The sequence below is a fragment of the Chrysemys picta genome, chromosome 2, assembly GCF_011386835.1.
Source record: "Chrysemys picta bellii isolate R12L10 chromosome 2, ASM1138683v2, whole genome shotgun sequence".
NCBI classification, from domain to species: domain Eukaryota; kingdom Metazoa; phylum Chordata; order Testudines; family Emydidae; genus Chrysemys; species Chrysemys picta.
The window spans coordinates 253,224,619-253,293,125 of NC_088792.1; the positions used below are offsets into that span (position 1 = coordinate 253,224,619).

Genomic DNA, 68,507 nt, shown 5'->3' on the forward strand with positions numbered 1-68,507 from the left:
CGTTAGCAGAGGGATACATTTGCCAAATGTGAGCCATTGCACGCAACGATGGTGTCACAGTTTAGTGGCCCCAGTCTCTCAGCAATAGCCTTGGCCTGACTAGGAGACCATCTTACTATGTCCGTGACCAGCTCTGTTGTGGGAAGATCGACTCCTGCAACTATGTGTTTAACCTCCCTGGTGGAAACAGGGGCAACATGATGCATGTGTGGCCAATCGGGGACAGCATCAGGGGTCTCTATTTTCCTAGGGGGCTCCAAATCACAATCCTCTCTCAATCTTATAGCTGCTACCACCCCCTTATGGGCACTAAGTTGGGCATGCAATTTACTAATCTTTGCCTCACACTCCTGATGGCCTACTGCTGCCTTGGCTGCCTTATTTTCATCTGCCAGGAAGCGAGTTGCTGCTCTCGCTTCTTCTAAAACAATTTTTGTGTGGGTTAACTCTTTCCTATACTGTTCTGCATTTCTGCTTGCCTTGTCTCTCTCCTCTTGCATATTTCTAAGTACAGTCACCATTTTAAGCTTTTCTGCTATAAATTCACACCCGTCTGTCTCACATTTGTACAAACGCTGTTGTAACTGCTTTTTTCCAGCTCCAGTTCCTGCCTTTCCTTTACCATTTCAACCATTTGCAGACATGCATAAAATAATGCCGATGTAACAGCCGCAACCATGTGGTTTAATAGTTGTGCAATATTGTTCAAAACTCAGACTCGCTTCAATCAGGGGATTCTCACCCTTAAAGCACCCCCTTTCTCAGGAGCATTTCCCCTTCTTCATTACCCATCTCTCTAACTTGTTGGTTTTCTCCTCTCTCAAGCAAGCAGCCAAGGTTTTTTTTCAGCCATCTCTACTTCCCTTTTCTCACTAATGATCCCAACCAAAAACCCTTTCACGCAGTCACAGTATTGCGCTGTAGTCCATGAAAGCTTATGCTCTAATAAATTTGTTAGTCTCTAAGGTGCCACAAGTACTCCTGTTCTTTCTGCAGTATTGCTCTAAAATCTTTACTTTTAAGGCACAACTCTTTAACAGGACGTTACCAAATATTCTATGAGAGAGGGACCTCACTAAAGGAGCTTAGTCTGAAAAAGGAAGAGAGAGTTTGCTCAGGTCCATGCCTCAGTTTTCCCACTCTGCAGCAACTACTGATCAATTACCACGTGATTAGGGTCACATGCTCCCTGCATTCTCCACCATTTATTACCAGATTTGCCCGTTACTTTGGGGTATGCTCATTTATTAGGGTTACTCTTCTGGGGGCGGGGGGAGGGAAGAGGGATTTTGTAATCCTATCAATGTACTGCTTGTGTCACTTGTATTTTCATACGAAGCTCTACTCTCTTTTCTGCAAGTTCCCTCCCAGTGGAGCTATCTTGCATGACCTAAAGTCCCCAGGGCTGGGTTCCTCCAGCCCCAGAATCAGATGAACACACACACACATTAATAGAGCGTGTCTAAGTGGACTGGGTCAATCAGCACTCCCAAGCTGACCCTTTATACGCCCCTGGACTCCGCAGGCTGCGTCGAACAGCACTTCCAAGCTGCCACCCTTCTATGCCACAGGTTCAGCATGTCCCTATCCCCACTTTCATGTTACAGTTGTTCTGGTAGTAACCCACTTGATGAGCAAACCCCACAGGATTTTTAGCTTAGGGATCTGTAGCTTAGGTAAGAGAAGCGTTGCTGCAGAGCAAATAGGGAAGCCAGACACACACACACACACACACACACACGCACACACACACACGTACGCACGCACACACACTAGTAACCAGTTATTTATTGCCATGTAATAACCACACAAAGAGAGCCAAACAAAAACAGTTGCAATATTAAGTCTACCTTAAATATGATGACAAAAGTCAGGTTTAGAAAACTATACCTGATAACACAAGTCAGAGTTAGAAAGCTATACCTAGAGTAGGAAAAATAAAAAAACAGAGAGAGAGAGAGATGGATTCTCACCACTCTGTGAAGCTTCAACCGGTTGGGGTTCCCATGTGGTGGTGGTAGCTGAGGGTCTAGAGTGCTGGAGACAGGCAGAGCCCCCAGCACGATCAGTCAGGAGAAGATGAAGTCCCAATGGAACTGATGCAGATTTTGGATCCAGGCATCAGAACACTTACTTGAGCATGGGTAGGGAGTTTTGGTAGGGAAACAACAGTGGTTCAAGGGAGAACACTAGATTTGTTTGTGGGTAAACTGATGGCTCAAGGGAGTATACCAAAGTTGTTTTGTTCAGGCTAGACAATAGGAACTGATCATTCCTGGCTATGGGCGGTGTTCCTTCAAGAGAGCTCACAATGCAATTAGGCAGCTTCAGTATTTTGGATACCAATAAAGGATTTATTACTAGAATTGGTCTGATAACTACTGAGCTGGTTATGTGCAGGCGTGGGTTCATTAACATCTGGAGCAGCGATCCCCCATCATGCAGTGCTTCCCTGCTTTTCTGGTCCCAGAGTTCCGTGGGGTTCTTGTCTTGGAATCTCTGTTCTCCATTCTGTATGCTGATGGAGATGCCTCCCTGTCCCATCTTCAATGCAAATGAGGCTAGGGGAATTGCCTTAATCCTGTCACCCTTGTTCAGAGAGGTTTAGGTGTGTCTCCCACTGCCTTTTCATTGATTTTTGTAGGTCTTTCTTCTGATCGGTTTTAGTTCAAGCAGAGGCTAAAGGGTGGTGGGGGGGGTCCTTTGTGAGTCAGACTGGCTAGATACTGTGCCCTGGTTCCCCAAGAACACAGAGCTAACAGGTAACACCCTTTTATCTTCAAGGGACTCAATGGTTCAGGATACTTAAAAGATCGCCTGAAACTCCAGGATGAGGACCATGTCAACAACTCTGTTTCTTAGGTACAATGAAGCTGTCCACGACCAGCGTAAATCTCTCTGAATAGGAGACAGCTTTCTTTGGGTCTGTTCCAGGCTGTGGAATGTACTCCCACAGGATAGAAGAACCGTATCAAACACCAACACTTACCATTCTAAGGGTAAGAAGTACTTTGACATGACCTTCGATAACTGAGATTCACAGCACGGCTGACATAAAAAACCAAACAACTTCTCAATTTTCCCCTTGGTGAGAAAAAGGGAGGAGAGAATCACACGTGACAGATGTTAGCCACAGTGTTTAATACACTACTGGAAGGCTCTCAGGTACTTTGGTTATTAGGGTGTCATCAGAACCTGAATAGAATAGTGTGCAGGATAATCACATAAAAGCAGAAAGCTATGACACTTCGTATGAAGATACAGCAGGGAGGCATGGCAACCATTCTACTTAGTTGTTTCATTAGCAAATAGTGAAGCTGAACACACATTAAGATGAACAAATGGAACTTTATTAAACCCTTTGCTCTACTCTGTCCATGTGGCCAAGTTGCTTCCATCCTAATTCCATGTGTTCCCCTGGTGTCCCCTCAACAACAGTCCCTCCAGGGAACATAGGCCCTCTGATTCCCATTCCACTGCTCATGAGACACATGGGGAAAAACACACATTAGCTTCTAGTCCACATATAAGGTATGTTAGTAGGTACATTATAATGGAACATTTGTGTTTCAAAGGAATGCCACTATACTGCTTTGTAGCAAGGAACGGGTTAAAATTCCTATGGGGGGAATGATAACAAATATAGAGAATATAGTTCTTGCAGCACTGTATACATAATTGTCAGCCTAATTAAAGCCTGGTGATTAGAAATGTTATTCTCTTTATTCTTTAATTATGAGGTAGCACTTTATTTCTGAGGGCAGAAATAACCCTGGAATTACCTTTTAAAATTACTCAGTTATTACATATTGATGCTGCAGATGCAGCTGAAAATCTGGCTAGAGCCTTTGAGAACTGACTCTCTGGCTTGTCAGAAGGGGATGCAAGAGGCAGTGTGGAACACTCAGGAAGAAGCAGGCTACTTCACATCTCTACCACTTGCAAGTACCTTGACAATGACATAAGACAGTGTAGTGTAAATCTGTAGATGAATTTTCACATCTTTGATTTTATGAGCTCCAGGAAAGCATTAGGAAAATGTATTGCCTTGTTAAATGAAAAAAAATAGGCATGATTTTCAAATGAAGGCAGATTCAGAAACTGATAAGCCAGGTCTGTTATACATAGCAACCTTAGGACTGAGGATATATATAGTCTTTCAGTGTAAAGTTACTCGGCCTAATGATCTCCATAGATTCCAGCTCTCACTATGGAACACTGGGAAAGCTACTCTGAATATACACTACAGTCAGGTTCCTTCCTGTGTCAGATTAGCAACTATATGGCCACTTACCCAATGGGGTTTAGGTATCTGTGGCTCTGCAGCTGCACTGGGTCCAAAGTAAAGAACCACTTCTTATTGGTAAAGACTTAGGGGAGGCTGCCAAAGAGTTCTCAAGCAGCCATCCTGCTGTGTCCTAGGAGTTCAGATTCCTCTATGGTGAGAGGGGGTGTAGGGGCCTTCCCTTTAGCTTCACTTCTCAGTCTCCTGCAGAGGCTCCTTAGGGCCTCAGTAAGTTCACTCTTCTTGGAGGGGAAGATTTCAACTCAGACACTATTTGGCCCCCCAAACTCCCCTCTCCAGACAGCTATTGCAGATGCTGCCTCCCATACAGGCCACCTGTGTACAGATCTTTAAACCAGTTTGGGAACAGGGTATAAACACCCTTCAATGTGAACCAGTTTCTAATGTGGTTTGGCCAGCCAGTATGCATGGGGGGACTGAACCATGTTAGAGCTCTTTTAAATCCCTAAATCCATATTGCAGCCTACCTGATTAGGAATCGAGACTCAGTGGTTTCATATCGGAGGTAGTGTTGTAAAATGCATCACCATTACAGCAATGCTCCTTCCATCATAAACTTTTATAAACTGGATAGCAAAATACAAAAATTGGCTAAAAAGTTCAGCCAAGAAGCAAATGTTTTTAGAATAGTTGAGCTGGGCAAACTACTTTTAAGGGTATAAGACATTACTTTCTGGTGTTTTATAGGGCTGTCGATTAATCAGTTAACTCACATGATTAACTCAAAAAAATTAATTGTGATTAATCGCAGTTTTAATCACACTGTTAAACAATAGAATACCAATTGAAATTTATTAAATATTTTGGATGTTTTTCTACATTTCCAAATATATTGATTTCAATTACAACACAGAATACAAAGTGTGCAGTGCTCATTTTATATTATTTTTATTACAAATATTTGCACTGTAAAAAATGATAAAATAGTATTTTTCAATTCAGCTCATACAAGTACCATAGTGCAATCTCTTTATCATGAAAGTGCAACTTACAAATGTCGATTTTTTTTGTTACATAACTGCACTCAAAACCAAAACAATGTAAAACTTGAGAGCCTACAAGTCCACTCAGTCCTATTTCTTGTGCAGCCAATTGCTAAGAGAAACAAGTTTGTTTACATTTTCGTGAGATAATGTTGTCCCTTCTTATTTACAGTGTCACCTGAAATAGACCAGACGTTTGCATGGCACTTTTGTAACCGGCATTGCAAGGTATTTACGTGCCAGATATGCTAAACATTCGTATGCCCCTTCATGCTTGGCCACCATTGGTTACACAAGTCAAACTGTTGTGTTTATTTACTGATTTTGATTTATAAAACAAATAAAATAAAAATGTATCTGTCACAGTTATGGGGCTGCTTGCACCTCAGTTCCCTTCCTGGTGTCTCCGAGTGCAGCCCCCCTCCTTGGGTGTCAGGCCTTGTGCCTTTAACTGTTTGGTGAAATTTTGCAGTTCTCTCACTCTTAGACTGGGATGTGTGTACATCACCCCACCTATGTCAATAGCTTATTACCACACAGGTCCAACTGGACACTTCCCTTTCAGAGCCTGTGACCAATGCTGTAGTGAAAAGCAGCCCACCTAAAACAAATATGTTTATTAACAAATAGAACAAAGTATAAGATTTTTTTTAAATGCCAGCCTATGTGCATGTTTAGACTCATCTAATTGGATGCCTCGCTACAAGGTATGTTAGGTGGGCTTCCCTCGAGTTACAGGAATGGAACAGACTTAACTTATGTTCTTTTTGGAAGCCAAGGAGCTCTTGGGATCCAGTCTGGTCTCTGTTTACCTTTCTTAGAGAGATGTTCCCAGACTGCTCTCTCCTCTCAGGGAAACACCCTGTTCTCAGAATTCCACCCTCCCTGGTTGTGCCTGAGCCCATTTATCCTATTGATCAACTATTTTTGTTTGAGGGGCTCTCTCTGAAGTCTCTCTTTTGCCTCAGCTGGATTTTTCCCGGTTGGTCAGCCAGGTCACCTAAGATGGTAGTTCCATTGTTTGGCAGTTAAACCCATCCAGCCTTACTGGCCTCCAGCCTCTGGTCTTGTGATGGTGGGAGGAGTGCGCTGAAACTTTGCTGCCCCTGACATTCCACCCCTCCATCTCAGGAGACATATATCCTAAAGCACAGTTTGGGCTCCAGATCAATATTCATTTCCATTCACTACGGCACCTCTCCTAAGTGCTCAACACCTTTACCAGATATTTGAAAACAAGTTCTTATAAACAGTAGCCCTGGGTTTTCACTGCCTAGAGAATGTGTTCATTCTGTGTTACTTGGGTGGCATAAAATAGATGGGTTCTGACTGTAGCTGGCCAGGGGAAACTTACCCTGATGAAGGGCAGCTTTCTATTGATAAAGGGCCCGCAGAGGCAGCAGAACCAGCTCCTGTGCAGTCACCCTTCTGGTGTGCAGGGAGGGATCAGACATGGCAGGATTGTTTTGGGGTGTGTGTGTGTGTGAAGGAGTGGAGTTCTGCTGTACCAATCCTTCGCTGGTTAAGTTAAGTTAGCTGGAGACCTACTCTAATGTACTCTATGACTGTGCAACACAGGTCCCTGCTGTGACGGTGTACCCCAGGTGTAGGCAACCTAAACCACGCATGCTGAAGGTGGCACGTGAGCAGATTTTCAGTGGCACTCACATTGCCTGGGTTCTGGCCACCAGTCCGGGGGGCTCTGCATTTTAATTTAATTTTAAATGAAGCTTCTTAAACATTTTAAATACCTTATTTACTTTATATACAACAATAGTTTAGTTATATATTATAGACTTATAGAAAGAGACCTTCTAAAAACGTTAAAATGTATTACTGGCACGTGAAACCTTAAATTAGAGTGAATAAATGAAGACTCGGCACAGCACTTCTGAAAGGTTGCCTACACCTGCTGTACCCCATAATGCTTTATGGGAATATGACATAACTGGAATATGTTTTGTGCTGCCTGTGCCATGTAACATCTCTCTGTAAAGGTTATGGTCTACTATATCTATTCATCCTATTTGTACACATATATCATTTTTGTACTTGAGGTTAAGAATATTGGCTATATACTTGCTTGATTTCTAAGTAAGCTTTGTGAGGCATTTGGTCAGCTTCTTTAGAAAGGAATTCGCAAGGTTAAATGCCCAATCAGGAAGCACTTGGGGAACAATACATCTTGGAATGCGCCAGGCCACATAAGAAGTCTTCCTGGAGACATACAAGATACCATGTGGGCAAGGGGGGAAGGAGAGCTCAGTGGTTTGCACACTGGCCTGCTAAACCCAGAGTTGTGAGCTCAATCCTTGAGGGGGTGATTTGGGGCAAAAATCTGTCTGGGGATTGGTCCTGTTTTGAGTAGGGGGTTGGACTAGATGACCTCCTGAGGTCCCTTCCAGCCCTGATATTCTGTGATTCTAATGGCTTCTGCCTGTAAAGACTGAGTCATGCATGGACATGTGACTTGCCCAGGTGACTCCAAAACTCCATCTTGGAGCTGGACTTTGCATAGGAGAGAGGAGGGGGTCTTCACCCACAAGAGAAAGTCTATTTAAGCCTGTGGGAGACCCCTCCAAAGGTCTTCAGCTGGCTAAAGAGAGGGCCTCTCCACCCCCAAAGATACCTGAAAGAAACTGGAACAAAGGGCAGTGACTGCAAGGGGTGTGAGTGATTGCGGGACCCAGACGAAAAGGAGATTAGTCTGTAACAGGAAGCATTCTGGAACTGGTGAGGATCTTAACTGTATTCAGTTTCTTACTGTATTATACATAGATTTGCATGTTCTATTTTATTTTACTTGGTAGTCCACTTTGTTCTGTCTGTTACTACTTGGAACCACTTAAATCCTAGTTTCTGTATTTAATAAAATCACTTTTTACTTATTAATTAACCCAGAGTATGTATTAATACCTAGGGGGCGGGACAAACAGCTGTGCATATCTCTCTATCCGTGTTATAGAGGGCAAACAATTTAGGAGTTTACTTTTTATAAGCTTTATACAGGGTAAAATGGATTTATTTGGGTTTAGACCCCACTGAAAGTTGGGCAGCTGAATGTTAAAGATAAGAACACTTCTGTAAGTTGCTTTCAGTTAAGCCTGCAGCTGTATGGGGCAAGTAATTCAGACCCTGGGTCTGTGTTGGAACAGATGGGCGTGTCTGGCTCAGTAAGACAGGGTGCTGGGGTCCCGAGTTGACAGGGAAAGCAGGGGCAGAAGTAGTCTTGGCACATCAGTTGGCAGCTCCCAAGGGGGGTTCTTTGATCCAACCCATCACACCTGCTGTGCCACTTTAACTTTCCTGCAGAGTTTGAATGTGATGGAGAATAGAGCCTCTGGTGAGTCATTTACACCAGTGCAAGTGAGTTGCGCTTTGGGTATAAAACTCCACCCATCTGATTTAGTAGCATTTGGCACCCACTTTGCACAAGGAATAGAACATCTAGCTTCACTCACATTACTAGAAATAACCAACTGAAAGCTATGCCATCCTCCTTCAAAGATCCACCCTCACCACACACCTCCTTCCCCCAAAGATGGGGGAAATAGATTGGCTCTGCAATACTTATGCCTAATTTCAACATAAACAATGGCCAAAACACATTATACCAGTGTGGTGCATCTGCTAAACAGGGGACTACTATTCCCATCAGAACTCCTCTCCCCACTACACACCTCTCTTCCTCCTGGCCAGGCAAGGGGAAAGGTCCTGACCCAGGAAAGGATTATGCCCTGTGATAGAGCCTTTGGTGGCCAAGTGTCCAGATGGTTGGTCAGAGAAGGTAGTAGGGGGACCTGGGCCCTCCCTCTCCACCAGGTCTCAGCCCAAGTCCCTGTATCGTTCAATCCCTAAGCAGGGGAGATGGGTCTTCCTCCTGGCGGGGGGAGAGGTCAAGACCAGTTTCTCTGGGCTCCTTCCTACTAAAGTCTTTTTAGTTTGGGGCATGGCCCTGATAGTCCAGTTGCTCCATAGTTGGGACTTATCTACAGACTCCCCTTGGCAGGGGAAGGCTTACTTGCCTCCAGTGGCTGCATTGGCTGGCAGTCGCTGACCCATCTCTTCAGGCAGGCCAACAGAGAGCTCCTGCTTCCACACCAGTCAGTCCCCAACTGAGCCAGGCTCCCTTCTTTTCTCCCCACTCCAGGCCCAGCATTGGCCGCAGGTATAGTGGGACAGGGCTAGCTGAACCCAAAGATTTCTTTAACTCCTGCTGTGCCAGGCAGCACTTTCCCTGCTCCATCTCAGGCTCTTTTGGGAAGTAGCAGCTGCATGGTGAGCTAGGAGCTGCAGAGAAACCAGATGCAGAGAGGAACTCTTGGAACTGTATGTAGAGCTGCTTGTAGAACTGTCTGTGAATGCCAGACATCACAGCTAGGTGCAGATCAGTGTGGGACTTATAGGGGAGCAGCAGCAGCTGGGCAGTGAGCCAGTGCAGAGAGCCCCCAATGAGAGACCCTAACTGAGTGTGGCCTGGAAACCCACAAGCTCCTATTTGCTTGACTAGAGACTGGACTGGAGCGACACCCCAAGCACTAGGCCTAAAGAGCCATGACTCTGGATTAGACTTCCCTAGGGGCCCAAACAAGAGCAACTATTGCCCCTTTGAATTGTAACTGTTGAAGCCTCTGTACCTCAGGTCTTTGCAACCTTTTCCTTTCCTGCCAGCCCTAGTAAAATACCCTTTCCCTTAGCCATACGTCTGAGTGGCTATTGTGACCCACCAGGGCTAATGTCTACAAGGCCTTGCTGCTGAAACACCTACAGTGCTTGCCTCCAAATTGTGGAACACGAGGCATACTTCTGGCACTCTGTGCATTTCAGGTGCTCCAGCAGGAGGCAGCCCAGTAATTACATCAGGTTAAAGAAGAAAGAAATCATGCTCTAGCCCAGGAAGAAATCTAAGGCAAAGTCAACTACAAACCATGGTTTGGCCTCTCCATACCCTCTGGTCAAATCTTGTCATAGTGCCATTGAGCTACAGCCATGTTTAAATTCTCCAGCACAGGGATTAAACATGATTTTTTGTCTTATGACAACAGGTTCCTAATTGGTAGAAATTCTGTTCTTTAAATCAGCTGGAGCTGCAGTTGGGACAGGGCCTTGGTCACCAACCAAGCTTCTCCCAGCAAGATGAATTTTGTTGAGATCTGGTCAAGACCTCCTCTGATTCCTGGATGCTCACAGTGACTAGTGAGAATAGCACCAGCACCTGGAGTGCCTTTTGGGCCCCAGGCTCTCAGCTCATAAATTCTCCTTCCATTCCCCTGAAGGCTGGTACCTGAGGTGAAACTCCTGATATCTGCTGTGCACCAGCAAGGAACTGAGACAAACTGTACACTCTGCACAGCCTCTGCGAGGCTGTGAAAGTCACCAGCCCCACAATTCCAGCGACTTTTGTATGCGCCACCGCTTTTGTTTTTAAATTAAGCCATTTACCAAGTTAGTGGCTATTAAATATGGTCATTAATTGTTCATAAAAAAATAGTCATTTGATCTTCACTTACGAGTCATTCACTACATAGGCACGGGGCTTTCCTGCAGTATATCATTTGTTACGTTCATTTATTATGCAGTGCCCCGAGCCATTGAAGAAATTAGTGAATGATTTATGGAACAGTTTAAGTGATTGCAGTTTTTTTCCACTGACATGGCTGCAAACTTGGTCTGCCCAACTCACTTGTGCTGTGACTGGGTAAGTGACAGAAACCTGGGCCATTATCAAATCACCACATTGTAAACTGTGGAAATCAAATTGTTGGGCCAAATTCTGTTCTGGGTTACATCATTGTAAATCTGGATTTACTCCTCTGATTTCTACAGAATCACTCCAGATTTACATTGGTGTGATCCAGAGCTGAATTTGGCTCACTGTATATAAAGTGAGCTAAACTTCCCCAGTTTCCTTCCTCCCCCCAGTTCTAGTGAATGGTCTCCCTCTCCAGCTCTTAGGATGCTCATGCACAGGCCTGGCTTTTGACTGTGCACTGGTAAGGTAAGTAAAGGGATTTCTTGAAACATTGTATTAGATATTGAAGGGAGGTGTATGTCTTTTAGAGAAAAAATGCTAGTAGGGGAAAAGCATTTCTATGCCATTCACCTTTGAGGAAACGGCGTAAGAAAATAGCAAAGCCAAAGAACACCAAACTGTCCACTATCATACAGGCATCTACTCACACTGCCCTTCAGAGCTGATGGATTGTGGGGAAAGTGAAAAACCTCCCTGGGGCTTCCATGTTCTTGCTTTCAAAGCCCTTTCCAGCTCTGCCCTAACCCTCATCTTAGATCTGATCTCCTGTTGTGCATCCCCCCTCAATGCCTCCACTCTGTGTTTGATGCCAGTTTCATTGCCCCATGTGAGTGCGGGGAATGACCCCATACATTGCTGGGGGAGTAGGGTGACCAGACAGCAAGTGTGAAAAATCGGGACAGGGTGTGTGTGTGTGGGGGGTAATAGAAGCCCATATAAGAAAAAGCCCCCAAAATCAGGACTGTCCCCATAAAATTGGGACATGTGGTCATTATATGGTGGAATGGCTGCTTATATACTGTATGCCAAGAAAAAACCCTGCTTTTAATATGTAAGCAGAGTCAGGATGAGCTCTACCCTGACATCTGGTGGTGAATTATGGCGAGTGTGGAAAAGAACTCCAGGGGCTGATCTTGTTTGCATAGGCACACCCACCCGCCTGACATGAAACAACAGCAACTGAAAGTGGTTACTTTGGCTGGTGTGGGATCCCCAGTTTTCTCTGTTATTGGGGCAGGAGGAATAAAGTTTTGTTACCCTGATTCTGTGAATCAAGGCCAGTGGAACTGTTGTATGACAGAAGGACTGAGTGAGTCCTTCACCATTACCTAAGTAGCACTTGCTTGACAAGGGGCATGGGTTACAAAACCCAGTGAATTGAGAAAGGATGGAGATGGGTATGTGTACTTGATGGTATGGCCCCCTCTGAGGGTTTGAAATACCAGTTGCATTATCTCCTCTCTCCACTGTTGAATGTCAGAGCTAACTTTGATTCCTTTAGGAGTCTAGTTACAGACTGCTGTGCTGAATTCACTTTGGGCCAATGGTATACTAGCACTGGGGCTCCCCTACTATGAGCTGAAATTGCTAAGAGCTGAAGTTATTAAGAGCTGAGATCACTGAGTGCTGTGTTAACTAGTGGGGGAGCCTGAACCTATATTGCTAAGCAGCTGGCAGAGCAATTTGTGGGGCTGTTTGGAGCGGCCCAAGGAATGGCGAACAGAGCTGTTTGTGGGGACGGCTGGAGCGGCCCACAGGTCGGTGAGCGGAGCAGCTTGTAGAGTGGAGCAGTTTGTGGGACGGCAGGAAGTGGACTGACTCGTGGTGAAGGCTGTGGCGGAACCCCACAGAGAGACGGCTGGCCGGCCTTGGATCACGTAAGGTGCCCCTTAACACCCTGCGTGACCACTCCCCCCTCTTACTCTGGGGCTGCACTGACCAGGACAGAGTCTTTGGGGTCTGTTGGACTTTTGGGACTTTGGGTGGTTGCTGGACCCAAGAGACTTTGGGGGTGTAGGACTTTGGGGACTCTGGGTGATTTTTGGGTTGCTGGATTCAAGAACCAAAGGGAAAGGACACAGCCAAATTTGCTGGGGTGGTTTTTTTTTCATGATTTGTGTTATGAATCCTGTTTGTGGTGTTTTTCCAATTTAATGCTGATGTCGTTTACCTCATGTTATTAAACATTTTCTGTTACACTCAGACTCCATGCTTGCGAGAGGGGAAGTATTGCCTCTTAGAGGCACCCAGGGGGTGGTATGTAATTGTCCCAGGTCACTGGATGGGGGCTCGAGCTGGTTTTGCATTGCGTTATTGAAACGGAACCCCTAGATACAGAACCTGGCCCTTGTTGCTGCCAACTTAGATGGGCAGAAGGGTTACAAATAAATTGGGCCAAACTCAGGTTTGTTGACAGCAGGTGCCACTCCAACACTGGGTCTGCACTGGGCCCTGTGTGTTTTCCTTTAGAAACAGAAAGGTTCCAATTTCTGAGGCAGCTGAAAAGCTAGGAAGTAACCATACCCAAAGCCCTTTGGTGCTGTTGTGTAGCATTATCTTTCATTTCTTCTGTCCACACCTTCACAATCACCAATAATTGGCAGCCCTGTCAGAAAGATCAAGAAGTGAATGGGCATGAAGACTGAATTGCCGTCTCATCCACAGATGTGGCTAGTCCTTTCAAATCAGAATTTAGGTATATTGACAGGGCAGAGGTGAACACGTTACCTCTGCATGTTCTGTAGCTAAACAGAGGACTTCATTTTCTGGGGCTGTCAACCAGCTGCTTGTATCAACATTACATTTATTTCTTATGGCTGGGATTTCCAAAGAAGCCTAAGGGAGCTAAGTGCCTGACTCCTATTGACTTTTAATGAGGGAGGGGTGCCTAAGACCCAGAGATCCCTTCTTGAATCCCAGTGAAAAGCATTTGTGATTCTTTTGTATATCAAGCCTTTAACATTTAAGAGGTGGCAGGGGAGTCTCACTCCGTGGCATGTGAGGATGAGCATTTTCAGAGCAGTGCATGGAATTTTAGTTCCATGACTCCCAGTGACTTCTTTTAATAGGGAGTCATGTGGCTCAAATTCTGTGCCCAGCTTTGGAAATTCAGGGTGTGGGGGGGGGGGGGGGGGGGAGTTGTTACAGATTGCAGAGTCACATGTCAATGTACAGAAATGGAAATACTAATAGTTTAGCATCAGTAGGTGGCAAACCTGAATCACAGTGTTAGATTCCTTGCCAACTGCAATAATGTAGCAGTGATTTCTGAGCAAGAAATAACAAAAAGTACTTGCAAAACTGAAAAGCTTTTGTGGCGAATGAAAATGTTTATAATAATTTAGAAGGATTGTTATATAGATTAGGCTTAGAAAACTCTTAGTGTCAAAATTACATGCAGCAAGCTGTAATAGGCATAAAGATTGCAGAATAAAAGAAACAGAAGCAGTTCACTTGACAAACGTGAAAGCTTTCTTGGTATTATAGAAAGGCTAAATGATCTTAATCATATCAACTACTGGCTTGCAGCCAGAATCTTTGTGAAAGGTACGAACAATGTACTAAATTATCCACAACTTTAAAAACCTCCATAAGACTAAATATGGTTCAGATAGTCTTTTTTATTTTTTTAAGAGATGAAAGTTATCACCAGCATATTGTTGCCACGTTCGATTTAGTTTCAAATATGAAACACTCGGTAGGTTGAAAATGCATCCAGGTTGTAAAAATTACTAGTAGGTAATTCGTTTATGGTTAATAATGATTTCAAATACATGCCATACTTCTTTTGCCTAGTCTTATCCATCCTAAGAAACGTATTTCAGTTCTTCATATACAATTAGTTTATGGGATCTATGACAAATCATGCCTGTGAGGGAAAAAATGGTTGAGTGGGAGAAGGATACACAGAGGTATGGTGTATAGTGTGGGCGGGGCCAAGGTTTTCAGTAGTGGCTACTGGTTGGGTGTGTGGCCTGAGACGTATTGGGCTTGCATGTCTGAATTGCTGAGCACCTACCACTCCAGTTTAGGTCAATAGAAGCTGTGAGTGCTCAGCACTTCTGAAAATCTGGCCCATGCTATTACCAACTGAGATCCCAGAATTACAATCTGCTTTTGAAAACGTTACCCTAGGGTAGTAGGCAGTTCATACCAATATACAGCAAGACTTATTTGCGCATGTTAATGTTGGCTGGAGATGAAAGTAGTGATCTTATGTTGCTAGAGGGTGGGGCTGTTTTTTTTTTTTCTTTCCACAAGCCAAAACCCAAAGTATTTTATCCAAATAAAGGTACCAGGCCAGAAACTGATTTTTAAAACCAGATAAGTGTCAGATTACATTAGTGGGTTTGTATATATGAAAAACAAACACCCAACCGTATAATGGATCAAATAAACTTAACTAAAAATGTCAGGCAGGAGTTTCCAGTTCTAAGCAGTAACAGGAATCACAAGCATATGTCACTTAATGTCTTCTTCTGAGTCCCCTGCAGACTGGTGAGAGTCTGTAAGTCTGTGTTGGCCGCTATAATGGCCAACACTAGAAACTGGACCAGGACCTTCTGAACTAAAAGCGTGAATTGCTACAGCTTGAGCTAAAGAGGTAGGCAGTCAAGCCGAGAGCTGTACCAGCCCCATATCCTGTGTGGATCAGGCACAGAGCTGGGGGGCAGAGGAGCTGGGAGCATAGGGAAGGGTCCTCCAGAAGCTGGGGCATGGGGTCAGGACCCTGTAAGACAGTAGTTCTCAAACTTTTGTACTGGTGACCCCTTTCACATAGCAAGCCTCTGAGTGCAACCCCCCTTATAAATTAAAGACACTTTTTATATTTTGTGGCAGAGCTCCGACCTCGTCCCCATGGGTCCCGTGCTTCTAGGTGGTTTATGCTAGCCTTGGAGGCTCACTGCAACCCTCCACATAGACCTTCTGTCTCTAGGGCCAGGGTACAGTCTACTGAGCCCTTTTCATCATAAGCCAGCAAGGAGGTTGGTGAGAGAACTCCCACAGTCTCTGTTGTCCCTACACGCTTATTCAAGAACAGTTGAGTCTCCCGTCCTGACAGGGGCCTGTCTTCCCTTCCCAGGACACGTTTCTGTAGTGGCAGGTTGGGGGGGAACGCAGGCCCGCCCTCTACTCCGGGTTCCAGCCCAGGAACCCTAATGGCAGCAGCTGTTGGCAGCCGACCTTTCACTGCCAGAGTTGCTACATTTCCCTGGGACACTTCCCCACAGCTCCCCGACTTCTCTCTATCAACACCTTCTTCACCCTTACTTTAGGGCTCCCTTTCCAGTGGTTTCAGGGTGTCTTCATTACCCAGCCCTTCAGTCACACTTGCTCTCCCCTGGCTCTCTTTGGCCTGACTGGAGTGAGCCCTTTTATAGCATCAGAGGGGCCTTAATTAGAGTCAGGTGCTTAACAGCCTCACCTGACTCTTTGCAGGTTAATTAGAGTCAGGTGTTCTCATTAGCCTGGAGCAGCCCCTGCTCTGGTCAGTCAGGGAACAGAAAACTGCTTATCCAGTGGCCAGTATATCTGCCTTCGATTACTCTGCTGTTTTTTTTTTTTAATTACTCTGCTGTTCCCAACTGGCCTGGGTCTATCACATAATTTAACACCGCTATAAATGCTAGAGGCAAAGCGGAGTTTGGGGTGGAGGCTGACAGCTCATGACCTCCCCTGTAATAACCTCATGAGCACCTGAGGGGTCCCAACCCCCAGTTTGACAACTCCTGCTGAATTATTGGTCTCTTTACCCAGCAGTTTTAGTTCCCAGTACTTTCCCTTTCCAACCTGGAAGAGGCCAGCAACTTCCAGTTCCCATTGGCTGTCTGAGACACAACACACACCTTCCATTGGGAGGCATGGCTTTCATTCAGCCACCCATTAAAAGAGGAATGGGAGGGCTGGGCCAGTCTGGGGGGACAAGGAGAGGAAGAGCCCACTGGCTCACAGTCACAGAGTGCAGAGGCAGGACTTGGAGCCGGGCTGGGACACAAGGTGAGGGGGCGAGAAGGCGGCTTCTGTTCAGGAGCAGAGAAGCGGATGCTCCTCCCATGACAGGTTACACCCTGCAGGCAGAGAGGGGAAGCCGGAGACTCTGGCCTCTGCACCACACTGCCCACTGGAAACAGCACCTTGGATGGGTGCCCTGATTGCCCTCTCCGAAGACAGGATCTGGGCTCAACCGACTGCGTGCGCAGCTGAGGGCGGGCTATTATGCTCATCGTTGTAGCAACGGGTGCGTTTCAATGGTTTGCTCTCTCTTTGTCCATCTTTCCTCCGCGTCACAGAGCTCAGTTTATGGAGTAGGGTGAGGGCGCGGCTCCATTTCTTTCCTTTTTAGGCTTTTGTCCATCACATTTGTAGAGCTGGGATTTCTTCTTGGGCAACCGTGATTGCACAGAGTGTGTAAAAGGCTTCTGGCGGAGAATGGCTACAAACCCGATCGCGCGGAATTTCTGTCAAGGAGCTGCCGGGCTATCCGTAGATAATCTGAAGCTTTGCTGTCCTTGGCCTGTGCACCGAATAGGCGCCGTGAGGCAAGGAGGCAACTCGACCCCTTTCTTTTTCTGTTTTTGCTCTTCTTGTTGTCATGAACGGAGGCGTTAGATACGTGTGGGTGTGCAAGGCATGGGCGTGTGTGAGTTTCTCTGATGGTCTCTGGAAAGGTGTATTTTGTTGAAAGGCAAAAAAGGGGAGCAGCGTTGTTTGCTCTGTCCCGTGTCTTTGTTGAGTGAAGGTCCTTTCCCAGGTGCTGGGCAAGCGTAAAAGTAATTTGCTTTGCGGTGTGAAGAGATCTCTGGATGGGGTTTGCGCTGAGTTGACAGTGGGTGGCGGAGGGGGTGGGGCACCTTGTGGTTGCAGGGGGAATTAGCTCAAGTGGTAGAGCGCTCGCTTAGCATGTGAGAGGTAGCGGGATCGATACCCGCATTCTCCAAGCTGCTGCTCTTTCCTGCTTCTCTCTCTCTCTCTGGCTTTTTTTTCCCCCTCATCCCCACCCGCTTGCATCCACATACAGCCTGGATGTCTGCGCAGAAAGGAGCGTTCCAGTCCACTCTTAGCTTTGCGGCAAGCCTTTTGTCCTCAGGCAGCCAAAGGGGCAGCTTCTCTTTCAGAAGCCTGCGTGTCTGAGTTCTTTTCTTTTGCGAGTCTCTTTGTGTTTGTTTTTCCTGAGGTAGGCGTGGGAGGCCGAGTCGGGTGTGAAAGGGTGGGAGTGGGAATGTGTCAATTATTGACGAAGGGGAAGGGAAACGGGCTGAGAACATGTAGTGTTTGCAAAGGGCCCTTTCGAGCCAGGCAGGAGGCTCCGGCGTCGGACGGGTTTTCCGTTGCACCACCGTCCCTATGCTGGGTGCGTTCCGTTCTTCCCTTGCGGCGTTGTCTTCGTGCCATGCCTGTTAAGGAGCCTTTGAGCGGTATATGTGTGCGGGCTTCCCGTTGGGTGAATTGAGGGTAGAGTAGGCGGCCACCCGGGGCAGCCGTGAGGATGAAGGGATAGGTGTGTGTGGCTTAATCCTTTCAAGGGCTGGGCACGGGCGAGCCTATAATTAGCAGTTAGTGCCAGTGGCGCTTCTGCCTGACTCCTTGAGTCACTCTGGGCCCTTTGTTCCTGTCTTCCTTCGATAGCTCAGTTGGTAGAGCGGAGGACTGTAGGCTTAATTCTCGGGGGAATCCTTAGGTCGCTGGTTCAACTCCGGCTCGAAGGAAGTGGCTTTTGTTTCCTTCGTTACACGCTCTTCTTTTGAGCTCCCACTCTGGCCATTGCCGTGTTTTACTCCATTCGTGCGAGACCGGCCGTTGTAAATCTGCGCGCTGCATTTAAAGCACCACTTGCCGCTACTTTCATCTACCACACCTGCTTCCAAGGACCTAGGCCACAGTTTACGCCTTTATAGGCCGAGTTCCTTTTTCTTCACCCTCCCGCACTCACAGCGTAGACATCTAGCTATCGATGTCAGGCTTCAGAAGAGCCATTCATCACCCTGGTAGCGGGGCGCCTTTGTCATAAAATAGCCTGGCCGTAGCTATGACCCCAAGCTGTCTTCGGTGTTTTTCGCATGGGGCAGAGGTGCCGGGGGGACTGAGTTTCTGGTGGCAGAGAGGAGGGGAACGTAAGGGGAAAAGAAAAGGCCCTTTAGTCGCTGAGAGTTCCTTGTCCTTCAGGCTCAACCGACTGCGTGCGCTGCTGAGGGCGGGCTATTATGCTCATCGTTGTAGCAACGGGTGCGTTTCAATGGTTTGCTCTCTCTTTGTCCATCTTTCCTCCGCGTCACAGAGCTCAGTTTATGGAGTAGGGTGAGGGCGCGGCTCCATTTCTTTCCTTTTTAGGCTTTTGTCCATCACATTTGTAGAGCTGGGATTTCTTCTTGGGCAACCGTGATTGCACAGAGTGTGTAAAAGGCTTCTGGCGGAGAATGGCTACAAACCCGATCGCGCGGAATTTCTGTCAAGGAGCTGCCGGGCTATCCGTAGATAATCTGAAGCTTTGCTGTCCTTGGCCTGTGCACCGAATAGGCGCCGTGAGGCAAGGAGGCAACTCGACCCCTTTCTTTTTCTGTTTTTGCTCTTCTTGTTGTCATGAACGGAGGCGTTAGATACGTGTGGGTGTGCAAGGCATGGGCGTGTGTGAGTTTCTCTGATGGTCTCTGGAAAGGTGTATTTTGTTGAAAGGCAAGAAAGGGGAGCAGCGTTGTTTGCTCTGTCCCGTGTCCTTGTTGAGTGGAGGTCCTTTCCCAGGTGCTGGGCAAGCGTAAAGGTAATTTGCTTTGCGGTGTGAAGAGATCTCTGGATGGGGTTTGCGCTGAGTTGACAGTGGGTGGCGGAGGGGGTGGGGCACCTTGTGGTTGCAGGGGGAATTAGCTCAAGTGGTAGAGCGCTCACTTAGCATGTGAGAGGTAGCAGGATCGATACCCGCATTCTCCAAGCTGCTGCTCTTTCCTGCTTCTCTCTCTCTCTCTTGCTTTTTTTCCCCCTCATCCCCACCCGCTTGCATCCACATACAGCCTGGATGTCTGCGCAGAAAGGAGCGTTCCGGTCCACTCTTAGCTTTGCGGCAAGCCTTTTGTCCTCAGGCAGCCAAAGGGGCAGCTTCTCTTTCAGAAGCCTGCATGTCTGAGTTCTTTTCTTTTGCGAGTCTCTTTGTGTTTGTTTTTCCTGAGGTAGGCGTGGGAGGCCGAGTCGGGTGTGAAAGGGTGGGAGTGGGAATGTGTTAATTATTGACGAAGGGGAAGGGAAACGGGCTGAGAACATGTAGTGTTTGCAAAGGCCCCTTTCGAGCCAGGCAGGAGGCTCCGGCGTCGGACGGGTTTTCCGTTGCACCACCGTCCCTATGCTAGGTGCGTTCCGTTCTTCCCTTGCGGCGTTGTCTTCGTGCCATGCCTGTTAAGGAGCCTTTGAGCGGTATATGTGTGCGGGCTTCCCGTTGGGTGAATTGAGGGTAGAGTAGGCGGCCACCCGGGGCAGCCGTGAGGATGAAGGGATAGGTGTGTGTGGCTTAATCCTTTCAAGGGCTGGGCACGGGCGAGCCTATAATTAGCAGTTAGTGCCAGTGGCGCTTCTGCCTGACTCCTTGAGTCACTCTGGGCCCTTTGTTCCTGTCTTCCTTCGATAGCTCAGTTGGTAGAGCGGAGGACTGTAGGCTTAATTCTCGAGGGAATCCTTAGGTCGCTGGTTCAACTCCGGCTCGAAGGAAGTGGCTTTTGTTTCCTTCGTTACACGCTCTTCTTTTGAGCTCCCACTCTGGCCATTGCCGTGTTTTACTCCATTCGTGCGAGACCGGCCGTTGTAAATCTGCGCGCTGCATTTAAAGCACCACTTGCCGCTACTTTCATCTACCACACCTGCTTCCAAGGACCTAGGCCACAGTTTACGCCTTTATAGGCCGAGTTCCTTTTTCTTCGCCCTCCCGCACTCACAGCGTAGACATCTAGCTATCGATGTCAGGCTTCAGAAGAGCCATTCATCACCCTGGTAGCGGGGCGCCTTTGTCATAAAATAGCCTGGCCGTAGCTATGACCCCAAGCTGTCTTCGGTGTTTTTCGCATGGGGCAGAGGTGCCGGGGGGACTGAGTTTCTGGTGGCAGAGAGGAGGGGAACGTAAGGGGAAAAGAAAAGGCCCTTTAGTCGCTGAGAGTTCCTTGTCCTTCAGGCTCAACCGACTGCGTGCGCTGCTGAGGGCGGGCTATTATGCTCATCGTTGTAGCAACGGGTGCGTTTCAATGGTTTGCTCTCTCTTTGTCCATCTTTCCTCCGCGTCACAGAGCTCAGTTTATGGAGTAGGGTGAGGGCGCGGCTCCATTTCTTTCCTTTTTAGGCTTTTGTCCATCACATTTGTAGAGCTGGGATTTCTTCTTGGGCAACCGTGATTGCACAGAGTGTGTAAAAGGCTTCTGGCGGAGAATGGCTACAAACCCGATCGCGCGGAATTTCTGTCAAGGAGCTGCCGGGCTATCCGTAGATAATCTGAAGCTTTGCTGTCCTTGGCCTGTGCACCGAATAGGCGCCGTGAGGCAAGGAGGCAACTCGACCCCTTTCTTTTTCTGTTTTTGCTCTTCTTGTTGTCATGAACGGAGGCGTTAGATACGTGTGGGTGTGCAAGGCATGGGCGTGTGTGAGTTTCTCTGATGGTCTCTGGAAAGGTGTATTTTGTTGAAAGGCAAGAAAGGGGAGCAGCGTTGTTTGCTCTGTCCCGTGTCCTTGTTGAGTGGAGGTCCTTTCCCAGGTGCTGGGCAAGCGTAAAGGTAATTTGCTTTGCGGTGTGAAGAGATCTCTGGATGGGGTTTGCGCTGAGTTGACAGTGGGTGGCGGAGGGGGTGGGGAACCTTGTGGTTGCAGGGGGAATTAGCTCAAGTGGTAGAGCGCTCACTTAGCATGTGAGAGGTAGCAGGATCGATACCCGCATTCTCCAAGCTGCTGCTCTTTCCTGCTTCTCTCTCTCTCTCTGGCTTTTTTTCCCCCTCATCCCCACCCGCTTGCATCCACATACAGCCTGGATGTCTGCGCAGAAAGGAGCGTTCCGGTCCACTCTTAGCTTTGCGGCAAGCCTTTTGTCCTCAGGCAGCCAAAGGGGCAGCTTCTCTTTCAGAAGCCTGCGTGTCTGAGTTCTTTTCTTTTGCGAGTCTCTTTGTGTTTGTTTTTCCTGAGGTAGACGTGGGAGGCCGAGTCGGGTGTGAAAGGGTGGGAGTGGGAATGTGTCAATTATTGACGAAGGGGAAGGGAAACGGGCTGAGAACATGTAGTGTTTGCAAAGGCCCCTTTCGAGCCAGGCAGGAGGCTCCGGCGTCGGACGGGTTTTCCGTTGCACCACCGTCCCTATGCTGGGTGCGTTCCGTTCTTCCCTTGCGGCGTTGTCTTCGTGCCATGCCTGTTAAGGAGCCTTTGAGCGTATATGTGTGCGGGCTTCCCGTTGGGTGAATTGAGGGTAGAGTAGGCGGCCACCCGGGGCAGCCGTGAGGATGAAGGGATAGGTGTGTGTGGCTTAATCCTTTCAAGGGCTGGGCCCGGGCGAGCCTATAATTAGCAGTTACTGCCAGTGGCGCTTCTGTCTGACTCCTTGAGTCACTCTGGGCCCTTTGTTCCTGTCTTCCTTCGATAGCTCAGTTGGTAGAGCGGAGGACTGTAGGCTTAATTCTCGGGGGAATCCTTAGGTCGCTGGTTCAACTCCGGCTCGAAGGAAGTGGCTTTTGTTTCCTTCGTTACACGCTCTTCTTTTGAGCTCCCACTCTGGCCATTGCCGTGTTTTACTCCATTCGTGCGAGACCGGCCGTTGTAAATCTGCGCGCTGCATTTAAAGCACCACTTGCCGCTACTTTCATCTACCACACCTGCTTCCAAGGACCTAGGCCACAGTTTACGCCTTTATAGGCCGAGTTCCTTTTTCTTCGCCCTCCCGCACTCACAGCGTAGACATCTAGCTATCGATGTCAGGCTTCAGAAGAGCCATTCATCACCCTGGTAGCGGGGCGCCTTTGTCATAAAATAGCCTGGCCGTAGCTATGACCCCAAGCTGTCTTCGGTGTTTTTCGCATGGGGCAGAGGTGCCGGGGGGACTGAGTTTCTGGTGGCAGAGAGGAGGGGAACGTAAGGGGAAAAGAAAAGGCCCTTTAGTCGCTGAGAGTTCCTTGTCCTTCAGGCTCAACCGACTGCGTGCGCTGCTGAGGGCGGGCTATTATGCTCATCGTTGTAGCAACGGGTGCGTTTCAATGGTTTGCTCTCTCTTTGTCCATCTTTCCTCCGCGTCACAGAGCTCAGTTTATGGAGTAGGGTGAGGGCGCGGCTCCATTTCTTTCCTTTTTAGGCTTTTGTCCATCACATTTGTAGAGCTGGGATTTCTTCTTGGGCAACCGTGATTGCACAGAGTGTGTAAAAGGCTTCTGGCGGAGAATGGCTACAAACCCGATCGCGCGGAATTTCTGTCAAGGAGCTGCCGGGCTATCCGTAGATAATCTGAAGCTTTGCTGTCCTTGGCCTGTGCACCGAATAGGCGCCGTGAGGCAAGGAGGCAACTCGACCCCTTTCTTTTTCTGTTTTTGCTCTTCTTGTTGTCATGAACGGAGGCGTTAGATACGTGTGGGTGTGCAAGGCATGGGCGTGTGTGAGTTTCTCTGATGGTCTCTGGAAAGGTGTATTTTGTTGAAAGGCAAGAAAGGGGAGCAGCGTTGTTTGCTCTGTCCCGTGTCCTTGTTGAGTGGAGGTCCTTTCCCAGGTGCTGGGCAAGCGTAAAGGTAATTTGCTTTGCGGTGTGAAGAGATCTCTGGATGGGGTTTGCGCTGAGTTGACAGTGGGTGGCGGAGGGGGTGGGGCACCTTGTGGTTGCAGGGGGAATTAGCTCAAGTGGTAGAGCGCTCGCTTAGCATGTGAGAGGTAGCAGGATCGATACCCGCATTCTCCAAGCTGCTGCTCTTTCCTGCTTCTCTCTCTCTCTCTGGCTTTTTTTCCCCCTCATCCCCACCCGCTTGCATCCACATACAGCCTGGATGTCTGCGCAGAAAGGAGCGTTCCGGTCCACTCTTAGCTTTGCGGCAAGCCTTTTGTCCTCAGGCAGCCAAAGGGGCAGCTTCTCTTTCAGAAGCCTGCGTGTCTGAGTTCTTTTCTTTTGCGAGTCTCTTTGTGTTTGTTTTTCCTGAGGTAGGCGTGGGAGGCCGAGTCGGGTGTGAAAGGGTGGGAGTGGGAATGTGTCAATTATTGACGAAGGGGAAGGGAAACGGGCTGAGAACATGTAGTGTTTGCAAAGGCCCCTTTCGAGCCAGGCAGGAGGCTCCGGCGTCGGACGGGTTTTCCGTTGCACCACCGTCCCTATGCTGGGTGCGTTCCGTTCTTCCCTTGCGGCGTTGTCTTCGTGCCATGCCTGTTAAGGAGCCTTTGAGCGGTATATGTGTGCGGGCTTCCCGTTGGGTGAATTGAGGGTAGAGTAGGCGGCCACCCGGGGCAGCCGTGAGGATGAAGGGATAGGTGTGTGTGGCTTAATCCTTTCAAGGGCTGGGCCCGGGCGAGCCTATAATTAGCAGTTAGTGCCAGTGGCGCTTCTGCCTGACTCCTTGAGTCACTCTGGGCCCTTTGTTCCTGTCTTCCTTCGATAGCTCAGTTGGTAGAGCGGAGGACTGTAGGCTTAATTCTCGGGGGAATCCTTAGGTCGCTGGTTCAACTCCGGCTCGAAGGAAGTGGCTTTTGTTTCCTTCGTTACACGCTCTTCTTTTGAGCTCCCACTCTGGCCATTGCCGTGTTTTACTCCATTCGTGCGAGACCGGCCGTTGTAAATCTGCGCGCTGCATTTAAAGCACCACTTGCCGCTACTTTCATCTACCACACCTGCTTCCAAGGACCTAGGCCACAGTTTACGCCTTTATAGGCCGAGTTCCTTTTTCTTCGCCCTCCCGCACTCACAGCGTAGACATCTAGCTATCGATGTCAGGCTTCAGAAGAGCCATTCATCACCCTGGTAGCGGGGCGCCTTTGTCATAAAATAGCCTGGCCGTAGCTATGACCCCAAGCTGTCTTCGGTGTTTTTCGCATGGGGCAGAGGTGCCGGGGGGACTGAGTTTCTGGTGGCAGAGAGGAGGGGAACGTAAGGGGAAAAGAAAAGGCCCTTTAGTCGCTGAGAGTTCCTTGTCCTTCAGGCTCAACCGACTGCGTGCGCTGCTGAGGGCGGGCTATTATGCTCATCGTTGTAGCAACGGGTGCGTTTCAATGGTTTGCTCTCTCTTTGTCCATCTTTCCTCCGCGTCACAGAGCTCAGTTTATGGAGTAGGGTGAGGGCGCGGCTCCATTTCTTTCCTTTTTAGGCTTTTGTCCATCACATTTGTAGAGCTGGGATTTCTTCTTGGGCAACCGTGATTGCACAGAGTGTGTAAAAGGCTTCTGGCGGAGAATGGCTACAAACCCGATCGCGCGGAATTTCTGTCAAGGAGCTGCCGGGCTATCCGTAGATAATCTGAAGCTTTGCTGTCCTTGGCCTGTGCACCGAATAGGCGCCGTGAGGCAAGGAGGCAACTCGACCCCTTTCTTTTTCTGTTTTTGCTCTTCTTGTTGTCATGAACGGAGGCGTTAGATACGTGTGGGTGTGCAAGGCATGGGCGTGTGTGAGTTTCTCTGATGGTCTCTGGAAAGGTGTATTTTGTTGAAAGGCAAGAAAGGGGAGCAGCGTTGTTTGCTCTGTCCCGTGTCCTTGTTGAGTGGAGGTCCTTTCCCAGGTGCTGGGCAAGCGTAAAGGTAATTTGCTTTGCGGTGTGAAGAGATCTCTGGATGGGGTTTGCGCTGAGTTGACAGTGGGTGGCGGAGGGGGTGGGGCACCTTGTAGTTGCAGGGGGAATTAGCTCAAGTGGTAGAGCGCTCACTTAGCATGTGAGAGGTAGCAGGATCGATACCCGCATTCTCCAAGCTGCTGCTCTTTCCTGCTTCTCTCTCTCTCTCTCTGGCTTTTTTTCCCCCTCATCCCCACCCGCTTGCATCCACATACAGCCTGGATGTCTGCGCAGAAAGGAGCGTTCCGGTCCACTCTTAGCTTTGCGGCAAGCCTTTTGTCCTCAGGCAGCCAAAGGGGCAGCTTCTCTTTCAGAAGCCTGCGTGTCTGAGTTCTTTTCTTTTGCGAGTCTCTTTGTGTTTGTTTTTCCTGAGGTAGACGTGGGAGGCCGAGTCGGGTGTGAAAGGGTGGGAGTGGGAATGTGTCAATTATTGACGAAGGGGAAGGGAAACGGGCTGAGAACATGTAGTGTTTGCAAAGGCCCCTTTCGAGCCAGGCAGGAGGCTCCGGCGTCGGACGGGTTTTCCGTTGCACCACCGTCCCTATGCTGGGTGCGTTCCGTTCTTCCCTTGCGGCGTTGTCTTCGTGCCATGCCTGTTAAGGAGCCTTTGAGCGGTATATGTGTGCGGGCTTCCCGTTGGGTGAATTGAGGGTAGAGTAGGCGGCCACCCGGGGCAGCCGTGAGGATGAAGGGATAGGTGTGTGTGGCTTAATCCTTTCAAGGGCTGGGCCCGGGCGAGCCTATAATTAGCAGTTAGTGCCAGTGGCGCTTCTGCCTGACTCCTTGAGTCACTCTGGGCCCTTTGTTCCTGTCTTCCTTCGATAGCTCAGTTGGTAGAGCGGAGGACTGTAGGCTTAATTCTCGGGGGAATCCTTAGGTCGCTGGTTCAACTCCGGCTCGAAGGAAGTGGCTTTTGTTTCCTTCGTTACACGCTCTTCTTTTGAGCTCCCACTCTGGCCATTGCCGTGTTTTACTCCATTCGTGCGAGACCGGCCGTTGTAAATCTGCGCGCTGCATTTAAAGCACCACTTGCCGCTACTTTCATCTACCACACCTGCTTCCAAGGACCTAGGCCACAGTTTACGCCTTTATAGGCCGAGTTCCTTTTTCTTCGCCCTCCCGCACTCACAGCGTAGACATCTAGCTATCGATGTCAGGCTTCAGAAGAGCCATTCATCACCCTGGTAGCGGGGCGCCTTTGTCATAAAATAGCCTGGCCGTAGCTATGACCCCAAGCTGTCTTCGGTGTTTTTCGCATGGGGCAGAGGTGCCGGGGGGACTGAGTTTCTGGTGGCAGAGAGGAGGGGAACGTAAGGGGAAAAGAAAAGGCCCTTTAGTCGCTGAGAGTTCCTTGTCCTTCAGGCTCAACCGACTGCGTGCGCTGCTGAGGGCGGGCTATTATGCTCATCGTTGTAGCAACGGGTGCGTTTCAATGGTTTGCTCTCTCTTTGTCCATCTTTCCTCCGCGTCACAGAGCTCAGTTTATGGAGTAGGGTGAGGGCGCGGCTCCATTTCTTTCCTTTTTAGGCTTTTGTCCATCACATTTGTAGAGCTGGGATTTCTTCTTGGGCAACCGTGATTGCACAGAGTGTGTAAAAGGCTTCTGGCGGAGAATGGCTACAAACCCGATCGCGCGGAATTTCTGTCAAGGAGCTGCCGGGCTATCCGTAGATAATCTGAAGCTTTGCTGTCCTTGGCCTGTGCACCGAATAGGCGCCGTGAGGCAAGGAGGCAACTCGACCCCTTTCTTTTTCTGTTTTTGCTCTTCTTGTTGTCATGAACGGAGGCGTTAGATACGTGTGGGTGTGCAAGGCATGGGCGTGTGTGAGTTTCTCTGATGGTCTCTGGAAAGGTGTATTTTGTTGAAAGGCAAGAAAGGGGAGCAGCGTTGTTTGCTCTGTCCCGTGTCCTTGTTGAGTGGAGGTCCTTTCCCAGGTGCTGGGCAAGCGTAAAGGTAATTTGCTTTGCGGTGTGAAGAGATCTCTGGATGGGGTTTGCGCTGAGTTGACAGTGGGTGGCGGAGGGGGTGGGGCACCTTGTGGTTGCAGGGGGAATTAGCTCAAGTGGTAGAGCGCTCGCTTAGCATGTGAGAGGTAGCAGGATCGATACCCGCATTCTCCAAGCTGCTGCTCTTTCCTGCTTCTCTCTCTCTCTCTGACTTTTTTTCCCCCTCATCCCCACCCGCTTGCATCCACATACAGCCTGGATGTCTGCGCAGAAAGGAGCGTTCCGGTCCACTCTTAGCTTTGCGGCAAGCCTTTTGTCCTCAGGCAGCCAAAGGGGCAGCTTCTCTTTCAGAAGCCTGCGTGTCTGAGTTCTTTTCTTTTGCGAGTCTCTTTGTGTTTGTTTTTCCTGAGGTAGGCGTGGGAGGCCGAGTCGGGTGTGAAAGGGTGGGAGTGGGAATGTGTCAATTATTGACGAAGGGGAAGGGAAACGGGCTGAGAACATGTAGTGTTTGCAAAGGCCCCTTTCGAGCCAGGCAGGAGGCTCCGGCGTCGGACGGGTTTTCCGTTGCACCACCGTCCCTATGCTGGGTGCGTTCCGTTCTTCCCTTGCGGCGTTGTCTTCGTGCCATGCCTGTTAAGGAGCCTTTGAGCGGTATATGTGTGCGGGCTTCCCGTTGGGTGAATTGAGGGTAGAGTAGGCGGCCACCCGGGGCAGCCGTGAGGATGAAGGGATAGGTGTGTGTGGCTTAATCCTTTCAAGGGCTGGGCCCGGGCGAGCCTATAATTAGCAGTTAGTGCCAGTGGCGCTTCTGCCTGACTCCTTGAGTCACTCTGGGCCCTTTGTTCCTGTCTTCCTTCGATAGCTCAGTTGGTAGAGCGGAGGACTGTAGGCTTAATTCTCGGGGGAATCCTTAGGTCGCTGGTTCAACTCCGGCTCGAAGGAAGTGGCTTTTGTTTCCTTCGTTACACGCTCTTCTTTTGAGCTCCCACTCTGGCCATTGCCGTGTTTTACTCCATTCGTGCGAGACCGGCCGTTGTAAATCTGCGCGCTGCATTTAAAGCACCACTTGCCGCTACTTTCATCTACCACACCTGCTTCCAAGGACCTAGGCCACAGTTTACGCCTTTATAGGCCGAGTTCCTTTTTCTTCGCCCTCCCGCACTCACAGCGTAGACATCTAGCTATCGATGTCAGGCTTCAGAAGAGCCATTCATCACCCTGGTAGCGGGGCGCCTTTGTCATAAAATAGCCTGGCCGTAGCTATGACCCCAAGCTGTCTTCGGTGTTTTTCGCATGGGGCAGAGGTGCCGGGGGGACTGAGTTTCTGGTGGCAGAGAGGAGGGGAACGTAAGGGGAAAAGAAAAGGCCCTTTAGTCGCTGAGAGTTCCTTGTCCTTCAGGCTCAACCGACTGCGTGCGCTGCTGAGGGCGGGCTATTATGCTCATCGTTGTAGCAACGGGTGCGTTTCAATGGTTTGCTCTCTCTTTGTCCATCTTTCCTCCGCGTCACAGAGCTCAGTTTATGGAGTAGGGTGAGGGCGCGGCTCCATTTCTTTCCTTTTTAGGCTTTTGTCCATCACATTTGTAGAGCTGGGATTTCTTCTTGGGCAACCGTGATTGCACAGAGTGTGTAAAAGGCTTCTGGCGGAGAATGGCTACAAACCCGATCGCGCGGAATTTCTGTCAAGGAGCTGCCGGGCTATCCGTAGATAATCTGAAGCTTTGCTGTCCTTGGCCTGTGCACCGAATAGGCGCCGTGAGGCAAGGAGGCAACTCGACCCCTTTCTTTTTCTGTTTTTGCTCTTCTTGTTGTCATGAACGGAGGCGTTAGATACGTGTGGGTGTGCAAGGCATGGGCGTGTGTGAGTTTCTCTGATGGTCTCTGGAAAGGTGTATTTTGTTGAAAGGCAAGAAAGGGGAGCAGCGTTGTTTGCTCTGTCCCGTGTCCTTGTTGAGTGGAGGTCCTTTCCCAGGTGCTGGGCAAGCGTAAAGGTAATTTGCTTTGCGGTGTGAAGAGATCTCTGGATGGGGTTTGCGCTGAGTTGACAGTGGGTGGCGGAGGGGGTGGGGCACCTTGTGGTTGCAGGGGGAATTAGCTCAAGTGGTAGAGCGCTCGCTTAGCATGTGAGAGGTAGCAGGATCGATACCCGCATTCTCCAAGCTGCTGCTCTTTCCTGCTTCTCTCTCTCTCTCTGGCTTTTTTTCCCCCTCATCCCCACCCGCTTGCATCCACATACAGCCTGGATGTCTGCGCAGAAAGGAGCGTTCCGGTCCACTCTTAGCTTTGCGGCAAGCCTTTTGTCCTCAGGCAGCCAAAGGGGCAGCTTCTCTTTCAGAAGCCTGCGTGTCTGAGTTCTTTTCTTTTGCGAGTCTCTTTGTGTTTGTTTTTCCTGAGGTAGGCGTGGGAGGCCGAGTCGGGTGTGAAAGGGTGGGAGTGGGAATGTGTCAATTATTGACGAAGGGGAAGGGAAACGGGCTGAGAACATGTAGTGTTTGCAAAGGCCCCTTTCGAGCCAGGCAGGAGGCTCCGGCGTCGGACGGGTTTTCCGTTGCACCACCGTCCCTATGCTGGGTGCGTTCCGTTCTTCCCTTGCGGCGTTGTCTTCGTGCCATGCCTGTTAAGGAGCCTTTGAGCGGTATATGTGTGCGGGCTTCCCGTTGGGTGAATTGAGGGTAGAGTAGGCGGCCACCCGGGGCAGCCGTGAGGATGAAGGGATAGGTGTGTGTGGCTTAATCCTTTCAAGGGCTGGGCCCGGGCGAGCCTATAATTAGCAGTTACTGCCAGTGGCGCTTCTGCCTGACTCCTTGAGTCACTCTGGGCCCTTTGTTCCTGTCTTCCTTCGATAGCTCAGTTGGTAGAGCGGAGGACTGTAGGCTTAATTCTCGGGGGAATCCTTAGGTCGCTGGTTCAACTCCGGCTCGAAGGAAGTGGCTTTTGTTTCCTTCGTTACACGCTCTTCTTTTGAGCTCCCACTCTGGCCATTGCCGTGTTTTACTCCATTCGTGCGAGACCGGCCGTTGTAAATCTGCGCGCTGCATTTAAAGCACCACTTGCCGCTACTTTCATCTACCACACCTGCTTCCAAGGACCTAGGCCACAGTTTACGCCTTTATAGGCCGAGTTCCTTTTTCTTCGCCCTCCCGCACTCACAGCGTAGACATCTAGCTATCGATGTCAGGCTTCAGAAGAGCCATTCATCACCCTGGTAGCGGGGCGCCTTTGTCATAAAATAGCCTGGCCGTAGCTATGACCCCAAGCTGTCTTCGGTGTTTTTCGCATGGGGCAGAGGTGCCGGGGGGACTGAGTTTCTGGTGGCAGAGAGGAGGGGAACGTAAGGGGAAAAGAAAAGGCCCTTTAGTCGCTGAGAGTTCCTTGTCCTTCAGGCTCAACCGACTGCGTGCGCTGCTGAGGGCGGGCTATTATGCTCATCGTTGTAGCAACGGGTGCGTTTCAATGGTTTGCTCTCTCTTTGTCCATCTTTCCTCCGCGTCACAGAGCTCAGTTTATGGAGTAGGGTGAGGGCGCGGTTCCATTTCTTTCCTTTTTAGGCTTTTGTCCATCACATTTGTAGAGCTGGGATTTCTTCTTGGGCAACCGTGATTGCACAGAGTGTGTAAAAGGCTTCTGGCGGAGAATGGCTACAAACCCGATCGCGCGGAATTTCTGTCAAGGAGCTGCCGGGCTATCCGTAGATAATCTGAAGCTTTGCTGTCCTTGGCCTGTGCACCGAATAGGCGCCGTGAGGCAAGGAGGCAACTCGACCCCTTTCTTTTTCTGTTTTTGCTCTTCTTGTTGTCATGAACGGAGGCGTTAGATACGTGTGGGTGTGCAAGGCATGGGCGTGTGTGAGTTTCTCTGATGGTCTCTGGAAAGGTGTATTTTGTTGAAAGGCAAGAAAGGGGAGCAGCGTTGTTTGCTCTGTCCCGTGTCCTTGTTGAGTGGAGGTCCTTTCCCAGGTGCTGGGCAAGCGTAAAGGTAATTTGCTTTGCGGTGTGAAGAGATCTCTGGATGGGGTTTGCGCTGAGTTGACAGTGGGTGGCGGAGGGGGTGGGGCACCTTGTGGTTGCAGGGGGAATTAGCTCAAGTGGTAGAGCGCTCGCTTAGCATGTGAGAGGTAGCAGGATCGATACCCGCATTCTCCAAGCTGCTGCTCTTTCCTGCTTCTCTCTCTCTCTCTGACTTTTTTTCCCCCTCATCCCCACCCGCTTGCATCCACATACAGCCTGGATGTCTGCGCAGAAAGGAGCGTTCCGGTCCACTCTTAGCTTTGCGGCAAGCCTTTTGTCCTCAGGCAGCCAAAGGGGCAGCTTCTCTTTCAGAAACCTGCGTGTCTGAGTTCTTTTCTTTTGCGAGTCTCTTTGTGTTTGTTTTTCCTGAGGTAGGCGTGGGAGGCCGAGTCGGGTGTGAAAGGGTGGGAGTGGGAATGTGTCAATTATTGACGAAGGGGAAGGGAAACGGGCTGAGAACATGTAGTGTTTGCAAAGGCCCCTTTCGAGCCAGGCAGGAGGCTCCGGCGTCGGACGGGTTTTCCGTTGCACCACGGTCCCTATGCTGGGTGCGTTCCGTTCTTCCCTTGCGGCGTTGTCTTCGTGCCATGCCTGTTAAGGAGCCTTTGAGCGGTATATGTGTGCGGGCTTCCCGTTGGGTGAATTGAGGGTAGAGTAGGCGGCCACCCGGGGCAGCCGTGAGGATGAAGGGATAGGTGTGTGTGGCTTAATCCTTTCAAGGGCTGGGCCCGGGCGAGCCTATAATTAGCAGTTAGTGCCAGTGGCGCTTCTGCCTGACTCCTTGAGTCACTCTGGGCCCTTTGTTCCTGTCTTTCTTCGATAGCTCAGTTGGTAGAGCGGAGGACTGTAGGCTTAATTCTCGGGGGAATCCTTAGGTCGCTGGTTCAACTCCGGCTCGAAGGAAGTGGCTTTTGTTTCCTTCGTTACACGCTCTTCTTTTGAGCTCCCACTCTGGCCATTGCCGTGTTTTACTCCATTCGTGCGAGACCGGCCGTTGTAAATCTGCGCGCTGCATTTAAAGCACCACTTGCCGCTACTTTCATCTACCACACCTGCTTCCAAGGACCTAGGCCACAGTTTACGCCTTTATAGGCCGAGTTCCTTTTTCTTCGCCCTCCCGCACTCACAGCGTAGACATCTAGCTATCGATGTCAGGCTTCAGAAGAGCCATTCATCACCCTGGTAGCGGGGCGCCTTTGTCATAAAATAGCCTGGCCGTAGCTATGACCCCAAGCTGTCTTCGGTGTTTTTCGCATGGGGCAGAGGTGCCGGGGGGACTGAGTTTCTGGTGGCAGAGAGGAGGGGAACGTAAGGGGAAAAGAAAAGGCCCTTTAGTCGCTGAGAGTTCCTTGTCCTTCAGGCTCAACCGACTGCGTGCGCTGCTGAGGGCGGGCTATTATGCTCATCGTTGTAGCAACGGGTGCGTTTCAATGGTTTGCTCTCTCTTTGTCCATCTTTCCTCCGCGTCACAGAGCTCAGTTTATGGAGTAGGGTGAGGGCGCGGCTCCATTTCTTTCCTTTTTAGGCTTTTGTCCATCACATTTGTAGAGCTGGGATTTCTTCTTGGGCAACCGTGATTGCACAGAGTGTGTAAAAGGCTTCTGGCGGAGAATGGCTACAAACCCGATCGCGCGGAATTTCTGTCAAGGAGCTGCCGGGCTATCCGTAGATAATCTGAAGCTTTGCTGTCCTTGGCCTGTGCACCGAATAGGCGCCGTGAGGCAAGGAGGCAACTCGACCCCTTTCTTTTTCTGTTTTTGCTCTTCTTGTTGTCATGAACGGAGGCGTTAGATACGTGTGGGTGTGCAAGGCATGGGCGTGTGTGAGTTTCTCTGATGGTCTCTGGAAAGGTGTATTTTGTTGAAAGGCAAGAAAGGGGAGCAGCGTTGTTTGCTCTGTCCCGTGTCCTTGTTGAGTGGAGGTCCTTTCCCAGGTGCTGGGCAAGCGTAAAGGTAATTTGCTTTGCGGTGTGAAGAGATCTCTGGATGGGGTTTGCGCTGAGTTGACAGTGGGTGGCGGAGGGGGTGGGGCACCTTGTGGTTGCAGGGGGAATTAGCTCAAGTGGTAGAGCGCTCGCTTAGCATGTGAGAGGTAGCAGGATCGATACCCGCATTCTCCAAGCTGCTGCTCTTTCCTGCTTCTCTCTCTCTCTCTGGCTTTTTTTCCCCCTCATCCCCACCCGCTTGCATCCACATACAGCCTGGATGTCTGCGCAGAAAGGAGCGTTCCGGTCCACTCTTAGCTTTGCGGCAAGCCTTTTGTCCTCAGGCAGCCAAAGGGGCAGCTTCTCTTTCAGAAGCCTGCGTGTCTGAGTTCTTTTCTTTTGCGAGTCTCTTTGTGTTTGTTTTTCCTGAGGTAGGCGTGGGAGGCCGAGTCGGGTGTGAAAGGGTGGGAGTGGGAATGTGTCAATTATTGACGAAGGGGAAGGGAAACGGGCTGAGAACATGTAGTGTTTGCAAAGGCCCCTTTCGAGCCAGGCAGGAGGCTCCGGCGTCGGACGGGTTTTCCGTTGCACCACCGTCCCTATGCTGGGTGCGTTCCGTTCTTCCCTTGCGGCGTTGTCTTCGTGCCATGCCTGTTAAGGAGCCTTTGAGCGGTATATGTGTGCGGGCTTCCCGTTGGGTGAATTGAGGGTAGAGTAGGCGGCCACCCGGGGCAGCCGTGAGGATGAAGGGATAGGTGTGTGTGGCTTAATCCTTTCAAGGGCTGGGCCCGGGCGAGCCTATAATTAGCAGTTACTGCCAGTGGCGCTTCTGCCTGACTCCTTGAGTCACTCTGGGCCCTTTGTTCCTGTCTTCCTTCGATAGCTCAGTTGGTAGAGCGGAGGACTGTAGGCTTAATTCTCGGGGGAATCCTTAGGTCGCTGGTTCAACTCCGGCTCGAAGGAAGTGGCTTTTGTTTCCTTCGTTACACGCTCTTCTTTTGAGCTCCCACTCTGGCCATTGCCGTGTTTTACTCCATTCGTGCGAGACCGGCCGTTGTAAATCTGCGCGCTGCATTTAAAGCACCACTTGCCGCTACTTTCATCTACCACACCTGCTTCCAAGGACCTAGGCCACAGTTTACGCCTTTATAGGCCGAGTTCCTTTTTCTTCGCCCTCCCGCACTCACAGCGTAGACATCTAGCTATCGATGTCAGGCTTCAGAAGAGCCATTCATCACCCTGGTAGCGGGGCGCCTTTGTCATAAAATAGCCTGGCCGTAGCTATGACCCCAAGCTGTCTTCGGTGTTTTTCGCATGGGGCAGAGGTGCCGGGGGGACTGAGTTTCTGGTGGCAGAGAGGAGGGGAACGTAAGGGGAAAAGAAAAGGCCCTTTAGTCGCTGAGAGTTCCTTGTCCTTCAGGCTCAACCGACTGCGTGCGCTGCTGAGGGCGGGCTATTATGCTCATCGTTGTAGCAACGGGTGCGTTTCAATGGTTTGCTCTCTCTTTGTCCATCTTTCCTCCGCGTCACAGAGCTCAGTTTATGGAGTAGGGTGAGGGCGCGGCTCCATTTCTTTCCTTTTTAGGCTTTTGTCCATCACATTTGTAGAGCTGGGATTTCTTCTTGGGCAACCGTGATTGCACAGAGTGTGTAAAAGGCTTCTGGCGGAGAATGGCTACAAACCCGATCGCGCGGAATTTCTGTCAAGGAGCTGCCGGGCTATCCGTAGATAATCTGAAGCTTTGCTGTCCTTGGCCTGTGCACCGAATAGGCGCCGTGAGGCAAGGAGGCAACTCGACCCCTTTCTTTTTCTGTTTTTGCTCTTCTTGTTGTCATGAACGGAGGCGTTAGATACGTGTGGGTGTGCAAGGCATGGGCGTGTGTGAGTTTCTCTGATGGTCTCTGGAAAGGTGTATTTTGTTGAAAGGCAAGAAAGGGGAGCAGCGTTGTTTGCTCTGTCCCGTGTCCTTGTTGAGTGGAGGTCCTTTCCCAGGTGCTGGGCAAGCGTAAAGGTAATTTGCTTTGCGGTGTGAAGAGATCTCTGGATGGGGTTTGCGCTGAGTTGACAGTGGGTGGCGGAGGGGGTGGGGCACCTTGTGGTTGCAGGGGGAATTAGCTCAAGTGGTAGAGCGCTCGCTTAGCATGTGAGAGGTAGCAGGATCGATACCCGCATTCTCCAAGCTGCTGCTCTTTCCTGCTTCTCTCTCTCTCTCTGGCTTTTTTTCCCCCTCATCCCCACCCGCTTGCATCCACATACAGCCTGGATGTCTGCGCAGAAAGGAGCGTTCCGGTCCACTCTTAGCTTTGCGGCAAGCCTTTTGTCCTCAGGCAGCCAAAGGGGCAGCTTCTCTTTCAGAAACCTGCGTGTCTGAGTTCTTTTCTTTTGCGAGTCTCTTTGTGTTTGTTTTTCCTGAGGTAGGCGTGGGAGGCCGAGTCGGGTGTGAAAGGGTGGGAGTGGGAATGTGTCAATTATTGACGAAGGGGAAGGGAAACGGGCTGAGAACATGTAGTGTTTGCAAAGGCCCCTTTCGAGCCAGGCAGGAGGCTCCGGCGTCGGACGGGTTTTCCGTTGCACCACGGTCCCTATGCTGGGTGCGTTCCGTTCTTCCCTTGCGGCGTTGTCTTCGTGCCATGCCTGTTAAGGAGCCTTTGAGCGGTATATGTGTGCGGGCTTCCCGTTGGGTGAATTGAGGGTAGAGTAGGCGGCCACCCGGGGCAGCCGTGAGGATGAAGGGATAGGTGTGTGTGGCTTAATCCTTTCAAGGGCTGGGCCCGGGCGAGCCTATAATTAGCAGTTACTGCCAGTGGCGCTTCTGCCTGACTCCTTGAGTCACTCTGGGCCCTTTGTTCCTGTCTTCCTTCGATAGCTCAGTTGGTAGAGCGGAGGACTGTAGGCTTAATTCTCGGGGGAATCCTTAGGTCGCTGGTTCAACTCCGGCTCGAAGGAAGTGGCTTTTGTTTCCTTCGTTACACGCTCTTCTTTTGAGCTCCCACTCTGGCCATTGCCGTGTTTTACTCCATTCGTGCGAGACCGGCCGTTGTAAATCTGCGCGCTGCATTTAAAGCACCACTTGCCGCTACTTTCATCTACCACACCTGCTTCCAAGGACCTAGGCCACAGTTTACGCCTTTATAGGCCGAGTTCCTTTTTCTTCGCCCTCCCGCACTCACAGCGTAGACATCTAGCTATCGATGTCAGGCTTCAGAAGAGCCATTCATCACCCTGGTAGCGGGGCGCCTTTGTCATAAAATAGCCTGGCCGTAGCTATGACCCCAAGCTGTCTTCGGTGTTTTTCGCATGGGGCAGAGGTGCCGGGGGGACTGAGTTTCTGGTGGCAGAGAGGAGGGGAACGTAAGGGGAAAAGAAAAGGCCCTTTAGTCGCTGAGAGTTCCTTGTCCTTCAAGCTCAACCGACTGCGTGCGCTGCTGAGGGCGGGCTATTATGCTCATCGTTGTAGCAACGGGTGCGTTTCAATGGTTTGCTCTCTCTTTGTCCATCTTTCCTCCGCGTCACAGAGCTCAGTTTATGGAGTAGGGTGAGGGCGCGGTTCCATTTCTTTCCTTTTTAGGCTTTTGTCCATCACATTTGTAGAGCTGGGATTTCTTCTTGGGCAACCGTGATTGCACAGAGTGTGTAAAAGGCTTCTGGCGGAGAATGGCTACAAACCCGATCGCGCGGAATTTCTGTCAAGGAGCTGCCGGGCTATCCGTAGATAATCTGAAGCTTTGCTGTCCTTGGCCTGTGCACCGAATAGGCGCCGTGAGGCAAGGAGGCAACTCGACCCCTTTCTTTTTCTGTTTTTGCTCTTCTTGTTGTCATGAACGGAGGCGTTAGATACGTGTGGGTGTGCAAGGCATGGGCGTGTGTGAGTTTCTCTGATGGTCTCTGGAAAGGTGTATTTTGTTGAAAGGCAAGAAAGGGGAGCAGCGTTGTTTGCTCTGTCCCGTGTCCTTGTTGAGTGGAGGTCCTTTCCCAGGTGCTGGGCAAGCGTAAAGGTAATTTGCTTTGCGGTGTGAAGAGATCTCTGGATGGGGTTTGCGCTGAGTTGACAGTGGGTGGCGGAGGGGGTGGGGCACCTTGTGGTTGCAGGGGGAATTAGCTCAAGTGGTAGAGCGCTCGCTTAGCATGTGAGAGGTAGCAGGATCGATACCCGCATTCTCCAAGCTGCTGCTCTTTCCTGCTTCTCTCTCTCTCTCTGACTTTTTTTCCCCCTCATCCCCACCCGCTTGCATCCACATACAGCCTGGATGTCTGCGCAGAAAGGAGCGTTCCGGTCCACTCTTAGCTTTGCGGCAAGCCTTTTGTCCTCAGGCAGCCAAAGGGGCAGCTTCTCTTTCAGAAACCTGCGTGTCTGAGTTCTTTTCTTTTGCGAGTCTCTTTGTGTTTGTTTTTCCTGAGGTAGGCGTGGGAGGCCGAGTCGGGTGTGAAAGGGTGGGAGTGGGAATGTGTCAATTATTGACGAAGGGGAAGGGAAACGGGCTGAGAACATGTAGTGTTTGCAAAGGCCCCTTTCGAGCCAGGCAGGAGGCTCCGGCGTCGGACGGGTTTTCCGTTGCACCACGGTCCCTATGCTGGGTGCGTTCCGTTCTTCCCTTGCGGCGTTGTCTTCGTGCCATGCCTGTTAAGGAGCCTTTGAGCGGTATATGTGTGCGGGCTTCCCGTTGGGTGAATTGAGGGTAGAGTAGGCGGCCACCCGGGGCAGCCGTGAGGATGAAGGGATAGGTGTGTGTGGCTTAATCCTTTCAAGGGCTGGGCCCGGGCGAGCCTATAATTAGCAGTTAGTGCCAGTGGCGCTTCTGCCTGACTCCTTGAGTCACTCTGGGCCCTTTGTTCCTGTCTTCCTTCGATAGCTCAGTTGGTAGAGCGGAGGACTGTAGGCTTAATTCTCGGGGGAATCCTTAGGTCGCTGGTTCAACTCCGGCTCGAAGGAAGTGGCTTTTGTTTCCTTCGTTACACGCTCTTCTTTTGAGCTCCCACTCTGGCCATTGCCGTGTTTTACTCCATTCGTGCGAGACCGGCCGTTGTAAATCTGCGCGCTGCATTTAAAGCACCACTTGCCGCTACTTTCATCTACCACACCTGTTTCCAAGGACCTAGGCCACAGTTTACGCCTTTATAGGCCGAGTTCCTTTTTCTTCGCCCTCCCGCACTCACAGCGTAGACATCTAGCTATCGATGTCAGGCTTCAGAAGAGCCATTCATCACCCTGGTAGCGGGGCGCCTTTGTCATAAAATAGCCTGGCCGTAGCTATGACCCCAAGCTGTCTTCGGTGTTTTTCGCATGGGGCAGAGGTGCCGGGGGGACTGAGTTTCTGGTGGCAGAGAGGAGGGGAACGTAAGGGGAAAAGAAAAGGCCCTTTAGTCGCTGAGAGTTCCTTGTCCTTCAGGCTCAACCGACTGCGTGCGCTGCTGAGGGCGGGCTATTATGCTCATCGTTGTAGCAACGGGTGCGTTTCAATGGTTTGCTCTCTCTTTGTCCATCTTTCCTCCGCGTCACAGAGCTCAGTTTATGGAGTAGGGTGAGGGCGCGGCTCCATTTCTTTCCTTTTTAGGCTTTTGTCCATCACATTTGTAGAGCTGGGATTTCTTCTTGGGCAACCGTGATTGCACAGAGTGTGTAAAAGGCTTCTGGCGGAGAATGGCTACAAACCCGATCGCGCGGAATTTCTGTCAAGGAGCTGCCGGGCTATCCGTAGATAATCTGAAGCTTTGCTGTCCTTGGCCTGTGCACCGAATAGGCGCCGTGAGGCAAGGAGGCAACTCGACCCCTTTCTTTTTCTGTTTTTGCTCTTCTTGTTGTCATGAACGGAGGCGTTAGATACGTGTGGGTGTGCAAGGCATGGGCGTGTGTGAGTTTCTCTGATGGTCTCTGGAAAGGTGTATTTTGTTGAAAGGCAAGAAAGGGGAGCAGCGTTGTTTGCTCTGTCCCGTGTCCTTGTTGAGTGGAGGTCCTTTCCCAGGTGCTGGGCAAGCGTAAAGGTAATTTGCTTTGCGGTGTGAAGAGATCTCTGGATGGGGTTTGCGCTGAGTTGACAGTGGGTGGCGGAGGGGGTGGGGCACCTTGTGGTTGCAGGGGGAATTAGCTCAAGTGGTAGAGCGCTCGCTTAGCATGTGAGAGGTAGCAGGATCGATACCCGCATTCTCCAAGCTGCTGCTCTTTCCTGCTTCTCTCTCTCTCTCTGGCTTTTTTTCCCCCTCATCCCCACCCGCTTGCATCCACATACAGCCTGGATGTCTGCGCAGAAAGGAGCGTTCCGGTCCACTCTTAGCTTTGCGGCAAGCCTTTTGTCCTCAGGCAGCCAAAGGGGCAGCTTCTCTTTCAGAAGCCTGCGTGTCTGAGTTCTTTTCTTTTGCGAGTCTCTTTGTGTTTGTTTTTCCTGAGGTAGGCGTGGGAGGCCGAGTCGGGTGTGAAAGGGTGGGAGTGGGAATGTGTCAATTATTGACGAAGGGGAAGGGAAACGGGCTGAGAACATGTAGTGTTTGCAAAGGCCCCTTTCGAGCCAGGCAGGAGGCTCCGGCGTCGGACGGGTTTTCCGTTGCACCACCGTCCCTATGCTGGGTGCGTTCCGTTCTTCCCTTGCGGCGTTGTCTTCGTGCCATGCCTGTTAAGGAGCCTTTGAGCGGTATATGTGTGCGGGCTTCCCGTTGGGTGAATTGAGGGTAGAGTAGGCGGCCACCCGGGGCAGCCGTGAGGATGAAGGGATAGGTGTGTGTGGCTTAATCCTTTCAAGGGCTGGGCCCGGGCGAGCCTATAATTAGCAGTTACTGCCAGTGGCGCTTCTGCCTGACTCCTTGAGTCACTCTGGGCCCTTTGTTCCCGTCTTCCTTCGATAGCTCAGTTGGTAGAGCGGAGGACTGTAGGCTTAATTCTCGGGGGAATCCTTAGGTCGCTGGTTCAACTCCGGCTCGAAGGAAGTGGCTTTTGTTTCCTTCGTTACACGCTCTTCTTTTGAGCTCCCACTCTGGCCATTGCCGTGTTTTACTCCATTCGTGCGAGACCGGCCGTTGTAAATCTGCGCGCTGCATTTAAAGCACCACTTGCCGCTACTTTCATCTACCACACCTGCTTCCAAGGACCTAGGCCACAGTTTACGCCTTTATAGGCCGAGTTCCTTTTTCTTCGCCCTCCCGCACTCACAGCGTAGACATCTAGCTATCGATGTCAGGCTTCAGAAGAGCCATTCATCACCCTGGTAGCGGGGCGCCTTTGTCATAAAATAGCCTGGCCGTAGCTATGACCCCAAGCTGTCTTCGGTGTTTTTCGCATGGGGCAGAGGTGCCGGGGGGACTGAGTTTCTGGTGGCAGAGAGGAGGGGAACGTAAGGGGAAAAGAAAAGGCCCTTTAGTCGCTGAGAGTTCCTTGTCCTTCAGGCTCAACCGACTGCGTGCGCTGCTGAGGGCGGGCTATTATGCTCATCGTTGTAGCAACGGGTGCGTTTCAATGGTTTGCTCTCTCTTTGTCCATCTTTCCTCCGCGTCACAGAGCTCAGTTTATGGAGTAGGGTGAGGGCGCGGCTCCATTTCTTTCCTTTTTAGGCTTTTGTCCATCACATTTGTAGAGCTGGGATTTCTTCTTGGGCAACCGTGATTGCACAGAGTGTGTAAAAGGCTTCTGGCGGAGAATGGCTACAAACCCGATCGCGCGGAATTTCTGTCAAGGAGCTGCCGGGCTATCCGTAGATAATCTGAAGCTTTGCTGTCCTTGGCCTGTGCACCGAATAGGCGCCGTGAGGCAAGGAGGCAACTCGACCCCTTTCTTTTTCTGTTTTTGCTCTTCTTGTTGTCATGAACGGAGGCGTTAGATACGTGTGGGTGTGCAAGGCATGGGCGTGTGTGAGTTTCTCTGATGGTCTCTGGAAAGGTGTATTTTGTTGAAAGGCAAGAAAGGGGAGCAGCGTTGTTTGCTCTGTCCCGTGTCCTTGTTGAGTGGAGGTCCTTTCCCAGGTGCTGGGCAAGCGTAAAGGTAATTTGCTTTGCGGTGTGAAGAGATCTCTGGATGGGGTTTGCGCTGAGTTGACAGTGGGTGGCGGAGGGGGTGGGGCACCTTGTGGTTGCAGGGGGAATTAGCTCAAGTGGTAGAGCGCTCACTTAGCATGTGAGAGGTAGCAGGATCGATACCCGCATTCTCCAAGCTGCTGCTCTTTCCTGCTTCTCTCTCTCTCTCTGGCTTTTTTTCCCCCTCATCCCCACCCGCTTGCATCCACATACAGCCTGGATGTCTGCGCAGAAAGGAGCGTTCCGGTCCACTCTTAGCTTTGCGGCAAGCCTTTTGTCCTCAGGCAGCCAAAGGGGCAGCTTCTCTTTCAGAAACCTGCGTGTCTGAGTTCTTTTCTTTTGCGAGTCTCTTTGTGTTTGTTTTTCCTGAGGTAGGCGTGGGAGGCCGAGTCGGGTGTGAAAGGGTGGGAGTGGGAATGTGTCAATTATTGACGAAGGGGAAGGGAAACGGGCTGAGAACATGTAGTGTTTGCAAAGGCCCCTTTCGAGCCAGGCAGGAGGCTCCAGCGTCGGACGGGTTTTCCGTTGCACCACGGTCCCTATGCTGGGTGCGTTCCGTTCTTCCCTTGCGGCGTTGTCTTCGTGCCATGCCTGTTAAGGAGCCTTTGAGCGGTATATGTGTGCGGGCTTCCCGTTGGGTGAATTGAGGGTAGAGTAGGCGGCCACCCGGGGCAGCCGTGAGGATGAAGGGATAGGTGTGTGTGGCTTAATCCTTTCAAGGGCTGGGCACGGGCGAGCCTATAATTAGCAGTTAGTGCCAGTGGCGCTTCTGCCTGACTCCTTGAGTCACTCTGGGCCCTTTGTTCCTGTCTTCCTTCGATAGCTCAGTTGGTAGAGCGGAGGACTGTAGGCTTAATTCTCGGGGGAATCCTTAGGTCGCTGGTTCAACTCCGGCTCGAAGGAAGTGGCTTTTGTTTCCTTCGTTACACGCTCTTCTTTTGAGCTCCCACTCTGGCCATTGCCGTGTTTTACTCCATTCGTGCGAGACCGGCCGTTGTAAATCTGCGCGCTGCATTTAAAGCACCACTTGCCGCTACTTTCATCTACCACACCTGCTTCCAAGGACCTAGGCCACAGTTTACGCCTTTATAGGCCGAGTTCCTTTTTCTTCGCCCTCCCGCACTCACAGCGTAGACATCTAGCTATCGATGTCAGGCTTCAGAAGAGCCATTCATCACCCTGGTAGCGGGGCGCCTTTGTCATAAAATAGCCTGGCCGTAGCTATGACCCCAAGCTGTCTTCGGTGTTTTTCGCATGGGGCAGAGGTGCCGGGGGGACTGAGTTTCTGGTGGCAGAGAGGAGGGGAACGTAAGGGGAAAAGAAAAGGCCCTTTAGTCGCTGAGAGTTCCTTGTCCTTCAGGCTCAACCGACTGCGTGCGCTGCTGAGGGCGGGCTATTATGCTCATCGTTGTAGCAACGGGTGCGTTTCAATGGTTTGCTCTCTCTTTGTCCATCTTTCTTCCGCGTCACAGAGCTCAGTTTATGGAGTAGGGTGAGGGCGCGGCTCCATTTCTTTCCTTTTTAGGCTTTTGTCCATCACATTTGTAGAGCTGGGATTTCTTCTTGGGCAACCGTGATTGCACAGAGTATGTAAAAGGCTTCTGGCGGAGAATGGCTACAAACCCGATCGCGCGGAATTTCTGTCAAGGAGCTGCCGGGCTATCCGTAGATAATCTGAAGCTTTGCTGTCCTTGGTCTGTGCACCGAATAGGCGCCGTGAGGCAAGGAGGCAACTCGACCCCTTTCTTTTTCTGTTTTTGCTCTTCTTGTTGTCATGAACGGAGGCGTTAGATACGTGTGGGTGTGCAAGGCATGGGCGTGTGTGAGTTTCTCTGATGGTCTCTGGAAAGGTGTATTTTGTTGAAAGGCAAGAAAGGGGAGCAGCGTTGTTTGCTCTGTCCCGTGTCCTTGTTGAGTGAAAGTCCTTTCCCAGGTGCTGGGCAAGCGTAAAAGTAATTTGCTTTGCGGTGTGAAGAGATCTCTGGATGGGGTTTGCGCTGAGTTGACAGTGGGTGGCGGACCTTGTGGTTGCAGGGGGAATTAGCTCAAGTGGTAGAGCGCTCGCTTAGCATGTGAGAGGTAGCAGGATCGATACCCGCATTCTCCAAGCTGCTGCTCTTTCCTGCTTCTCTCTCTCTCTCTGGCTTTTTTTCCCCCTCATCCCCACCCGCTTGCATCCACATACAGCCTGGATGTCTGCGCAGAAAGGAGCGTTCCGGTCCACTCTTAGCTTTGCGGCAAGCCTTTTGTCCTCAGGCAGCCAAAGGGGCAGCTTCTCTTTCAGAAGCCTGCGTGTCTGAGTTCTTTTCTTTTGCGAGTCTCTTTGTGTTTGTTTTTCCTGAGGTAGGCGTGGGAGGCCGAGTCGGGTGTGAAAGGGTGGGAGTGGGAATGTGTCAATTATTGACGAAGGGGAAGGGAAATGGGCTGAGAACATTTAGTGTTTGCAAAGGCCCCTTTCGAGCCAGGCAGGAGGCTCCGGCGTCGGACGGGTTTTCCGTTGCACCACGGTCCCTATGCTGGGTGCGTTCCGTTCTTCCCTTGCGGCGTTGTCTTCGTGCCATGCCTGTTAAGGAGCCTTTGAGCGGTATATGTGTGCGGGCTTCCCGTTGGGTGAATTGAGAGTAGAGTAGGCGGCCACCCGGGGCAGCCGTGAGGATGAAGGGATAGGTGTGTGTGGCTTAATCCTTTCAAGGGCTGGGCCCGGGCGAGCCTATAATTAGCAGTTAGTGCCAGTGGCGCTTCTGCCTGACTCCTTGAGTCACTCTGGGCCCTTTTTTCCTGTCTTCCTTCGATAGCTCAGTTGGTAGAGCGGAGGACTGTAGGCTTAATTCTTGGGGGAATCCTTAGGTCGCTGGTTCAACTCTGGCTCAAAGGAAGTGGCTTTTGTTTCCTTCGTTACACGCTCTTCTTTTGAGCTCCCACTCTGGCCATTGCCGTGTTTTACTCCATTCGTGCGAGACCGGCCGTTGTAAATCTGCGCGCTGCATTTAAAGCACCACTTGCCGCTACTTTCATCTACCACACCTGCTTCCAAGGACCTAGGCCACAGTTTACGCCTTTATAGGCCGAGTTCCTTTTTCTTCGCCCTCCCGCACTCACAGCGTAGACATCTAGCTATCGATGTCAGGCTTCAGAAGAGCCATTCATCACCCTGGTAGCGGGGCGCCTTTGTCATAAAATAGCCTGGCCGTAGCTATGACCCCAAGCTGTCTTCGGTGTTTTTCGCATGGGGCAGAGGTAGCGGGATCGATTCCCTGCATTCTCCAAGCTGCTGCTACTTTCATCTACGACACCTGCTTTCAAGGACCTAGGCCACAGTTTTATTTTAGTTCACAGACTCAAGCCTGAGACCACTTTATTGCAGTACATACCAACGCGTTGGGGTAAGAGTCCGAAAACTGTCACAAATAGCACGGCATGCAGGCTGCTTTTATTCCATCAAACTGCAAGCATAGTACAAATAATACATCATTTATGTGAAAATAAGAGTAGGGGTCTCTCCCTTTTTCCCGGTAGCTTCCTCATTATTTTCGAGAATTGGGTGCCTATTGGGTGGGGGGTTTCCTCTTGGTTTTGACATGGGTGTTACTTGGCACCAGCGGGGGTCTTGTTTTTCATCAGGGTACATATTGTTTTCCGGGGGGGTTTATTACAGGACGCCCAAAATTGATATATGATTGGCTGGTGGCAGGTAGCTGGAACTATAGCAGGAGCTGGCCTTTACTAGAAGCAATTTCTTCATATAAGTCGTTACTATGTTTCATCAATAGCAGTTATCATGTTTTCCCATCAAGAATCGGTTATCATGTTGCTAAGGCCTTTCGCATGGCTTCCTTCCCCTCCCTCCTCTGGTCATGGCCCATGACCGTATTTGGCAGGGAATTGCACAGCCTAGTTTTGTTCAGGTTCTGGCCTGTACTGTTTTATGTAAAGGCCATCTGTGTAGTCAGCTTCTGTCAGAGGGCCTGAATTTGGGCCTTCGGTGTTACTTTGGTTGTCATTAAGAAGGCTACCTAGTTCTTTTTCCCCACAATTTCCCTCCTCTGATGCCATGTAGGCATCATTATTATAATTTGCTTAAAGGACCACAGTGCAGTACCCAGACTTAGTTGGTGATAAGGGGGGATTAGCGGACACGAGACTGGGGATACTGATGGATTTGACATTAAAATGACTTATTTCTGGGTCTGAGGGGGAATACAGTGTGGTTTCAGGGATATCTACGGGGAAAAGAAGGGCTTGGGGCGGAGGTTGAACCTGTAGCTGGGGTAAACGACATACCTTGCAAAGACAACAGAGGGTGGCAATTAATAAACAGCAACAGATTGCAAGAATTATACCAGCTAGTATTTTTAAGACTGAGGAAGTGAAGAGGCTGGGCGTGGCTTGGGTGATTTCTTTCGAGGCAAAACACAAAACGCCATGGGAAGAACATAGGGTACCCACCCCGTAGGCAGTTTGGAATGCTTTGGCCTCTCTGTTGTATTCGACCTCTATTAGATGTATTTGGTCTTGGAGGTGAGATATGTTGGAGAGGAGGGAAATTAGAAAGGTTAAATTTAAGAAGTGGTTTGGGATGAGGGAAGTCCAATCAAAGGTAAGAGGGACGGCTGGGTGGAGGGACACAGAGATTTGGGAATTAGCAGGCCAGGTGATAAAGCGGCTACCCTGAGCAGTGGTCAAATTAAGGTGAAAGGGAAGAGGGGTGTGGGGATTTGATGGCAGGACACAACCACCCTTTTTTCTAAATAGGAGTTCTCCTCCTGGGGCCTTACCTACTGCTTCTCCTTCCCAACAAATTGTATTAAAGATGTTCAGTAATTCCCCAGGGTGTAATTTACGGAGACAAAACAACTGTGGGGGTTCCAAGGGCCATAAGGATAACAAGGTTCCGATTCCCACCCAGACGTGCTGAGCAGCAAAACCATGGGGAGTGGTGATAAAACGGCTAGGTCCGTGGGGTGGCTTGACTTCCCATACCTGCCGGCTGATGATCCAGTCCCATAAACAGCCCGCCCAGGGTCCCGGCAAAAGTAAGTGCACTGGGGCCCATGTGCCATTAACAGGCCCCGAAGCCTGAGGAGTCGCAGGTCCATCCTGACAATGCCCACATATGCCTCCATTTCCACAGCTCGGGTGGCACTCCTGCAGTAGTGTTAAGGGCTTTGGGTCATCGCTGACTGAGGACATCGCTCCGCATTTCTGCTAAGAGACCATTAAAGAAATCCTGCATTTGGCTGCAAGCTGAATCCCATCCAATGTCTTTCCCTATTAAAACGAGGGTGTTTGTTAATTTTGTTAAGAGGGTTTGGGTTGTGGTTCCCAATCCTGACAGGGCATGAAGGGTTTTTATATTTGAGTGGGTGCTGGTTAACCCTGCCTCAGTGAGGAGGCCTGATGCCCTTTCCAAATTTCCCAGGCGTTGTTCATGGTCCTGGGCCTTGTCTATAGTCCAGATAGCGGCTGCTCTGGTTAGACCATGCAAGGCCCCTTCCAGCAAGCCTCTTTTTCTCCGAAAATTTTCCCACTGCACAAGCTGGGCTAATCGAATGGCCGCTCCTTGGGTACAATTGGGGTATAGGGTAGTTATTTGGAAGGCGGAAATGGGAAATGAGAAGGTTCCCATAGTTGCATTTAGCACCATCCACCGTTGGTAATGGGAATTTTGTTGGTAGGGTGGGCTATACCACATTTGGTGATCCGAGACCTGAATTTCTCTCAGGCCACGATTAGACAGATCTGTATGGGAGGTGGGAAGGATACGAGGGGAAGTAGTTGGGGAATGGGGATTGTAGCGATGGGCTAGGAGACAGTCATGTAGAGTAGGGGTCCCCCTCCTGCAGGTGAAAGTAAACTTAGGGTGACAACCAGAATAAGTGGTAGGAATACCAAAAAGTAGGTAACTGATTACAAAACATTGCATGGAAGTTCCCGTACCAAAAGACAATTCGCAGGTGCCAGCTGTTGCTAATATGTCAATCCCTGCATGGGAGTTTTCCTCCAGAGCCTCAAAGTTGGTGTCGGTAAGGGAAAAGGGAAAGGATGCCTTGGTGACGGTTTCAGTTTTTTACGCCACTTGATAGTGTGGCCCTACAGATGGCCGTCAGGTCCTGTTGAAAACAGGCCGGAACAAAATTTCCCAAGTAAAAAGGGACCTTCTGGCCTAGGCCAGTCGGAAGCATTTACAAAAGTATCTTGGGATCTAGCTTGGGGAGAGCCCACAGGGCTTAGAGGGGAAGGGCTGACAGTCTGACCAGTAACTGATTCGTCTACCCAGTTGGGGAGTGCAGTGCACCAGGAAGGAACCTGGGGGTAGCGGCAAGGGGCTTCCCCTGGGAGAAATCCTAGGTAATAGCAAGTCCCACATTTCCAGGAAGTCATACCACATGTCCCTCCCTGCCAGGTAATAATATTTCTTCATTGGTACCATGGCAAGTTTTTAATGTCCTCTGTTGTAACCAGCCTTTTTTCCTTCAGGGCATCCAAGGATCGGGCGACTCGGGTTCTTCAGGAAGCTTGGGTCTGGGATGTAGAGGGTGCCAGTTCGAGGGTTGAGGCTGGAGCAGGAATCAACCCGGAAGTCCAAAAGAAAATAAGCGAATCATGAAAGTTTAGGATTAGCAGCAATAGCATAGTCACGCACATAAACCAGATGGAAGGCATGAGCCATTTCCGTACTTTAGCAGACTTCTTAATTCTGTCGGCGGGGTCTGTCATGGTTACACGATTGTACCTGCGGGCGCTTGGCTCGCCATAGGATTTTTGGAAGGCTTTATTTTGGCCTTTCCTTTTCTTCCTCTTAATGAGTAGCGAGGGCTTTTACAGGAGAGGTCTTGGGCCTCCTCCGCGGCTTCCCAGAGTGGAGGTGAGATTCTAGTGTCAACTGGGGCTGTGACTCGCTTGCACTGGGAAGTGTGGATCCAGTTGGGCAGATTGTGGCACTTGACAGTGGTATGGGTGGTTAGCAATATCTGGAACGGGCCTTTCCAGCGAGGTCCAAGCAATTCTTTCATTGATATTTTTTTATGTATACCCACTCTCCTGGTTGCAAGTCGTGACAGGAGGAGTCCACTGGAGCAGGGAAGGCACATTGAACCTGTTTGTGTAAACACTTAATACATTGCATGAGTTTTTTACAGTGTGCCAGGACCCTCTGATCTGTCAGCTGTGTATCTAGGCAGCTGTGTGTGATAGGAGGGGCCACTGGTATCCTCATTGGCCTACCCATTAAAATTTCATGGGGTGAAAGACCATGCTTGCGAGCAGGGATGCTCCTCATTTCCATTAGGGCCAGGGGTAAAGCGACTGGCCACTTAAGGTTGGTTTCTGAACACATTTTAGCAATTTTGTTTTTCAGCACCCTGTTTACCCATTCCACTGCCCCAGCACTTTGGGGGTGGTGAGTGCAGTGAAAGTGCTGAGTGATTCTTAGGGTATGTCTATACTTATGCGCTGGTTCGGCGGCAGGCAATCGAACTTCTGGGTTTGATTTATCGTGTCTTGTCTGGACGCGATAAATCGAACCCGGAAGTGCTCGCCGTCGACTCCGGTAATCCTGCTCGGCGAGAGGAGTACACGGAGTCGACGGGAGAGCCTGCCTGCCGCGTCTGGACCGCGGTAAGTTCGAACTAAGGTACGTCGACTTCAGCTACGTTATTCACGTAGCTGAAGTTGCGTACCTTAGTTCGAATTGGGGGGTTAGTGTAGACCAGGCCTTAGTGCCTTGCAGATTTGTTGCACGACTTGGCCTGTGAAATGAGTACCCTGATCGCTGTTGATAGAAAGGGGCAGTCCCAACCGGGGAATGAATTCATGTAGCAGTTTCTTTGCCACCGTCAGGGAGTCGGCTTTGACACAGGGGTAAGCCTCAACCCACCCTGAGAATCTACAGACACACACCAATACATATTCGAATGAGCAGCATTTAGGCATGCTGATAAAGTCAATTTGTATATTTACAAAAGGGCACCATGGGGAAGTATGGGTTGCATATTTGGGTTTCACAGGCTTCCCCACATTATGAGCAAGACACACTGGGAAGGTGTCGCAATACTGTTGAGCCATTGCTGCAAAATGTGGGGCAAACCAATGCTGTTCAATTGATAGTATCATTCCCCTGCTCCCTACATGGGTTAGCCCATGGGCCAGGCGGGCCAAATAAGGGAGCAAGCCTCTAGGTGCTACCGGGCGACCATCCGGAGTGCGCCATACGCTGTCGGGAGACTTTTCACAACCCACTGTTCTCCAGTAGTCCTTTTCCACTTTTTCTGCCGACTCCTGCATGTCCGCCAACTCTTGTATGAGGGTTGGGGGCATGTCAGGAGAAGATGAGTCAACAAGGGTCAGGACTAGGTCGGAGCTAGCTAGGGATATATAACAAATGGCAGAAAATTCAGCCGGAGACCTGGAAAGGGCTGCTTGTTTGGCTGATCCGTCAGCCAGAGCATTTCCTTGTGTGACCTCATCACAAGGAATTTGATGGGCAGCGCATTTTATAATGGCTATCTCAGAAGGGAGTAAAAGAGCATTAAGAAGTGCATCAACATAAGACCCATTTCAGATGGGAATCCCTGCAGAAGTGAGGAACCCTCGGTACTTCCAGAGTTGCCCATAATCATGCACTACCCCGAAGGCATAGCGGGAATCAGTGTAGATGTTAACGGACCGTTTTTCCGCTAGGGAGCAGGCACGGGTAAGGACAATCAACTCAGCCACTTGGGACGAGTTCACCCCTGGAAGGGAGTGAGCTTCCACTAAGTCGTGGGGTGAGCATGTAGCATACCCTGCTACAAGGATACCCTTGGGGTCCCTTAAACAGGACCCATCGACAAAATATACTAGTTCAGGGTTAGGTAAAGGGGTCTCTTTTAAATCTACTCGGGGAGAGCATAATTCAGCGGTCACTGCTTGGCAGTCATGCGGTTCCCCATCCCAAACAGTTGGGAGCAGAGAAGCTGGGTTGAGAACGGGGCAACGGACTAGGGTTATGTTAGGGGCATTTAGAAGCAACATTTCATATTTAGTCAAGCAAGAATTGGACATGTGTTGGATCGCTCCTTTTAGGAGGAGTGCAGTTACAGCATGGGGGACCGACACAAGGAGAGGGGACCCCAAAACGAGTGCGGCTGAGGTGTCCACCATAATTGCTGCTGCAGCTACTGCTCCAAGACATGGGGGCAGTCATGCTGCCACGGGGTCTAGAGGGGTGCTGTAATAAGCGACAGGCCGTTGGGAGTCCCCGTGTTCCTGAGTCAACAACCCCTGTGCTATTCCATCCTTCTCCTGACAAAAGAGGGTGAAGGTTTTAGAGTAATCGGGTATGCCCAAGGCTGGAGCACTAGCCAATTGTTCTTTAAGAGTTTTGAAAGCAGTTTCAGCTGTTTGGGTCCAGGTGAGGGGTTCTGGCACATCCTTGTGGGTTGGTTATGTAAAGGCTTGGCAATAGAGGCGTATTCAGCTATCCATTGCCGGCAATAGCCTGCCATTACAAGAAAGCCACGCAGTTGCCTTTTAGTAGTGGGTCTGGGAACCTGTAGCAGTGCTTTAATTTTATTGTGAAACAAGTGTCTCTCTCCTGCGGTCAAATCGTGCCCTAAGAAGTGGACTCGGGGAAGACAAAGTTGTAGCTTTGATTTGGAAGCTTTATGTCCCCTTTTTGCCAGAGCCTGCAGCAGGGTTAGAGAATCCACCTGATAAACCTCCAACGTTGGAGAGGCTATCAGGAGATCGTCCACATATTGGATTAAAGTGGACCCTTTAGGAAGCGTAACATTCTCCAGGTCCTTCCTGAGGATCTGGGAGAAAATGGTAGGCGATTCCGTGTAACCTTGTGGCAGTCTGGTCCAGGTATACTGCAGGCCCTGAAAAGTAAAGGCAAACAGATACTGGCTTTCTGGGTGAATGGGGAAGGAGAAAAAGGCTGAGCATAAATCTACTACTGTGAAGTAGGTAGCAGAGGGAGGGATGCATGAGAGAATGGTTGCAGGGTTGGGCACAACCGGGAACAGGGGATGACAGGGGGTGTACTACTGCCTTTACAGCTCTCAAGTCTTGAACAAAACGCCATTTCCCTGTACCTGGTTTTTGCACAGTATATGACTGCAAACTTCCGGTTGGGTTAATTGAGGATAGACTAGGTGGCCACCCGGGGCTGGTTCAACTCCAGCTCGAAGGAAGTAGCTTTTGTTTCCTTCGTTACACGCTCTTCTTTTGAGCTCCCACTCTGGCCATTGCCGTGTTTTACTCCATTCGTGCGAGTAGCAACAGGTGTGTTTCAATGGTTTGCTCTGGGCCCTTTGCTCCTGTTTTCCTTCAATAGCTCAGTTGGTAGAGGCAAAGTTCTCGTGCAAGTCCTTAGTTTGCTGGTTCCACTCTGGCTCGAAGGAACTGACTTTTGTTCTGTGGGAGAACTGGGCCTAAGACACTGCAGGGTCATGTGATCATGTCACCTGGTAGTGGACACCATCTTTGACTGCTGGTATTTTTCCACTAGGAGAGGGTGGGGGTCTAACTGGGAAACAAATTATTCCTGCCATATGCAAATCTTATTTAAGGCTGGGGTGTGAGTGAGTTAATCTTGGTTCTTCTCCACTGCCTCCCCACCCAAGAAGGAAGACTGCCAAAAACACTGGAATAAATGAACTAAGCTGGGGGCGTGGGGCTGAACTCAGGCGAGAAAGGTCTAATCTGTGAAAGGAGTATCTGGGGGCGTGGGGCTGAACTCAGGCGAGAAAGGTCTAATCTGTGAAAGGAGTATCTGGATATTTTAGCTGCATAGTGTACAACAACATAAAGGATGAGTAGAGACTGACACTAAACAGTACACAGAGGTTATGAAAGAGAACATGTGGTTTGGGAGTACTAACAGAGACAAACTCTAATATCATTTGGGCAGTTCAGGGCTTGTTCCAAAGCCCAGCAAAGTCAATGGGAGGCCATTCTTAAAGAAAACAGAGTGAACTAACAATCTGAATAACTCAAGAGGAGGGCTGATCAGATGCTGCATTTATGTGGCTAATGGGAACACAGCAGAAGCAGATTATGATTTATTGGGGCCCTGGGCACAAAGAATATGTGGGCCTTCCACAGCCTGGGGGCCTAGGAGCGTCAAAACCAGGTGGGGACATGGGCTGGGGCTGCTCTCTGGCACCTGGGCCCCCGCCCAGGGCAGGCAGAGGGTCTGAGAATCCCCACAGCAGCCCAGGCTCCCTGGGAGGCTCTTACCACAGCCCAGCTCCAGCTTCTCGCCTGGCCAGGGGCAGGGCCTCGGAGGGAAGAGGAGGAGCAGGGTACAGGGATACATTTCTGGCACTGGTAGCCCCCCCACTTCTACCCAGGTTCCGGCACTCCTGAGGAGCCCCCAACTTGGCTGAGGTCCCTGGGCATGGGTGCCATGGGCCCGTGCATTAATCCACCACTGGAACATAGAGTTACAGTAGTGAGGTTTAAAAAAACAACAGATTTCATAAGCCAATGGTCTGAGCCACTGTGTTAGTTCCCATGCCCCTAAAAGAGTGTTCACAGACATAATTTGAATTCCATACTGCCTTTGTGACCTGCTGTTGATCAAGCTGGAGGGGTTACAAGCTCTTTTGGAGCCCAGTATTAGAATTCAAATTGACCTTGACAAATTGGAGAATTGGTCTGAAATCAACAAGATGCTATTCAATAGAGACACGTGCAAAGTACTTCCCTTAGGAAAGAAAAAAAAATTGAACGCACAAACTACAAAATGGGGAATAAGTGGCTAGGCTGTAGTACTGCAGAAGAGGATCTGGGGGTTATAGTAGATCAGTGATTGAATATGAGTCAACAGTGATGCGGTTGTGAAAAGGGCAAAATAATTCTCGTGTGTATTAACAGAAGTGTAATATGTAAGACACGGGAGGTAATGGCCCCACTCTACTTGACAGTGGTTGGGCCTCAGGTGGAGTAGTGTGTCGTTTTTGGTGCCACACTTTTCAAAATATGTGGATAAATTGGAGAGCCTCCAGAGGAGAGCAACAAAAATGAGAAGTAGTTTAGGAAATACGACCTGTGAGGAAAGGTTGAAAGAATTGGTCATGTTTAGTCTAGACAATGGAAGGCTGAAGGGGGAAATCTGTTAAGTCTTCAAATATGTAAAAGGTGAGGCTGGCGATCAACTCTTCTCCATGTCAACTTAAAGTAGGACAAGAAGTATTGGGCTTTATCTACTGCAAAGGAGATTTAGGTTAGATATTAGGAAAACCTTGTGTTGATTCCTATTATGGATTTCAGTCCCTTTGTCTTACAGTCATTAATGAAAGTATTGGGTGTCTGTGTGCAAATACATTTAAAAAAAATCCTGGGAATTAATGTAGGGCTTTGAACAGCCAATTAATTTATTTTTTCTTCCCTTCCTTTTGAAAATGGAGAGAGATGACACTTGAGCTTTATATGACCTATTATATTACACTATGAGAGAAGGATTCCCAGATGAAATAAGAAGTTGCGTCATGCTTTTTGCAAACATCTCCCATTTATTAAAATATATTAGTTATGACTAGCTCTGAGGAGTAAATCCATAATTCCATTGCTTAACGGTCAGAGATTTCATCAGAGTATTTTTAAGTTTAGTGTCGAGTAACAATATGACATGAGTATAAGACGGAATTCCTAGTGAAAATATTTTTTCATATACTGTCATAGAGCAGGGAGAATATAAAATGTATTATGCTTTTCAGGGCTGTGATATGTTTCGGGGTGCCCAGGACTGTGAGTCACGTGGTTGCCCTGTGCGTCCAAGGAAAAAGGGAGACTTGCATGTGCTTAACTGGGTGTCAGCTCCCTGACACCATCAGCCTGTTAGCCACCCAAACAATCTCCTCTGGGCTATGCTAGCCCTTACTTTGCTTTGGTTGCAGATCTATCAAGACATTTAGACAGACTTCTGTGTAGTGCTGGGGAGGAGCCGATGGTTATGGTATATGTAGGTACTAATGACATAGGGAAGGATAGGCGAGAGGACCTGGAGGCCAAATTTAGGCTGCTAAGTAAGAGATTGTTCAAGACCTCCATGGTAGCATTCTCTGAAATGCTTCCAGTTCCACGCACTGGGCCAGTTAGACAGGCAGAATTGTGGGGTCTCAATGCATGGATGAGATGATGGGGTTTGATTTATTAAGAACTGAGAAACCTTTTGGGAAAGGAGGAGCCTATACAGGAAGGATAGAATCCACCTAAACCAAAATGGAACCAGATTGCTGGCACGTAAAATTAAAAAAGTCATACAGGAGTTTTAAAACTAAGGGCTGAGGGAAAGGTAACATGTGGAGGAGCATATAGTTGGGACAGAGACATCTCTTAGGGGAGGATCTATCAATGGGGATTCTTTATATCCTAGTAAGGAGGAGAGGATGGAAGATGATAAAGTACAGGTAGGATCGGACAAGAAATAGTCAAATGAAAAGGAGTCCCATTCAATTACATCACATAATGGCAGCCAGCAAAAAAGTGACAAATGTTATAAGTGCTTATATACAAATGATAGAAGTCTAAATACTAAGATGAGTAAACTTGAGTGCTTCATATTAAATAAGGATATTGATATAATAGGCATCACAGAAACTATGCGGAAAGATGATAATCAATGGGACGTGGTAATACCAGGGTACAAAATATATAGGAATGACAGAATAGGTCATGCTGGTGGGGGAGTGGCACTATATGTGAAAGAAAGCATAGAACCAAATATAGTAAAAATCTTAAATAAACCAAACTGTACCATAGAATCTCTATGGATAGAAATTCCATGCTTGAACAATAAGAATAGGGATATACTACCAACCACCTGACCAGGATGGTGATGGTGACTGTAAAATGCTCAGGGAGATTAGATAGGCTATAAAAATAAAACACTCAATAATAATGGGGGATTTCAATTATCCCCATATTGATATGTTGCTCAGGACAGGATGCAGAGATAAAGTGTTTTGCCATCATAAATGACTGCTTCTTGGAGAGGCTAGTCCTGGAACCCACAAGAGGAGAGACAATTCTTGATTTAGTCCTAAATGGAGCATAGGATCTGATCCAAGAGGTGAATATATCTAAACCACTTGGTAATAGCGAACATAATATAATTAAATCTAACACCCCTGTGAGGGGAACACCAAAGAAGCCCACCACAGTAGCATTTAACTTCAGAAAAGGGAACTACACAAAAATGAGGAAGCTAGTTAAATGTAAATTAAAAGGTAAAACAGGACGCAGTACTCCAGATGTGTCCTCACCAGTGCCAAATAGAGGGGAATAATCACTGCCCTCAATCTGCTGGCAATGGTCCTACTAATGCAACCCGATATGCCATTAGCCTTCTTGGCAACAAGGGCACACTGTTGACTCATATCCAACTTCTCGTCCACTGTAATCCCCAGGTCCTTTTCTGCAGAACTGCCACTTACCCAGTTGGTCCCCAGCCTGTAGCAGTGCATGGGATTCTTCCGTCCTAAGTGCAGGACTCTGAACTTGTCCTTGTTGAACCTCATCAGATTTCTTTTGGCCCAATCTTCAATTTGTCTAGGTTACTCTGGGACCCTATCCCTACCCTCCAGTGTATCTACCTCTCCCTCCAGCTTAGTGTGTGACATTTCACTCCATATTCTTTATGAATATATGCTTATGATATGAATATGACATAACTGAGATGTACTTTATGCAAGATGGCTCATTGGAAAGGTTATGATTTACCTAATGTGTTTATCCAATTTGTATACATGCATCACTTCTGTATCTGAAACTGGGAATATTGACCATGTCTCTGTATTTCAAATATGCTACGTTGGATGAGGCCAAACAATGTTAGTGGCTTATTGAAGAAATACACTCAAGCATAAGGGTCACCCCAGGAACTGTGTGGAATAGAAACCTCTCAGATATACTTCTACACAATGGGAACTGTTTGACCCGGGTCAGATAGCTCTATACAATGAGGGGAAAGATATAAAAGAGGGACAATGACAACATGAGGGGTCCTCACTCTCCCTACGACAACACACCTGATAACACCTGAGGAACAAAGACTGAACTGTGAGAAGTGATAGTCCCACTCTAAGATCTGTAGCCTGTGTAAGAAAACCTGGGAAAGCCAAGGAAACTTCTGCCTTAAGAACCAGCCAGCCTGTTTATCACTCAGGGTGAGAATTGGTCAATTTGTATCTTACCTATCTAGTGTGTTAAGCTCAGTCTTTTGTTTATTTACTAAGGTAATCTGCTTTGTTCTGTTTGTTATCCTTTGAACCACTTAAAATCCACCTTTTGTAGTTAATAAACATATTTCTTGTTTATAATATAACCCAGTTTATGTAATTTCTAACTGTGGGGGCAAGAAGTCATGCACATCTCACTTCACATTGATTCATAGATTCATAGATTCTAGGACTGGAAGGGACCTCGAGAGGTCATCGAGTCCAGTCCCCTGCCCTCATGGCAGGACCAAATACTTCTAGACCATCCCTGATAGACATTTAACCTACTCTTAAATATCTTCAGAGATGGAGATTCCACAACCTTCCTAGGCAATTTATTCCAGTGTTTAACCACCCTGACAGTTAGGAATTTTCCTAATGTCCAACCTAAACCTCCCTTGCTGCAGTTTAAGCCCACTGCTTCTTGTTCTATCTTTAGAGGCTAAGGTGAACAAGTTTTCTCCCTCCTCCTTATGACACCCTTTTAGATACCTGAAAACTGCTATCATGTCCCCTCTCAGTCTTCTCTTTTCCAAACTAAACAAACCCAATTCTTTCAGCCTTCCTTTATAGGTCATGTTCTCAAGACCTTTAATCATTCTTGTTGCTCTTCTCTGGACCCTCTCCAATTTCTCCACATCTTTCTTGAATTGCGGTGCCCAGAACTGGACACAATACTCCAGTTGAGGCCTGACCAGCGCAGAGTAGAGCGGAAGAATGACTTCTCATGTCTTCCTCACAACACACCTGTTAATGCATCCCAGAATCATGTTTGCTTTTTTTGCAACAGCATCACACTGTTGACTCATATTTAGCTTGTGCTCCACTATAACCCCTAGATCCCTTTCTGCCGTACTCCTTCCTAGACAGTCTCTTCCCAGTCTGTATGTGTGAAACTGATTTTTCCTTCCTAAGTGGAGCACTTTGCATTTGTCTTTGTTAAACTTCATCCTGTTTACCTCCGACCATTTCTCCAATTTGTCCAGATCATTTTGAATTATGACCCTGTCCTCCAAAGCAGTTGCAATCCCTCCCAGTTTGGTATCATCTGCAAACTTAATAAGTGTACTTTCTATTCCAATATCTAAGTCGTTGATGAAGATATTGAACAGAGCCGGTCCCAAAACAGAACCCTGCGGAACCCCACTCGTTATACCTTTCCAGCAGGATTAGGAACCATTAATAACTACTCTCTGAGTACGGTTATCCAGTTATGCACCCACCTTATAGTAGCCCCATCTAAATTGTATTTGCCTAGTTTATTGATAAGAATATCATGCGAGACCGTATCCTTGAGGAAGAGGGATGATTTTTATGAAGCTTGTGCTGTATAGATATTTCTATACAATGCAAGACACTATTATCTTGGGTTTGTCTCCCAAAAGGGGTGGGCATGTGACTGCTGGGGGAGCCATCTCACACAGAGCTGACTTCAGTCTGTGTCTGCAGTGGGGTGTGGCCCTACCTGTGTGTGTGTGCTGCGAAAGGCCGGAGAGCCTAATTCAGCAAAGCAGGGAGAGGGAACCCATCTGATTGAGCAGGGGAGGCTCAGGGGAGGAGCAGGGGAGGCTCAGTTAAACCCCAGCACATCAGGTGGCATCCAGGAAGGGCGGGGTCCACATAGTGTCATCTGCAAATTTATTGAGGGTGCAATCCTATCATCCAGATAATTAATGAAGATGTTGAAAAAAAACGGCCCCAGGACCAACCCCTGGGGCACTCCGCTTAATACCGTCTGCCAACTAAACATCGAGCCATTGATCACTATCCGTTGAGTGGGTGGGTGAGATTCTGTGGCCTGAGTTATGCAGGAGGTCAGACTAGAAGATCATAATGGTCCCCTCTAACCTTAAAAACTATGAGTCTATGAGCCCAATGATCTAGCCAGCTTTCTATCCACCTGTAAAGGCGTGGGACTCACCCCTGCGGCACCTCCTGCTGGCCATCCAGGGAATTAGCTCTTTTCCAGCCTCCGGAGTGCCCTCTGCAGGCCAGTGTCCCGCTGCCACTTGGCCCCCATATCCCTCCCGGACCCGGTGCCCCATTATCTGGGGTGCTGCCCCTTGGCAGTCACCCCTTTGTCTCAGGGTCGCCCCTCCCTAGGGAGCCCCCACCCACTATCCCCACCTCACCTCAGTATAAGGTTACTGCCAGTCATTGTCTAGCCCCCGCGCTCTGGGGCAGACTGCAGTATCAGCCTACTGACCACCGGCAAGGTTGGGTTTGGACCTGCTGCCTTTGCCTACTCCTGGACTGCCCTCTGCAACCCCCAGTACCCATTGGCCATTGCCGCAGCCTGGGCAAAATCTCAAGCCTTTATAGACCTCAGGGGCGAGCCTGCCCAGGAGCCAGCCGTGCCCAGGGGCTGCTCCCCAGACCAGGTTCCCCCCTCCCTGCCCCCTGAACTCCCCTGGAGGGTGCACAGCTCCCTGCGAGCCCTCCCCTCCCCTCCCCACCCCAGTGGCCCCCGCCCCAAGTCCACTCACTGGGTTTGCCGGGCTTGGCCCACTGCAGCAGCAGGGAGGAGCCGCCTTCTGCAAGCACTGGAGAGCCAGAGCGTCCCGCTTGCAGCGGCGATGAGCCCCAGCCATGGAGGAGCCGGCATGGTTCAGGGGGACAGCAGTCCTGCAAAGGCGGCAGCGCGGCTAGCGGGGAGCAGCCACGCCCCCTGCCCAGCACCCCCCCCCCCCGGGGCTCCTGCAGGCTGCAGCAGATGCATGCGGGCGCCGGCCCCCCATGCGCCTCCAGCTGCCCCCTCACCATGCTCAGGCTCTGCAGCTCCTGGGAGTGTGAGCCACTGCTGCCCCTCCCAGAGCAGGTTCAGGGCCCCACGACCTGGCGGCTCACATGCCCGGGAGCCGCAGAGCTCGAGCATGGTGAGGAGGGAGCTGGGGGGGCGCATGCATCTGCTGCAGCCTGCAGGAGCCCCCGGGAGGGTTGCTGGGCCACAGCCTGGGCAGGAGGGGCGGGGGGCTCAGCTGCTCTCCGCTAGCCGTGCTGCCGCCTTTGCAGGGCTGCTGCCCCCCGTACCATGTCGGCTCCTCCATGTCTGGGGCTCGCTGCCCCCGCAAGCCAAAGCTCTGGCTCTCCGGTGCCTCCGGAAGGCGGCTCCTCCCTGCCAAGCCAGGGCACCGCTTTTTTAGGGTTACCATATTTCAACAATCAAAAAAGAGCGTGGGGGGGGGGGGAAGAGCCCCGCCCCCATCTACTCCCTCCCACTTCTCGCTCCCCTCAGAACCTCCAACCCCGCCCCCCTCCTTATCCCTGACTGCCCCCTCCTAGGACCCCTGCCCCTAACTGCCCCCCCAGGAGCCCACCCCCTACCTAAGCCTCCCTGCTCCTTGTCCCCTGACTGCCCCCTCCTGAGACTCCCCCACCCTAACTGCCCCACTAGGATCCTGCCCCCTACCTGTCCCCTGGCTGCCCCAACCCTTATCCACACCCCCACCCCCAGACAGACCCCTGGGACTCCCACACCCCATCCAACCACTCCCTGCCCCCTGACAGGACCCTCAGAACTTCTGACCCATCCAACCCTCCCCCCACCCCCTGACTGCCCCCCGGGACTCCCCTTACTACCATGCTGCTTGAGACGCTCGCTCCACGTGGAGCCAAACCAAACAGGCTGCGGAGCACACAGCCGCTCCCCTGCAGAGTGCTGGCGTCGCAATGCTGAGGTAGGGGGGAGCAGGGGAGGGACTCTGCCTGCTGGAGGCCAATGGAAGCAGCTAAATCAGGTCCAGCTGCCCAATCAGTTGCGCCGCACTCTGCGTGAGGGGAAGGGAGGGGAGGGAAGAAAAATCCTGGATGCCCCAACCACTTGGCGCCCTAGGCGACTGCCTAGTTTGCCTAGTGGTTGCACCGGCCCTGGCTGGGCCCTGATTGCTCTGGCTATAGCTGTTACTGCTTTCCCCATCAGCCCAGCTTTTCTGTGCCACAGCCCTCTCCCAGGCTGCTTTAAGACCTTCAGGGCAGGAGCGGGGTAACCACCCCACTACACCACCTTATAGTCCATTCATCCAATCCATCCTTCTTTAACTTGCTGGCAAGAATACTGTGGGAGACCGTATCAAAAGTTTTGCTAAAGTCAAGGTACATCACATCCATCATTTTCCCCATATCCACAGAGCCAGTTATCTCATCATAGAAGGCAATCAGGTTGGTCAGGAATGACTTGCCCTTGGTGAATCCATGTTGACTGTTCCTGATCATCTTCCCCTCCTCCAAGTGCTTCAAAATGGATTCCTTGAGGACCTGCTCCATGATTTTTCCGGGGACTGAGGTGAGGCTGACTGGTCTGTAGTTCTCCAGATTCTCCTTCTTCCCTTTTTTAAAGATGTGCCCCATATTTGCCTTTTTCCAATCATCCGGACCTCCCCCAGTCGCCCCGAGTGTCACTGTATGAGGAGCTGCACCCCTGTCCAACCAATCCCCAGCTCAGCCTGCCCCTTCCCCAGCACTGCTCTGCCGAAGGTACCCTGTCTCTCCCAGGCAGGTAGGTCCTTCTCACTTCAGGGCTGGAGTGAAACTCTCCTAGCTCCTTACCCACAGCCCTCTTATCAGGGCCAGCTGTGCCCTGATTGAACGGGCCAGACCTGTGGCCTCCCTAGCTGCTCTCACTCCTTTTATCCCAGGAGTGGGGTAACCACTCCACAACACCCTTGATCATAGGTGCTGTTTGTGGTACATGATGTACCACATCATGTTTGTGGTACATAGTTCTATGGATGGCTGCTCCTAGAACTGGATATTGACCAGGCAGAGGTACCAGGCAATTATGGACCAATGTATATCCCAGAGTCAATTTGCTAGTTGAATTCCACATCTTCATCAACAATCTTTTAGACTTTAAACCCTTGGGGGCAGGAATTTTCATTGTCTACACAGCGCTCAGCATGGGGGGCCCCATCCCAGTTGGGACCTATGAGTACTACTGTATTACACATGCATGAAGCTAGCAGACCATGTGCCAGCTCTTGCCAAGACTGCAGGCTTTAGCTAATAACTGACAAGCTCATAGCTGGAGACCAGATCAGTTCACCTATATGTTAGTTTTTCTCATAATAGGTATGAGTCCTATAAGATGTATTTAGTGTTTAGACTCTATGAAATGCTTGTAAATTGCTGGATTAATCTCACTTGTAATGTCTGTATTCCAGGCTGTAAGAAAATATGTAAGTTTTGCTTAATAATTTTGAAAATATTTGCTCTCAATTTATCAACCCAGGCACAGGAATCATCCCCTCCCTCCCCTCAACCAGAACCATCAAAATTTAAATGGGCCATTTATAAGACAAAAGTTTTGTTAAGTGCCACATTCACCCATGGAGAAGTACATGCAGAAGGCCTTGTCCCATCAGTTTAAATGTTGGAAGAGGGAAATAAGCATAGACCTTGTCTAAACAGCCCCTTTACAGCGCTGCAACTTTCTTGCTCAGGGATTGTGAAGAACACCCTCCTGAGCGCTGCAAGTTTCAGCGCTGTAACATGGCAGTGTAGATGCCCCTCGTGGAGGTGGGGTTTTTATAGCAACTACACAGCCACATTAAAGCGCTGCCGTGGCAGCACTTTAACATTGCTAGTGAAGACAAGCCCCACAGTTGATGTGAAGATTTTTCATCTGTTTGAACTCTCACAGAGCCAGATAAACCAAACTAAAGCCAGAGATCCCCAGGGGTTATGTCCTGGGTTCAACCTGAAAGACACTTTGAATTGACAGAGCGCTACAACTCTGTCACTCTTAGGATTTAGATGATAGCTCATTTGTGTGTATATGTTTGCTTGCTTTAACCTGGAAATAACCTTTTTTTCCTAGTTAATAACCCTTTAGATAGTTTATTGCAGGATGGGCTACATTGTCTTTGGTGTAGGACAGGGGTCGGCAACGTTCAGCACGCGGCTCGCCAGGGTAAGCACCCTGGCGGGCCGGGCCAGTTTTATTTACCTGCTGACGCGGCAGGTTCGGCCGATTGCAGCCCCCACTGGCTTGGTTTGCCATCCCGGGCCAATGGGGGCAGCGGGAAGCCGCGGCCAGCACATCGCTCGCCCGCGCCGCTTCTCGCCGCCCCCTTTGGCCCGGGACGGCGAACCGCAGCCAGTGGGGGCCGCAATCAGCCGAACCTGCCGCGTCAGCAGGTAAATAAAACTGGCCCAGCCAGCCAGGGTGCTTACCCTGGCGAGCCACGTGCCGAACGTTGCCGACCCCTGGTGTAGGATCTAGGTTACCAGTGGATCTGGGGTAAGTGACTGGTCTCATAGGACTGGGAGCAACATGAATATAGTGAATATAGTGTGATTTTTGGTGTAAGTGACCATTTATCACAAAGTCCAGTTTGTCTGGGTGGCAAGATAGACTGGAGAGTCCCAGGGGACTGTCTGTGACTCCATGGTAAGACTGTTATAGTGATCCAGGAGTTCACATTTGTTACTGGCTTGGTGAAGTCTAATTGTAGAACACACCAGCAGTTGGGGGTCTCTGCCCTGTTTTTGACAATCTGCCTTGAGATAGGCACTCACAGTCATGAGCCACTTCAGACAATGTGACAACATGTTTACTGCTACCAATAACACCACTCAGCTCCTGGAGGGAAGCTGATTCCCCTAATTAGCTCAGAGAGTCCTGTATCTTCTTGCCACTCTGAGAAGCAGATATAGTCATTACTTCTCCATCGTGTTTAGACTCCTGCCTACAACAGTATGACTGGACATGTGTCGAAGATCGAGCTAGTCATGCACAGCAGTTCTTTTCAGCAATAAATCTAAGAAGCTGCAAAATTAAATTCTGTTTCTTCACTCTAAAATCCATAATATTTGAATTTTTTTAAAACATAGATTTTACTTCTCTCTCTAAAATGTCCCTGAAAATACTTTGCATTATTTCATACAATTTTTCAATCTGATTTTTAAAAGAATAGGGGCTAGATCTTCAGCTGGGGTAAATTGGTGTAGTTTTACTTATCTATACTAGCTGAGGATCTAACCTGTTGTTTTCAAATAGCTTGGTATAAAATATGTTTACTAGTAAATTTTAAATCTACAATATATTAGTGATTTGGGATCTTAGCTATTTAATTTATTTTTTTATTTGGGTAAATATTTGCAATTCATCTTTAAGATTATGACACTAACTAATACAAGTGTGTGTGTGTTAAGGTAGTCTCCCCTCAGCTCACTTTGTAGTGCCTAAATATTGCAGCACATGAAGCTCACACTTTACTTGGACCCTTACAGTACCTAAGCACTAACCTCTTGTGAGTTATCAGTCTCCTCTCTCATCACAATAAATATGAGTTATAACCAGTGGTAGGACCAAGCCAGCCTGTGGTAATATGGCATACCAGAAATCTTTGGGGGCCCCCATCAATTTCTGCAAAATCTAAGCTTTCATTTCAAAACAAAAAAGCATCAATTGGTGTTCACTCTGAAGCCTAATGACAGAAATTGAAATACCAGCATTGTTCATTATGTTGTTTTTGCGGAAAGATCCAGTCACTCAGGGAGAATGGGTAGAGTTTAAATAGAATACAAACACGTCTTTTTTCCTGCTGTGAGCCATCTTTATAAAACACTTCACTTGCTTTTGCTCTGTTAGCAAGAGAAATACAAGAGACCATGGCACAATAAGAAATCCTAAAACAAGCTACATGAAAGAAAAGACATAATTAAAGAGAATATGAAGCAATAAAAAGTGATATTACGATTCAGGCTGCAGGGTTGACAGTTAAAAGCACAATGTACCATTATTGTGTAACAGACATTGCTGGAATCAAGAAAAGGTCATTGAGCTCATTCCTTTTGGACATCTCATTTCCTTTTGGAAGCCATCTAACTGGTTCTTTAATTGTGTCTCAAGAATCTTGCTCGGGAGAGCGTGCAGTGGTTCTCAATCAGGGTATTACATGTGGCACAAAGTCTGCTCTGCATGTGACTCTCTTTCATTTCCTCAAATGCATTCATGTTTTTTCTTTGTGCTTAAAATAGCATCTTGACATTCCTTAAACTGTTCTATATTAAACGTTTTAATCAAATAGTCACTTAATTTAAAAAAAAACAACTTATGTGCATCTAGTGCTAGTGAAAGATACTAGGATGGCAGCCCTGGAAACCAGCATCCTTCTTTGAACCACAGAATAGGAACAACACAGGCAGGGCTACACTGCAAACCTCCCCATATTCCCCAGCCAACCTGCCTTAGCCCTGATCTTGAGGCATCATTTCTAGGGATGAGAGAGTTCAGTCTTCACCCTCCTGTTCTTCTCAGAAAACTCGATACAGCCAGGTCGCAGCTCAGGGCAACTGCACCTGTATTCCCCCTCTGTGGTTCACCCAGGGCACCCATATTTAGGCTTCTGGCTCTCAGCCATTACCTCTCTTGGCTGGAGAGCTGTGTGTGTGTGTGTCTCTCTCTTCTGACCAGACTTCACAGTTCCCTGCCTACACTGTGATATTCCCAGCCACCCAGCTTGTCAAGACAGGCCAGAACCTGCACTTTGTTTTGTCCTTGGAGACTATAAACAGCAGAATTGTCCACAGTTATGAGTTACTACACAGCTTTTTTTTTTTTTTTGGAAAGTACATTTATTCTTAAGGGGAAAGCATTATAGAGAAAACATTAGAAACAATAAAAGAACCTATACACATGCTGAAAAGCTTGTCAGAGATAACCCCCAGCTCCAGCAGGGCTCTTGCAGGAATCAGTCCTTCAAACTCCACCTAGGGTTTTTTATGTGGCTATAAGTTCAGAACCACCTCAGCTCAGAACATGGACACAGACTGTGCAGGTCAGCCTGTTTCTTTATATAGATTAGGCCTTTGATCTCCAACTCTTGGAACAGGTGATCAGCAGACGATGGTTTTCTCCTCAGAGCATAGCTGCAAAAGGCTGGGTTTTTGAATAATTGAGGACAAGCTAAAGTCTTCCTTCATTTTGAGATTGAGGGCCTTGCAAAAGACTGCTAGACCAAGGAAATCTGAACTGAGCTTCTTGGTGCCCAGGCCCTACTGGAGGAAGGTCATGTAGTTGGCCCATGCCATACACGGTTCAGAGCACCTGGGGAGGGAGAAAACACTAGCTTGAATACTAGCCCAGGTTTTTTTGGCCTGCAGTCTATAACGATGCCCCCAACTTTTGTGGCTTATGCCCAGCATGCCAGTTTATAGCACCCTGACCAATGGAGAAGGCTCCCTGGTTCCCCTCCTGCTCATGAGCATCCCCTTTGAATGTATTGGGATGGTCACAGTCGGCCCGGCCAAAAGCCCTTGGTTGGATATCGGTACATTTTTATGCTTGTGGACAAAGGATATTGGCAGATCCCCTTCACACCTGAATTCTGAGAAAAAACAGCCTTTTCCACCCCCTTTAGCCTTTTTCGATTCCAGACTATGCTGTTTGGATTACATGGGGCTCAGCTACATTCCAAAGGTTGATGGACCAGGTCCTCCAGCCCCATAATAGCTATGCTGTCGCATACCTGGACTATGTTGTATTCTATAGTCTGATCTGGGAAGACCACCTAAAACATGTAACTGCCATACTCCAGTCCATCAAGGTGGCCAGCCTGACTGTGAACCCTACTAAATGCCACCTGGGCAAATATGAGATGACCTACCTCAAGTATACTCTGGGGATGGGATGCTGGATAAAGTCCAGGCCCTACAGACGTGCCCCCATGCCAACCTCAAAGAAAGAGGGACACCACTTCTTAGGACTGGCAGTATACTACTGCCAATTCTCCTCAACCATTGCCCCCCTCCCTGCCACTTTCAGATTTTTTTAAGAACAATAGCCCAAAGAAAATTCAGTGGACCATTGATTGTGAAAAGGTCTTTCAAACCCTTAAGGCTCACCTCTGTCAAGACCTGTCTTGTATAGCCCCAATTTAACCAGTGAATTCCTGATACAGACCAATGCCTCCGATGCTGGATTAGGGGCCATTTTAACCCAATTGGTGGAAGGCAAAGAATATCCCATCCTCTACTTTAGTCAGAAATTATTTCCAAGGGAGAAGGCCTATTTCATAATTGAAAAAGAGGTGCTGGTGATGTGGTGGGCAATGGACTCACTCAGATACTACCTTCCTGGCAGTCATTTCAACTTAGTCACCAACCATGCCGCACTATGTTGTCTCCATACCTTGAAGACACCGCCCCACAAATTATGAGGTGGGGTACCTATCTCTCCAGCTCTTCTCCTTCTGCATCCAGCACAGGGCCAAGAGAGATAACCGAATGCTGGTTTTTTTTATCAGGACGGGGGAGAATCGACAGGGGAGGGACATACCCCAAAAGGGGTCATGCAGGCATGTGTGTGAGATGGAGCAGAAGGGCCCCATACCAGCAAGGAAGGAATTGAGGAGAGCCTATGGGCCCGGCTAGCCCCACCTCACTATATCTGCAGCCAGTGCCAAGCCTGGAGGGAGAATAAAAGGAGAGCTCCTAGCTCAGTTGAGGGGTGGCTGGCCAGGAAGAAGGACTGAGCTCTGCCTCAAGGGTGTTTTGCTTGCAGAGCTGCAGAGGAACAGGCCTGCAAGCTGGAGTAGCCACTTGGGAGGAGCAGTTAAACCCCAGAAGTAAGCAATATGAGTAAGATACTGTTGGGGAAACAAGCCCAAAGGGAAGGATGGAGCACCCCACTGGAAGAATGGAGGATGGCTCAGTATTGAGTTGAGTTTGCTTTTGTTTTGGAACTTTTCGGGGCTTGGCTCCCTCCCAAAGGTCGAGACCCTCCCCAGATGGAGACTTCCCTCCCTTCCCTGGGGAGACCCATGGCTGAATTGGAGCAGCTGGAAGGACCACAAGGGGGCACTGTTACCACCATGCTACCACAGCAGATCACATCCTTTTTCTTAGTTCAGTTTCATTGGACTTTCTGGGGGACATTTGGGAGCAAAATATTTGCAATAGTGATCACAGCCATGAAGATCCCATCCTAAGGAAGTTTCAGTGACAGGCATTCTGTTTGACTAGCCTAGGCTTCCGTACCTGCTAGTTAGAGGCTCCTACAGTTGCTGGACAGGATTTTCAAGCTGCGAACCCATGCTGACTGTAAGTGTTGTTTTGGCCAAACTGTTAGAATTATAAATATTTGGATCATATATTTTTGCTGCAAGAAGAGATTTATGTCTTTGTTCCCTAAAGTGAATAAGTTTGATCAGTGTATCAAAGCAGCTGAACTCAGACAGGGGAGTGTGGAGTTTATAGCATCGCTGCATTAAACAATGTGCAGACTGATCAAAAAACATGCTTACTCTGACAGAAAACTGGGATAGCTTGAAAATCAGGTACTGGACATGCCAGAAATGCAGAGCTTTTGAACTTTCTACAGAACAGTATAGATTACATGGACGAATACCAAAGAAGTTCATTTCTCTATTGCATGAAGATATCAAATGCCTTGTCAGAGGGAAATGAATAGACAGGATGATTCTTTGTTACCTTATCTCACCTGTCTTAGAAAGAGATATTGGGAGCAGGGGTGAATTGAAATGTGGAGTTGATAAAAATCTTCATTATTCTCTAGTTTTGGTCTCCTCCCTTAACCTTGAAGAAAGGAGCCATAGACTTAGAAGCAAAACTCCTTGGCTGCAACTGGTTTGGCATCGAATTTTTACTTTCAAGCTGCCAGTAATAATTGGGAGGAGGAGGAGGAGATTGTTTAGCAGGAACTGTGGATCTTCAAGCAGATTATCAGCATAGATGGGCAGTCTTGGGTGAGCATGCACACTTGGCACCAAAGTCAGAACCCTTTAGTTCATGACTGTTAAGGCTGCACACACACTTCCTGGCTCTAGCAAATGTTCCTAGAGCCAGAACCCCGATCCCTCCAATTTCCTTTCACTTGCCTCCGTTTTTTTTTTTCTCCCTGCCTT

The 68,507-nt window shown here is 49.5% G+C and overlaps 15 non-coding genes across 15 annotated transcripts; all 15 read left to right on the plus strand.

The window, feature by feature from the left end:
• The first annotated feature begins 17,686 nt into the window (after positions 1-17,686).
• TRNAA-AGC (transfer RNA alanine (anticodon AGC)) lies at positions 17,687-17,759 on the plus strand. The gene has a single exon. It is a non-coding gene; the product is annotated as a tRNA-Ala (tRNA).
• Positions 17,760-18,438: 679 nt separating this feature from the next.
• TRNAY-GUA (transfer RNA tyrosine (anticodon GUA)) lies at positions 18,439-18,528 on the plus strand. Its single transcript is given in 2 exon segments — positions 18,439-18,475; positions 18,493-18,528. It is a non-coding gene; the product is annotated as a tRNA-Tyr (tRNA).
• Positions 18,529-20,422: 1,894 nt separating this feature from the next.
• TRNAY-GUA (transfer RNA tyrosine (anticodon GUA)) lies at positions 20,423-20,512 on the plus strand. The gene is given in 2 exon segments: positions 20,423-20,459; positions 20,477-20,512. It is a non-coding gene; the product is annotated as a tRNA-Tyr (tRNA).
• A 1,893-nt stretch (positions 20,513-22,405) lies between these two features.
• TRNAY-GUA (transfer RNA tyrosine (anticodon GUA)) lies at positions 22,406-22,495 on the plus strand. Its single transcript is given in 2 exon segments — positions 22,406-22,442; positions 22,460-22,495. It is a non-coding gene; the product is annotated as a tRNA-Tyr (tRNA).
• A 1,894-nt stretch (positions 22,496-24,389) lies between these two features.
• Positions 24,390-24,479, plus strand: TRNAY-GUA (transfer RNA tyrosine (anticodon GUA)). Its single transcript is given in 2 exon segments — positions 24,390-24,426; positions 24,444-24,479. It is a non-coding gene; the product is annotated as a tRNA-Tyr (tRNA).
• Positions 24,480-26,375: 1,896 nt separating this feature from the next.
• TRNAY-GUA (transfer RNA tyrosine (anticodon GUA)) lies at positions 26,376-26,465 on the plus strand. The gene is given in 2 exon segments: positions 26,376-26,412; positions 26,430-26,465. It is a non-coding gene; the product is annotated as a tRNA-Tyr (tRNA).
• A 1,894-nt stretch (positions 26,466-28,359) lies between these two features.
• Positions 28,360-28,449, plus strand: TRNAY-GUA (transfer RNA tyrosine (anticodon GUA)). Its single transcript is given in 2 exon segments — positions 28,360-28,396; positions 28,414-28,449. It is a non-coding gene; the product is annotated as a tRNA-Tyr (tRNA).
• Positions 28,450-30,343: 1,894 nt separating this feature from the next.
• TRNAY-GUA (transfer RNA tyrosine (anticodon GUA)) lies at positions 30,344-30,433 on the plus strand. Its single transcript is given in 2 exon segments — positions 30,344-30,380; positions 30,398-30,433. It is a non-coding gene; the product is annotated as a tRNA-Tyr (tRNA).
• Positions 30,434-32,327: 1,894 nt separating this feature from the next.
• On the plus strand, positions 32,328-32,418 carry TRNAY-GUA (transfer RNA tyrosine (anticodon GUA)). Its single transcript is given in 2 exon segments — positions 32,328-32,364; positions 32,382-32,418. It is a non-coding gene; the product is annotated as a tRNA-Tyr (tRNA).
• A 1,893-nt stretch (positions 32,419-34,311) lies between these two features.
• On the plus strand, positions 34,312-34,401 carry TRNAY-GUA (transfer RNA tyrosine (anticodon GUA)). The gene is given in 2 exon segments: positions 34,312-34,348; positions 34,366-34,401. It is a non-coding gene; the product is annotated as a tRNA-Tyr (tRNA).
• A 1,894-nt stretch (positions 34,402-36,295) lies between these two features.
• TRNAY-GUA (transfer RNA tyrosine (anticodon GUA)) lies at positions 36,296-36,385 on the plus strand. Its single transcript is given in 2 exon segments — positions 36,296-36,332; positions 36,350-36,385. It is a non-coding gene; the product is annotated as a tRNA-Tyr (tRNA).
• A 1,894-nt stretch (positions 36,386-38,279) lies between these two features.
• TRNAY-GUA (transfer RNA tyrosine (anticodon GUA)) lies at positions 38,280-38,369 on the plus strand. Its single transcript is given in 2 exon segments — positions 38,280-38,316; positions 38,334-38,369. It is a non-coding gene; the product is annotated as a tRNA-Tyr (tRNA).
• Positions 38,370-40,263: 1,894 nt separating this feature from the next.
• Positions 40,264-40,353, plus strand: TRNAY-GUA (transfer RNA tyrosine (anticodon GUA)). Its single transcript is given in 2 exon segments — positions 40,264-40,300; positions 40,318-40,353. It is a non-coding gene; the product is annotated as a tRNA-Tyr (tRNA).
• A 1,894-nt stretch (positions 40,354-42,247) lies between these two features.
• Positions 42,248-42,337, plus strand: TRNAY-GUA (transfer RNA tyrosine (anticodon GUA)). The gene is given in 2 exon segments: positions 42,248-42,284; positions 42,302-42,337. It is a non-coding gene; the product is annotated as a tRNA-Tyr (tRNA).
• Positions 42,338-44,219: 1,882 nt separating this feature from the next.
• On the plus strand, positions 44,220-44,309 carry TRNAY-GUA (transfer RNA tyrosine (anticodon GUA)). The gene is given in 2 exon segments: positions 44,220-44,256; positions 44,274-44,309. It is a non-coding gene; the product is annotated as a tRNA-Tyr (tRNA).
• Positions 44,310-68,507: the final 24,198 nt, after the last annotated feature.